This window comes from Nelumbo nucifera, chromosome 4, assembly GCF_055504915.1.
Source record: "Nelumbo nucifera cultivar China Antique chromosome 4, China Antique-T2T, whole genome shotgun sequence".
NCBI lineage: Eukaryota > Viridiplantae > Streptophyta > Magnoliopsida > Proteales > Nelumbonaceae > Nelumbo > Nelumbo nucifera.
In genome coordinates, this window is record NC_142652.1 from 27235690 (window position 1) to 27307163 (window position 71474).

Consider the following 71474-nt stretch of genomic DNA (forward strand, 5'->3'; position numbering starts at 1 on the left):
CCCACCTCCCTAACAAAACGGAGAAGGCCACCACTTCTTCCGTTCACGGTTCATCCCCAAAATCAACGTGGCTTATTCAGGAAACTTTTACCTAGGCCGACAAAAGTCGACCCAACCTGCAAACCTGACCCAATCCAACTTAGAAAAGCGGGCTAGGGTTCCCTATCTAGCGACCCAAACTAAGAAGGCAACATAAGCTGACCCGACCGAAACTAGATTTCGGGTCGGATTGCGTTGGGTCACGGTTCACCATCTGGTCTTTTTTTTACACCAACTTTTCAAATCGGCATTGACCCAGAAGTTTGAACTATTCAAACCAAACTGTTAAACCTCCATTTTTAGTAAAAAACGGTCAAAACCAGTTGATCCGAATGATTGAACCATTAATCTATCTGACCTGTGGATCAACCCTAACCTGAATATTGAGGGTTAGGGTGCAACCTTTGCCGACCCAAACCCAGCTGGACCAACCCGGTTGCCAGGTCTAATCGGCACGCACCGATATCCAAACGAGGAATAACCATTCAAATCAAGAATCTAACAAATTTCCAATTTCCAAGAGATAATGTTGCCCTGGGTGTCAACAAACTTAACATGCACATCTGAACTCATCAAAAGTGGATTTAGCTCTAATATCTCTGAATAAAAGATATAGAGGCTATTGTAGGCTTGCATACGCATGTGTAGAGAGAGAGAGAGAGAGAGAGAGAACCCTGGAAGACTGGAACAACAAAATTTTAAGGTGAGGTTTTAATATCACGATCAACCAGAGCTTGTAATATTAAATTTGGGTCGTTTGACAAGGAAAAAGTAGACTTTCAGGCATGCAAATATGCGACTTTATGACCATCTGTTTCATTCAAGTTCAGTTTGAAACATGAGGTTAGTGAAGCAAATCTGGAAACCATCTAGAAAACAGAAGCTCAACTAGGAGTAATCCCACTGTTTTTAACACTAGAAATCTAAAAAACTCTCCACTCTCCACTCTCCAGAGCGAGATCTATGCATTGCAACATCAGAACGATCATTACAAAGGACATACGTGCTTACAGGTGACAGGAAATACACATTGGCAATTTTTCAGTCTAAAAATCATGTAGATGTGTGCCGTGTTCATTCATCTGCCAAATTAATGTCAAGTCCAAAGCAAAGAAAGCCAGCGATGATGAATATATGCACTCTCATTTGCAACTACTTGAATGTTTCTCAAACAGGTTTTTCTCAAGTCTGGAGCAGCAGGAGCTGCAGTTTCATCTCGAGCTACAACTTGCAACAATGTTTATTTAGATGATCAGTAAGTACCCAACAATGAAATGCCCCAGTTAAAAAGAGCGCCTACAAAAAATATCATCATGACAAATTGACTAAAACATCAGAGCAATGCATTACTTCTGGAACTTTCTAAGTAGAACATCATTCCGACAGCCCAAATCTTCTGGAGTAAAAATACGTACTTTAGACATTAATAGACAAAAGAGAAAAGAAGCATGTATCTTATAAATTATAATATGCTCCAAGTTGACTTCTGACCAAGTTAGTGTCCACAATGGGAGCCATTCGATGGTGGTTCTTAATCTTCAAGTGTGGAACGCATTGCGAGTTGGGGCAAGCACCATTTTAGAAGTCCTGTAGCCCCAGAAGAAAGCACTTTCTTCTTCTCGGCAGCTACATTATTTCATTACAGAAGCAACTCTTCACACTCAGAAATAATCATTGTGCCAAAAAGCCAATAGTTTTAAGCATTAAGCTAAAAAAGAAAGGGAAGAGAGATAAAGAAAAAACAAAACACTATAAAAACATTTCAATTGGAGATGATAAAGGTTAGGAAGATTACCCTTCTCACTGCAAGCTTCAAGGTAGTTACATTGGCAAAAGGGAAGTTTAATTTAATGGAAGCCTCCAATAAGTAGTAGCTATTTTAGGAGGTATCAAGGGATCAAAGTGAAATATAATAAATATATTCCACTGGCCACTGGTATAAGCATTGGCTCAACTTGAGATATTTTATTCTGCTCTCATAAGCTTCTTGTAACACTGCATGATTGGATGATACATGCAAATATGTCTGAAATGCCTTTCATACTTAGGAGAGTAGTAGGCTAGTAGCAAGAATTTAGCTGATTCATCAGCCAAACAAGTATGCATAGGGAGCTAAATTCTAAGATTCAAATATTCAAAAACTTAATCCATTCTTTTCTTATTTTTTTCCATTCATCAAGCATTCAAATGATGATCACATCTTAGATGAGAGCCTATGAATTAAAACTATATAGGAAAAAACATAAAACGGTTTAACACATGGCTTTCAAACACCCAACAAATGATTACCTTGATAAGACATTGGGAATCCAATAAAAACGGCATCCCTTACCTTTGGAAAAGAATTTCAAAAGAAAATGCTCCAACTCTCCTTGCTACAAAGATCATGGCTAGAATAGCTCTCTAAAAATCTGACTCATCATCATCTTCCCACTCAACATCCACATCATCCTCATCACCATCATCCTCCATAGAGGAACCTTCATCTTCACTCTGCATTTGCATGCTGAGGTTTAGCTGTATTTTAACTTAAGCTCGGGAAAAACCATTGGTCCTTTATATTTGACACTGAATAAACCAGTTGCCCACAACAAATTATCTCACCTCAGTGAATGCTGAAACATTATCAAATCTTCTTGGATCCTCTTCACTCCAGGTGTCTTCATAATCTACATCTTTAGACATACCCTGTCAAAAGTGGAAACAGTGGGTTTTCACATTGGTGAAGTAATGAACAGTGGTAAATAAGAACAGTTCTCTGAATACATATGGTTATCATGCTAAATTAGATTACATCTCAAAAATAGCAATTATAGACAAACAGACTTAGACACCACTAAAAAAACTTAAAAAAAAAACTGCAAGTCATGAAAAACTTAACCACCATGTGGATTTCATATTAGTTCTGTAATGCACAAGGTGGAGTCCATGGGACGTGGGAAGCATTTTCAGTAACTCTTGTTCAACCAAAAAGGGACAAAATCTTATGGAGGTGCACATGTTTGGGAAGAAGGGAATAACAAAATTTTTAAAGACAAAAACCAGACCAATGATGTTCTAATATAAGGCATATCTGTTAATGTAGTTCATTGGTGAAGATTTTGGAAGCATTCAACCCTTCTCTGTTGATATCATTAGGACTTAGCAAATGTGGCTGCTTTTTCCTCGGCAATAGTAACAATTATCAGATCTAGGTTTCTCCCATCCAAGAACTTAGTCAACTTAAACTTTGATGACTGTAGTTTGAGCAATCCAGGATCATCGGGCATTGGAGTGTTTAAAATGGTCATAGATGTGGAAGATCCAAAACAAGCAATGGAGGTTGTTGGTATTTCTCTGTAGTTACAGGTGAAGACCAATTTCTTCAATCTTGTGATAAAACTGATCTCCCTTGTATCAGACTTTTAGCTCTTCAAGAAGGTGCTTGAAGCACCAGGTTCCCTGAATCCTTCACTCGTAGGACATTCCTACCAGAAGTGTCACCTAGAGCTTTATCTTCCTCTTGCTTCTACTGACAAAGTGACACCTTTGCTAGTCTGGACCCCTTCATATTCCACATCCAGGGACACAACATCAAGGGGGATGAAGAATTAGTCCCAAACTCTGGAGTTTCACCACCCACCAAATAATAGTCTGATTCTTCATTGCTGGAAATCACTAAGCAAAGGTTCCTGTCAAGTGTTTCATGGTCAATCCACTAGAAAAAACTTTTCCCTCCTTGATAGTTCTCTTTGGTAGGGAACTTAGGCCGCATTTGGCATTCCTTATTTTAAGGACTTATCTCCTTTTTGCTGTTAAAAACTCAGTGTGCATAGGGGTATTTTAACTGCAAAAAGGAGATAAGTCTCAAAAATAAGGAATGCCAAATGCAGCCTTAATCTCTAACTTAAAAGTTAAAACAACTTTTACACCTCTTACAAAATTCCAAATATGTCCTAATGTAGTCTCATCAAACACCCTAATAACCATGCCAGACCAATTGATCTTTTTGGTAAAGATCATTTAGTTGCTCTAACCTATCTCTCAAGCCCCTCTATAGCATGGCTTTTGGCCCTTAGAAACTGCCTTCTGATACACATATTAGCAACCAATGAGGGTTTGAGAGGGAAAGATGTCAGCCCCTCTGTTTCTGTTTCTCCATTTGAGAAAGCAAAGAGTTGGAGAATCCAAATTTTCACAGTAATCTGACTAACTAAGGGTTACCTCTAGAGATGGAAAGGTATGAACAGCAATAATCCAGTCTTATTGGCAGAAAGTTTCAAATCAAACAAATGGTCAAAAATAAGAAAACTGGAGAAAGCACTACTAGAATCCTGTAAGGACTCAAAACACCCTTTTTCTTTCCATCAGCTTTCCGTATGTTTCTGCATCCTTGGTGCTCTCCCACACAACAGTTTCAAGTAAATCAATCTCCTGCCATAAGGATCTAAACATAGAGTAGTATACTTCTAGAGGCTTTTTCCCCGGTCTCAAACTATTGACTTCATTTTTCAGCTTGTATGCCACTGCAACATTCATCTTCTGAGAATATGTTTCAGCCACACTATCCCATACTTCCTTGGCTGTATCCATCCACAGGTGGTGCTGGCTAATATGAGATTGCATAGAATTCACAAGCCACCTTATAACAGTGTAATGTTCCTGGGTACACTTCTCAAAACTAGGGTTATCTTCTTTAGGTTTCTGCCTCTACTACACACATGAATCCTCAAAGATTGTGACCAAGCTAAATAGTTGGTGCCATCTAGCTTTACTTTGATCATAATACCCAGTAGGGATTCTACAAGCCCTCTCGAATCAATTCCGGGTTCACTATTCTGCTTTATTTCAACTCCAGATGACTCCAATGATCAAAATAAAAACAAATGAAAACAACTAGAGACCCAAATTAAGATCTTCCAAAGCATAGGAGGGGAAAACAAGCAAAAACAGGGTTTCACACTGCCCAGCTACCTGGGAGAAACTGAGAAAACTTAACTGCTCCTACCAGTGAAGTCAGAAATCTTACCAACCTGGATCAATCTCACTAAGGTTGTCCAACAAGTCTTTTACACCCTAAGCATCACTCTGGGAGGACCCCTTTGACCCTCAACTCCAATTCCTCTCTAGTCAGCTAGGGTTTTGAGATAACCCTCCAAGAAGCTTCTTGGGCATCCAAAACTATTCTGAAAAGGATCCACAAGTCAAGCAGGAATTGGAGGTGTAATCTGAGGGGAAAGGGGGAATATTTGCTGGGCTTACAGTGGTCCGATTGGGAGGGCTGATGCCACAAAGGCAGAGGTATTGGCTGCACTCACAGGGATTCACCTTGCCAAACGGCTAGGTTTATCCTTCTTAACCATTAAAGGGGATTCTGCAAATACTATAGCTTGGTACCCTGGAGACTAGCCCACTTCTTAGCTGAAGCCAGGGATATCTTAGGCTCTATGAATGTGAAGTTGGTCTGGATTCCTAGGGAGTAAAATTCTGTTGCTGATACCCTAGCAAAATCAGGGGTCTCTAGAGATTTCTTGTTTAGTGACAGTTGTTTGCCTTTGTAATCCTGCCAAGCCATTCTTGGCTTCAGTACATCCTCTCATGTACTTCTGTTTTCTTCTTCTTCAATAAAAGTTACCTTTGCTTCAAAAAAAAAATCTCAAAAAAAACTTCCACCAACTAGGCCGAATGAATCACCAATCAACTACCAGTTTAGTTCTCCATACACACTGTGTATGGGATTAAAGAAAGAAAAAAGAGGTAGGGTTTCTCTGATATTAAGTTGTCAATCAAAGCTGTAATAATCTGTGTTTAATCAAAGAAATCAAAAGAAAAATAAGTCTGAAACAGCAAGAAGAAGAGAGAAGAAAGAAGGGAAGAAAAAGTTTTGGAAGAAGAATTATGGCCGACTCCCAGCCCATTAACCATGTTTTATTACATTTAAACATAAATAAAAGGAAGTTCACAAGATTGCCCCTAGTAAGGTAGCTGCAAGAGTAAGCAATAAAAAGGGGCCTTAGGCCCATAACAACTAAAACCTAAGAATAAAAGATAAAAGGAACTAAGAGCTGTTCACCCAACATCTCAACACCAATGAATATAAAGAACGTTATATACAAGAAAGACAGTCCCTCAATTAGACTGCCTCCTACCACCTAACCCCTTTCCACACATGTTACAAAAAATCAATTAGATGGTTGTTTCACAGAGTTTAATTTATTCCTGTTTACCCTGTTCTTTGCTAAGGAATCAGCAAAAGTTGTTTGCTGATCTATGCACAAGATCCATTCCAAACAAATCCTGTATTTACACACAGGCAAAGGATGGAAAAACCATCCAAAGAAAAAGAAATGTATTGGTTTGTCAAGAAAGGAAACTAGCAATTGTATGCATGAAATAACTAATTTTGTTGCCACCAGAGCTTCATCATATTATAGAAATAGCAATGAGTATTGATGCTTACAATTTCTGATTTCATCTGCTCAATTGTTCTCTCCAATTCAGTTATGTGCTGACTGAGTGCCTGCACATATTCATTAGTTTAAAACATTAACATATACAGGGAAATCAAGAACTGGAATGTGTAAATTTAGATCAAGAACTGGCTATCTAAAAGAATGATGCTCCAATAGATTCTATGAACATCAATAAAAAGTATAAAGTGGGAAAATAGGGATATGTATGTAATTGTAAATAAAAAAAAAATGAAGAGGATATGTGGCAGGGGGCCAACCTAACACTTTGGGTGTCCAGCACCCTGTTGTATATCACTATTCTTTCTTTAAAATCAATAAAGACTCTGATTGCTATAGTTAAAAATAAAGAAAAGGAAATGATAACATGGGAAAGATGATTGCACCTCATGGCGCTGCATGGCAACTGAACGCTTTAATGCTTTTGCCTTTGTCAGAAGGTTCCTTGGTCTCAAACTAATGGGTCGTTGATAATTCTTTCCACGATAATAAATAAGAGCATAACCTTTAGGGACTCTTTCAATTGCTACCAATATGCCACCACTCTCATACTCTAACAACCTTGCTGTGTCTTCAACAAAGGAAAGAGTCTTCTGCTTGGATATCAGTTTCACAAGTTCCCTATGCTTCCAATGTAAGTGCATGTTTTCAATTACTCCATCAAAAACACCACGTATGCCTGGCATATTAATAAACCATAGAGCACGAGTTATTTCAGTTAAAACAGAGCTTATACTAACCAAAGAAGAGGAACTTACCAAGAGGTAAATATGCTTTCATTCTCAAACCAACCCTCCGGAACATAAACCGTTCTTCATCAGTAATTGTTTCTTGGTCATCAGAAGGACCAACCGGAACCATGGATTTTTCTATCTTTGCTAACAATTTTTCTGCTCTTAATTTTTTAGCTTGTGCCTGTCACATATAGAATGGCCAGTTCATTCAAAAAGAAAATGAAAATTACTGGTAAAAGTAATGCAAAATTAATGCACCATAAACCACAAGAAAAACATCATATTTGGTTTCATATCTAGAAATGCAGGTTTATGCAATTTCCACATGGATGGCCACTAACTGCACACAAAGCTTTCCAGAACTTAATTATGGTTGTCTAACCGTTAAACTGAACCTTGAAGGCCTATTCGAGAAGAATGCAGCTACTTTGGTTAACACCTCAATGAAAGAGAAGCAAATAAAGAGAGTTCTCAAAATGATAGAGAACAGAGGTAAAACTATGCTATGCATGGATTGAATCTCTGCAGGTAAAATTCCAATATGTGTTACTTTTCAAGTTCAACTAGCATTAGCATAAGTTAAAGTTAAGCTCCAATGGAACACATTTTTGGGGGAATCCCCTTTTGTAATACAAACACATTTTTCAAAAAAAAAAAAGAAAGAAAAACCCCCAATGGAACACAGAGGGACACAGAAAAATAGAAGAAAATAAATAAAATATTCTAGATGTCTGGTCAAGAACAGATAGTCCATGGAGATGAATCATAGCTACCACATATGGCTTGACACAGCTAGGATGGGAGCTATGAAAGTTACTACTTATTGTTCCGAAATTAAGCAAGGAATAGTTCATTAAAGAAGTTAGATATAGATAGGGAAATGGCTCTAGATTTCAATTCCAGATGGATACTTGGTGCAATCTTTGACCTCTTAATGACATTTTCCTCCACCTTTACACATTGCTGCCAAATGACAATGTAAGATACTGCTACTAGATAGGTGCAAACAATGTGGTCTAGGAATCTATTTTCAGAAGACTTGAGAGTAGAACCCATGGAAAATTCACTTTTGAAGCTGCAGAACAACAATTCCAGGCCTCCAGATGCTGTTTCAAGGTCTGCTTATAGGATGGATCAGAGTTTTTTTTAGATGCCATCATACAAAAATCAGAAACAGATTAAAGCTGACCACTCTCATCTCTACCTTTTACTCTAGTTTCTTTACAGAGATGCATCAGAGAAATCTTCTGTGAGAACAAAATTTCCAAATTTACAGATACAGGAAACACAAGTCCCAAGGTAGCATTTAAGGTTTGGGCAATGCTTTAAAATCCAATGCAGATGTTGACCCAAAAAGCTAGCTGGTGGCAGGTTTGATGGTCCCAACCAGCTGGTAAAATCAAAATCATAAAAAACCTGGGATCTGGTCAACTATTCATATCTCTTGTTCAACCTCCAGGGTCAAAGGTGGATTGAAAGCACACTGGTTTGGTTTGATGATTATGCAAATATAGAATCAAGAAAAGAATCTATAAATCAAGACATCAATGTTCTCCTGACTTCCTAACCAATGGAAATTTTGTAATTTTTGGGAGGTTCTAATTTTGGTTAATTTGAGACTTTTAAAAGCTAGTTTCTAGTTTGTTGGTGTCTCAAGAATAAGGTTAAGCATCTTAAATAGTTGTATAGTAGTTTAAGTTGCATCACTTTTATTTCAGCCTCATTAAATTGGTTATTGAGTTATCCATCCAACAAGACCAAGATCTTTGAATCCATCATGTTTTGAGAGACCTTATTTTCCCTATCTTCCTCCACATTAGATCTTAATTTTTTCTTTCTCGCCCTTCTATTCCACCAATGCTAACTGCTAGGAGCTTAGGACCTTCTTCTACTCATGGATTTACCAATCACAGGTTCTGTTTTATGCAAAGAAATGGGAGATTATTCATAAACTGTAAATCCAGTACAGTGTAATGGGCCCACCATTCAGTCATATTTGACATTAAATTCTGCTTCCTGCATACCGTTCAGGGCATGTTACGGATATGGAAGCTTCGAGCTAAGTAAAAGGGGGGATAACCATATTTTTGGGTGTTTTGGGGAGCAATGAATTCAAGGATTTCCTTGTAAACTCTAGCTCCAAATGTATAGCAACTAATTGTAGAGGAATTTATGTGCACACATTATAGTTTCTTAAATATAGCAATGCAGTTATACATTATCATTGCAAAATGATGATGATGATGGTGATGTATTCATAAAAAAAAAATGATGATTGATAAATTATTAATTTGGATTATTAATACACTTGTACACATGCATTAGGGAATAGAAACACCTTGCCTCATGTCTTAAAAACTGGTGTTAATATATATGCTTGATTGTAGAGAAGATCCTTGGGAGCTTCTTTTTGTCGTCATTTAGGGTGGAGAGACAATGCCATAAAGCTTCTCATGAGCTTCTTAAAAGTCCCTTGTCCAACTCGTGACAAGTGGTGTATTTTGCAAAAGATGGCACATTTTACATACTCCAGGGTTTGTGGAAGGAGAAAACAGGATAACCTTTTATAAGGAAAGATAGAACCATAAATAGAATTGCAGAGATATCAGATTACAGATTGGGTTGGGACCTAGTGCTAACGACTTCAATGGGCTTAAGATAGTCAACGTTTGGGAGGGGTTGGAAAGAATATAATAGCTTGCCTATCTATTTTTATTGAAGGAAATCAATGGAAAACTACAATTATAATATAAGGCCCTCATTGATTTCCATATCTGATATTCAGAAGGGAGATGCTTACAACAGTTAGTTTATGTTCTATTCGCTTGACTGCCTTGGCATTCTTGGCCCTTGAAGCTTCTTCTTTCATCTTTTCATGTTCCTCAGCAGATATTTCTCTTCCCCATCGAGCTTGAGCTTCACGATATTCAGACAAAGTGCCTGCAAGTGCTTGTCCTCCAATTTCTTCCACATGGGCAGATACAACTGCTCCACTGCGTGCCTTCTCTTCAACATCTTGAATTTCTTTTGTCAATTCCTGTCTTTCTGCTAAGGCAAAAGCCACACTTGTTGGGAGGAAATCTTTCCCGCGGTATATGACAATGTAATACTTGTTTCTAAGCAGTAAGACACCACCTGTTAATTTCTGCAAAACAATTAACATATCAGTATATACCTTTGGGTATTTTTACTGCTTCTATATAAGGATAATATAGCATAAACAAGAGGAGATAGTATATCCAATGCAGAAGGCAAGCTACACCAAAAGAAGCATGTGAAAAGTTCCATCAATCTCCCTAGGGGCATTGCAACTATGAGAAATAGGGATACAACTCCATTTCCTGAGGTCCCAGACACAGATACAGGAATGGCTATATGATATGAGCTTACAATAATTAGAGCAGGATGGGCACAATGGAGGGGTACATCCAGAGTCTTATGCGATAGGTGAATACCACTTCAGCTAAAAGAAAAATTCTATAAAACAGTTGAAAACTATGTTGTGTGGAGGAGAGTGTTGGGCAGTTGAGAAACAGCATGTCCAAAAAATGTAGCAGAAATGAAAATGCTTAGATGGACGAGTGGTCAAACTAGAAAGGGCAAGGTTAGAATTGAAGTCATAAGGACCCTAGGAGTGATAAAATGAGAGAAAGTAGATTGGGATGGTTTGAGCAGGTGCATAGAAGACCATCTACAGCACCTGTTAGAAAAGTGATCTGCTACAAGTTAAAGGGGCTAGAAGAGCCAGGGGCAGACCAAAAAGGATTTGGGTGAAGTAATAAGAAGTTATCAAGCATCCATAATTTATCAATGGATACGGCACTGAACGAACGAAATGGTGAAACCAGATTCATATAGCCAAACCCCATTGATACCCCAGACCTGAAACACCTAAGTTGCCTAAACAGTAGTCATCAAAGTTTAGTTTTAATTTACTTGTCTTTTCACATGTAGCTGGCTGCTGGCCACAACTTGCCCCTTAGGCCTCCTTTGTTTCACAGATTTTGGAAGGGGGGAAGTAGGTCAATGGGATTTTGATTCCCATTGACTAACTCTTCCATGTTCTTTTTCAAGATTTAGGTGGGACCCACAATAAATGCCTTTCCCTTGGGTATCACTTACCCGGGAAAGTGTTACCCTTCTCCCACTTGGGAAAGTTAACTTTCCCAAGTGGAGAGTAAATGCTCAAAATATAATATGTCAAAAATGCCCATTAAAAAAAATAATTCAAAAAGCATGGACCTGGACCCAAGGGTAAAACTGACAAAACATAGAAAAATTAACCACTTACCTGGGAAGGTGGGTGAGGCAAAAGAACATGGGGAAGTTGAAAGGTCTCATTTACCCGGGTAAATTTAACAAAAAAGAACATGGGTAAATACACTTACCCGGGTAAATGATTCCTGGGTAAATGGCCTCTTTCTAAACGAACAAGGCCTTAGTGATTTAACCATAGTGGTTCCCTTTGAATTCCTTGAATAACAAAACCCAATAGGAGATTCTTACTGATAATAACTCTATCAGGTCTTGGAAAGTTTGTTTCTTATCCTCAAGAGATCCATTATTTCTTTCACCTGAAAGGCTTCATTATAGTTGCTCTAGTACAATGCCACATCATCCTTTGCTTTTTATTTTTTTTTTTGTAATTAGTTGCAACAATCCATCTGAGAATAAATGAGAAATATCTGATGGTAGCATTCAAGTAGCTCCAAAAATAAGAAGAAAGTGATTCTATACCTGAGATGCATATTGATAAGACAGGAAAAAATGATTGACACTCTACCACTCCTGAGGCATAGGATGCACACATGGGGATAGGCACCAAGCTTTTTGCATCCTTTGAAGAATCTCATCCATGTCGATGGTTTCTAATGCAGTAATGTGGCCTCCCAACAAAATGCTTTCAGCCTTGGTGAAGAGGGGCCAAACGTGGCTTTATGGGGGAAAACTATGGGGTACTGGGTTTGAGTGAAAAATTTGAAGGAAAACAATAGAACAAAACCCTAGGATTAAGAATCAGATTCTTTTATCAATTCCTAGAAGAACATAAGAAGATATGTGACTTGATGAGTTTCCATTACTCTTGATCCTCTTATAAGGCCCAAGTCCTAAGAGAGACCAACTTCCAAGTAAACAATATCAGCAATGGATTCACTTTTGTGATTGAAAGGCAAAGATTATAGTTATGCTTTGTTATTTTTTTTTTCCGGTTTTTTTCATAGGTAGTTAACAGGTACTACACAAAGCATGCGTAGCACAACCCAGAAGCCCATAATAGAAATATATAACAGTCAGTTCAGATTTATTCCTAAGACTATAACTTGTTCAAAGACACTTAGACACCTTGATGACCTAGATTGGCCAACCAATCCACAGCTTGATTTGCCTCTTTGTAAACATGACTATACAATATCTCCAAGACTCCAACCCAGCTTCCTGTGCAATATCATGGCAATAATGAACTATGCTTCATGTATTCCACAGAGGTTCTATAGTTCTTGTTTTGTGCAATATCATGGCAGTCATGAACTATACTTGATGTTCTTCACTGTTGATAGTCCAAGGTGAACAGAATTACTATTGATTTGCAGTGTCATCCTTGTTGCAGGTCCAAATAACTTTTCCATGTTTGATCAATAATCCAAGGTGGACTATTATCATTGTTATTGAATATTCTCCCATTTCTACTCTTCCATATAGCCCACAACCACACAACATACACATGGCCTTTTCCCATAGTTTAGGAATTGTACTCGCTATCCTACTCTTCCAACTTGACTAGAGATTAATGTTTCTCTTCTTTGAATTAATGATAAGTATGGTTAATCAGTTACTAATCAAAAAAGATTCTATGGTGTGCAAAGTAAAGTAGCAGGTCAGCCTACCATGATTCGCCCTAAAATTCCACTCTAGGTCTTGAGATAGGATGATATCTAATATGCCAGACAAAAAATTAAAAAAAAAAAAAAAGGATGGATAGTGTAATACCAATTAATGTAGGACTTAAATGAATCAAGGATGAGCCTAGGATGGCTAGGATAGATATAGAGGTGATTTTAGGACTAAAGATAGGGATTGATCAGGTTAAAAAAGGCCTCACTCAACTCTCAAGGGATCACTACAACACAAGAATTGCAGATTTGTCCTAAGACAGTGAAAATTTCATAATATGGAAACTTGGTCTAGGAAGACTAGAATGGGTGTTTTTCAATGAAATTTCATAAGTAGGTTTAGAATGGATGATGGTAGAAGGTGACCAAGTTTGGTTAGGTTTGGAGTAAAAAAGCTCACTTAGATCAGCTCTAATCTTTTGAGAAGTTGAGTGCATGCCTTTTGATGACAAATTCATTGTTGTTTCTGGATGTAATAACCTCTCAAAAGAAGAAGATGGAGTGCAAAAAAAGGAGAGAAAAACCAAAGATACTCAACATGTACCATTAGCTACAAGATCTCAATTAAACACCATTAATTAATCATCTTTACATTTTTGCACCAGGCACATACATGTACAGACATTATAGGAGTGGCCATTTGCCAATCTACTAGAACAAGGAAAAACAAAAATTATAAGACTTCCACAATCATAAGAAAACTCAGTAACTCTAAACTATTTATTCAATGACTGAAACTTAAAAAGCAACTAAACTATGACTAGACAAATCAAACAACTAAGACCAGATTCCACAGACAAGATGGCCAAAATACCCTTACAGTTTAAAGATACAAATGTACATAAAATTTTCAAAAAAAAAATCCAGGTTTTGCTTCTTTGCTCCTAGAACAGATAGCTACACCAGAATTTTTATAATACGTATCATGCATTATTGTTGTTGTTGTTGTTTGGTCATTTCAAAGTAAGCACTTTGACAAGGAACCACAATTTAATCACACATTTAACCTTGGTAAATCATGTTATCAACATCTGCGGCATCCTTGGACAGGGAAAAAGGGGCACCTTTAGCTCCTCAGCCATCAATTTGTTGTTTGTATTTTGAATACCACGCTTGACAGCAATCTTTGCAACAAGGCTTTTATCCCAGAGTTTCACAATTGCAGCTGCCAAACCCTGATGATTTCTGTTTCTCCCTTTATGATGAAAAATGTTCAGGATGAAAGTCATAAGTAAATGAGAAAGCAAGGAACCACATCCATTGAATTTACAACCATAGACAAAGAGTTGAATAGTACCAAGGGCAAAATGACAAGGAAGTGATTTGGCAAGCTTCCTTAAATTGGTCATCTCTGCATTTGTCAGTCGTGGTCTCATTCCTGTTGGGAGAAGTCTAAAGGGTGTCTTGTAGCTAGGAATAGTTTGAGGAAGCAAGTCAGCATCAACTGGTAAAATTCCAGTACCCCACCAATCAACAAAGCGAGGACCTAACCCATCTAGCAGGCTGTTATATTCTGCTTCCTCTTCTGTCATGCTTTCAGCTTGATTTGGATTCTGAACACCTGGATCTTTCTTTTCTGGAGCTGACATAATATCATTATTGATCTTTGAAATTGAATTGGCAGAAGATGAAACATCTGGGACAAAAAGAGCATTGCCTTCACTTTCAACAGTCTTAAGTCTTGAAAAAGGTTCATAGTTACTTCCCCGATACACCACCATAATGCTTCCTGATCTCCATATAACCAGTCCTCCTGTTCGGCGCTGACCAGCACAAGAGGCAGTTAAAACAAGGTCCTCAACTATTTCTCAGTAACTATCTCTAAAAAGCAAAAAGATAAATAACAAGAATGGGAAGAAAAAAAGCAAGTAGAGTTCTTCAGATTCAGAAAATAGATCACCATTCCCCATTAATTGGTTGCTGGAAAAGGAACAATATTTGATCTTTTAATTCAAAAGAGAAAAAAAGAAAAAGCAAATCAATCAACAATGCCTTAATCTAAGGACTATTTGGGGTTGGTCATACATATTTTCCTGCCAATCCAATCCATCTGGGATTCTAGGGCTATATCTTCTATTGAAAAATTAGTCAAATCTCTCTCACTACCTCAACTCGTTCATTCTGGTCTACAAAGGTAAAAATAAGGATGTAGACATGTGTTTTTTTTTTGTAATAAATATGTAGACATGTGATTTCGAGAAACCCCAATGTAGGATTCAGTTCTAAGAATATTTATAGAATACAAAGGCACAAAAAAATGTTGGAAAAGATTATGTCAGAAGATTGGTTAAAGATAAGCTACTGTTTGATGCGTTTTCATTTTAAAATTTTGGGATGCATATACTTATATTTTATATCTAAATATACTTGTACTATGTTAAGTTGTACGGTTTAGGTTTATAAACTATAAGCAAAATTCCCTACCTTTCTCTCTCAAAAAAAAAAAAAAAACCTTAAGTTCAGTTCTAAAAAAAAAAAAAGATATAGTAAAAAAGTTTGGTTAAGGAACAAAAACGTGATTTAGAAAATAATTCTACAATGATAAGTTCCTGTTTAATACTTTTACGTTTTAAAAGGTAGGTAGGCATAAACATAAGAGCATCGTCATTAAAGAAAAAAGAAGATTTCAAGAAAGGTAACAATTAGTCTCCCAACTATTAAGAGGGGAAAAAAAATCAAAACTCCCTACCCCCAAAAAATCTATAAAAGAAAGTTCAAAAGCAAGATAACAAGATCAACAAAGCTCATTGAGATTTAGTAACCAGCATCCGAACAGTATGTCCAAAATGAAAGAACAAAGAAGAATGCTCTCAACCTATCTGTAGATTCCAGATAGCTAACATTAACAATGCTCATTGAGATTCAGTGACCAGAGCCCCAACATTATGTCCAAAACGAAAGAAGAATATACCAAAATAATTCAGTGTTCAAATCAGCAATCAAGAAATTCACTCACCTCAACAATTTCAAGGGCAGTCTTCATATCATGTGCAAGCGTCTCATGGAACTTGAGCCTCACCAATTCCGACTTCCTCCACTTCTCATGAATCTTCTCGAGAATCACCTGGGTAACACCTGCTTTCGGTATATTAACCCTTTCCCTAAGCGTCATCCCAAGAGTCCTCAACCTCCTCAACTCTGCATCCTCAATTGTCAATTCTGCCAATGTTGGCGCTTTCACTCTCTTCTTCTTTTTCAATCCCCTTCCGTCCTCTTCCTCGCTCTGGTCGTCTTCATCCCTTTCCCACGGCAAAAGCATCTTTCCTTTCTCATCTTCATCTTCATGAAGAATTGAATCAGGCCTACTCCAAGTCCGTTTCAACAAGTCCCCCAATTTCTCTTCACCACTGAGCGGCATTTCCTCGTTACTCTCCCCACCAACCTCCTCGTCTTCATCATCGGAGCCTAACCCCAGATTTCGCAATCGATGGGCAATCCTCTCAATTGCACTTCTCCCTTTATCTCCGTCGAAGTATCGACTCTCCACCGGGTCCTCCACCTTACGCTGTTTCTCTGAGTCGGCAATTCGATTGACAGCTCCGATAGGAGGGTTAACAGAGGGCCATTTGTTGAGCCAAGGAGCAGAAGGAGTCCTGGATTTGTCAGAAACGGTGGGGTTTCTTCTAGGATTGTCATCGTCCCATGGATAACGCCTGCTCCTAGGGCTCCATCGATCGTCAGCACGGTCGCTGCGTTCGCTGGTTCTGAGAGAAGAAGTGGAGGAGAAGCGACTAACTATGGATAACGAAGGCTTCGAAGAAAACAAGAGACCAAGAGAATGGTGTGAGCGTATTTGGATCGAATTGTGGAGACGAAGTTCTGTGAATTTAGCTGTTGAGAAAGCCATTAGCTTTCCTCTTCTGTTGCTCTTCTACTGGTTAAAGTTTATATTTTCAGCTAAAGCTAGATGATGATCCTCTATGCTTCATGACACTCTTACAATGAAAGTGAAGAAGAAGAAGAAGAAGAAGAAGAAGAAGAAGAAGAAGAAGAGAAATTTGCGCGATTACAGAATGGTGCTGTCAGCAGCTTCAGCGGGAGCTGCAAATCACTACTACGGCTAGCCCGCGAGGTGTGAGACTGAGATATTATGGTGGATGAGGTTGGATTGGATATGTCTTTAGCGAGAACATCTACTAAGGAAAGCAGTCCCGTCGAAGAGGCCGTTTGATAACGGCTGAAGTGGCTGAACTTAATTACTTATTGTCTCATGCTGTTATGGTTTGAAGTTGAAGGATAAATTAGAGAGAGGAAGGATCTCCAAACCAAAAGATCCATTCAGTTAATTCAGTAGCAAAGTGATCCCTCATGTTTTATTCGACAGAAAATAATAAATAATTCCCTCAACTTTATATTTCTCTCTATGTCATCATTAGGGTGGGCACTATTCGATTAAAACAAAAAAAACTGAACAAAAAATTTCGGTTTCGGTTTTTTTAATTTAATTTTTGGTTTTGATTTTTAAAATTAAAAATTTAATTAATAAAATAAAATTTGATTTCATAATATATTTTATAATATATAATATATATTATATGTTAGAATATATAAATAGAGTATATATTATTAAAATTCAGTTTTAATCAAATAATCAAAAATCAAACCAAAAATTTTGATTTTTCTATAATTTAGTTTTGGTTTTTATTTTTTTAATTTGATTTTTAAAATTTAGATTTATTTGATTCGGGTTTAACCGAATAAATCGAATCATTCAATCAGATTTGGATCCATTCCTCTCTATTTTTTGTTCAAAAGCATAAATATGACCTAGGGAAATTTGATAATGTCTTGCAAACATCCAACTTTGGTCTTTGGTGGGATGTTAGTGTAAAACCTTGTATTTTGTATTATTTTGTATCTATTTGCACTCTATAAATTTGCATTTGTACTCTTTTCAAAGTGAGCCTAAGTAAATTCCCCTCTTAATTTGACATGGGCTACCATTCCATGTAGGTACTGGTGGTGCGCGATCTGGAAGCTCCTAGCTAGAAGACTATCTGGGCACTAGTTGCGTAACGAGCTGGACCAAGCTACAAGATAAAGGATCAGAGAACTTGGGGTGGCTAACCCGGCGAGGTCGCTCCGATGCTTAAGTTAGTACTATACTCTAGTTGCGAGCTGAAAGCTTGAATGCAAATAAGCTAATGAGCAAGTAATCGCGCGTACCTCCTTTGTGTCATTGGGGTTGGTGTCTTTATATAGGCATTGTTTGGTGTGGGCCTCACGCACTGCACCTGAGATTTCCGAGAGGTCGTGCCTAACCGGTCTGAGATCCTCGGAGGTAACCGCCATGCATGTTGACCATCCTCCGGAATATCCGATACGTGGGCCAACTTCTGAGAAACCTGGGAATGTTGGGATATGCATGTCGAATTTGTCGGCGAGCACATCTTGCAAGTCCTTAGTCAAGTCGGCAAGCCCTCGAGGGAGGTCGCTCCTCACGTCGAGGTCACTTCGGCCAGTGACGAGGTGCTACAGGTCGGCCCTAGACGAGGTGCTGCAAGCCGACTTAAGTTGTAGTCGAGGCTGCCAAGTCAGGGCGAAGATGAACTGCAATCTATGACTCCAAATTATCACCTAGATGGTGTCTAGGTGTCGTCCAACTGTTCTAAGATGCCATGTGTCATGATGTCATTGGAGGGCCAAATCCACCCTCATCAGGTACCATATTATTGTTTTTTCTTTCTTCTTTTGTTTTTGGTATTTCATGTCACACATTACCACCTAGAGCCTACAATTATGCAGGTTTTATGCTGCACCTCTTCTTTTTAAATTTCAAGGGATGCCAAAAAACACCATCAAAATAATTGGGTAATAGGCAATGGACCACACAAAAAGCCTTCCCCAAACCCTAATGAAGGTGGGATTTGATCCCAGATAGGGGTGTCAATTGGACCGAATTTGGTCCAATCCGATCCGGTCCAATATGGATCCATTATAGATGGATCAGGTCCAATCCAATCAATTTAATACTTTGGACCATTTTGGACCAGTCCAATTCAATGTATGACTGTCCTATCTACTTAGACTGGTTCCAACCCAAAACTGGTCTATTGACACCTATATAATTATCTTCTATCAATGTATTGGATATTGGTTCAATCCAACCCAATCCAATATAAATCCATTATGGATGGACCAGATCCAATCCAATAATACTTTGGACCATGAATTTTCCAATTGTCGTTGAACTGGATAGTCGAACTGTTCAACCCATAAACTAGTCAGGCATCCGGTTTCTTTTCATCCTTAACCCATTCATTGGCCAAAAACTGTTGACTTTGTCAGCAACCTATTGACTTGGGCATTTGAACTAGCAATCCATTTGAACCGGATGGTCAAACCACTGACTCAAAACTGGTGGCCAAAGTGGGTTTAGTCCAAATCGGTTTTTAAAACATTGATTTGAACTATTAAGTCTGGACTCATCCAATTTAATATGTCTTATTGATGTGTCCAATCTGTCCAAATTAATTTTGATTTAGACAAAGTCCACCCCAAAACCAGTCCCTTGACACCCCTAATCCCAGGTCTTACACAACCAGCCAAAGACTTTAGCAACAAGCTAGCTAAGGAAATACTAATATACTTAGACAAGTGAAAAGAAGGTTGTACTTAGGCCTTGTTTGTTTTTCGGTAAGTTATTTATCCGGGTAAATGCACTTACTTTTATTGCCCCAGTAAATAAGGCAATTGTCATTTTAGCCATAAAAATTCATTATTAAAAGGGTCATTTTTGTCCCATTCAAGTCTTAGTGACTTTCTCCCCTGGTGGAAAAGTTATTTACCCACCTAGGAGATGGGTATAGGAAAATAAATTTTTCTTGGTCCCACATAAATCTGAAAAAAGAAAATGAATTTCTTAATCAATGGGAATCAAAATCACATTGACCAACTTTTCCCCCTCATAATTCAAAAAAAGGAATGCCCCCTTAGTGGTAATTCTTTTCCTTCTCTTTCAATAATCCTTATTTCCATTATATGTATTATTTGGGCTCTAGTTATATATGATAAAAGACCCATGTTTGTTACTAAATCTATGTCGCTTAGATATTAGTATAAAAAGTATTCAGATATAGTGCTTTTTCAACATATTTATGGGCTGAACTGTGGAACCCATATGGTTGAATCATCAAGCCCTTATTTGGAGGAACACCGGTTCGATCTCCGGTAAGGTTTTAAAATACTGGTACAGTATAGAGAACCAATTGTCTTGACTTCCGCTTAGTTTGATCATTTTGATGAAGATATGATGCTACAATTTCAAATCGAGGACGAATTAATTTAGAGGTGGGAATGGATGTTATTGGTTGCGTTTGCTGCTGCATCGTGATCATGGGCGTTACCTATCTACTTGTAGGCTTTATCTGCTAAATCTATAGCATTCCCATTTTTCACAAAGCCAAGTAGCCAACCTTGCCAGCCCAAGCGCCAAACGGCCCAAACCATGACCCAGGTTCAATTTTAAGGCTTTGGTTGAACAGGCCCAAGATCGCTTGGACCCGAAGCCAGCCCAAGTCAATGAGGAGAAAGAGAAAGTTTGTTTGGCTGTTTGGAAAAAAAAAAACATCCTGGGCTGTTTTGAAACTTAATGTAAATGACACGTTAATATGAGTGTTTTTTTAAGAATCATTTATTAGAATACCTTCTATAGTTTCAAGCAAGGATTAGCTGAATGTGATGGCTGTTCAGCAGGCTGTGGAACCAATGACAAGGTTCCACGTCAGTAATAAAATACATGAGACTCACACCTTTCATAACGGGGCCCATGAATTTATTACTAGTTCTAACCCGCTCAACAGTCATCACTTCAGCTAATCTGAATTCTATAGTTTACTTAAACATATCTTATAATTTTCATTTTATTAAAACACTCTCTATAGTTTGCAACCTATTTACTTAATCAACCTTTTTCTAAAAAGTATTTGTTTTTCCATCTAAAAATAGTGACATGACCATCTAAAGTGAGTGGAAAAGGTTCTAGGGAATGGGCCCATGATTGTTCAATCCAAACAATATTGACCAAATAGAACAAAAAAGAGTGGTTGCTCATGTCTTATTAGGAGCAAAATTAGTATTTTTATTTTTATTTTCTTTTGATTAAATTTATTCAAATAAACATTAGAGTCAAAATTGTCGTTTTCCATCGTCATCTAATAGAAAGTCGATTAAATAAATTGATTGCAAACCATAGAAGATCTATATCTTTATAAATATATTAATCTAAAAATTGTACGAAGGAAAGCATAAGGATGTAAGAAATGGAATCTAACACTAACTTTTGCCCTTTTTTCCTTAGAAATTACAAGAATGCCACATAAAGACAAACCCCCTTATGTGATTGACTTATAATTGCCCCTATGTTATTCAAAAATTACATAACTACCACATATATGACAATCATTCAAACTTATAATTGCTTCTATGGTATTCAAAAATTACAAAACTTCCACATATAAGATAAACCTTCCAATTTAATTGACTCTAAGGCATTCAAAAATTATAGGAATACCACATATAAGACAAACTTACTTTTTTTTTGTAGCAATGCCCCTATGATATTCAAAAATTATAGCAATGCCATATATAACTATTTATGATCATGCCATCCTATAAAATAAAATGTCATCCCTCTTCTCTCTCTCTTATTCTTTATCCCAACTTTTATTTACTCATTTATTTATTTGTTTATAATTATCTAAGCATTTGTTTATTTAATAGAATTAAATAAATTATTTATAAATCAATAAAATAAAAGAGATTTGATATTGAGAGAAAGATTTTAATGGACATTTATTTTATTATTATTATTATTATTATTATTATTATTATTATTATTATTATTATTATTATTATTATTATCTAAGCATTTATTTAGTTAATAAAAGTAAAAAAAATATTTATAAATCAGTAAAATAAAGGAGATTTGACATTGGGAGATTCATAGGCCATGCTAGGCTTTGCCTTTATATCAATGGAATGTATTCAGGCCCAAGCCTAAGCATGATTGGACCATTGGGCCTAGATCTTAAGCCCAAGCTTGACCTCTATATAAAGCCCCAAGCTAGGCCTATAAATGGTATTCGAAAATCTGAATTCGAATCCAAGATTTGGCACAATCCAAGATATGCATTGATCTGATCCGAAAAATATACAATATATATATATATATATATATATATATATATATTGTATATATAAATTTAAAAAGGAGGTAAAAAATGTAAATAACAAATGAAGCAAACATGAAACATTCGAACCTCTCTGAATCTCTGATCTCTCTCTCTCCGGTCTCCATTTCCTTGCAAACCCTAACCCTAATCCTCCCTTCGCCACTGTCGCCGCCGTCGCCGTCGCCCGAGCAACCACACCAGCTACACCAGCAACTCGACGGTTGAGTACCAATCACCGGCCACCGCACCTCATCCTTTGCCTCTCTTTAGTTCTCTCCCGTATCTCATCTAATCATCTTCTCCTCTATCTCTTCTCTTTCAAATCTCAAATCATTATCGCAGCCGCTCGAGCAACCACCATTACCAACAACAACATCAGTGACGGCAGTCGAGTGACAGTAGTCTTGATAGAAACCACCATCACCGACGACAACTATCATCTTCTCCTCTATCTCTCCTTCGCCGCACTGCCATCGTTAGTGACGGTAGTCTCGACGGCAACCACCATCATCGATGACAACCATCATCTTCTCTATCTCTCCTTTGCCATCGTCGCACTACCATCACCACTCACTAGCCACCACTGCCATCGGTCGATTTCGAATTGAATCGAATATTCAATTTGATAATCGAAATCAAATTCAAACTCAAATATTTGATATCCATCAGATATTGAATCGAATTCGAATATTAGTGTTAATAATCGGTTTCGAATTCGAATCTAGCCTGATTCGATTCGAATTCGATCTGTTTACAGGCCTACCCAAAGCCCAACTAGGAAATTGAGAAAAAAGATTTGTATTCTTTATTTAACAACAAAATTGATTTATTTATATTAAATTGACTTTAAAACTGAAAATTTATTTATTTATTACTTTATTTTATTAAATTAAATATATTATTATCCATAAATTTCTACTTAATTTTAAGTAAATCCTTTTTCCTAAAAAATATTAATTAAAAAGTTTACCTTTTGCAAATTCATTTTTTCCTATACAATAATTTAGCTTTTGAAGTTGCAGGGGCCCCTCCGCTAGTGTTTTAGTAAAACATTAAAATATAAACTATAGGATAGGTTTTAGTAAATTCATGAAACTATAAGAGGTGTTTTAGTAAATGACTCTTTTTGACGACTCTTTCTCATGGGTCAATGGCCATGGCCTATGTGAATGTAGAGTTTTGGGCCCTAATATCAATAAAAATAACATTTTTTAATATAATTTTCAGAATAAGCTAACTTTTTTGAAAAATATCAAATAAGGGCAATTCACCTCCTTCCTCCTGCGAAACCATCGAACCTCCAAAATAACGAGACTGAGACACTAGTTCAATCGAGCACCGATGAAGGGATGGTAATGAACTGCAACAACGATAGGTGGGCCTTTGACACTACATGCATCAGACCTGTCGAATCTTCAATAGATGCAAACCATGGAATTTAAATTTTAAACTGTGGAGAACTAAAAAGTAAATAAATGCAAAGATAAAGATTGAATCATGGCAAACAATCTTGACTTGTATTAGCATCAGAACTTTAATCTTGAATACCCTTACATGAAAGCGAAGATGGATTACAGATAAAACTTAGACCTTTTCATTGTCGAGGTTTAAAAAGTAGAAAAAAGAAAAATCAAAGATAAAATTGAATCGTTGAGAGTAATAAGAGATTGAATAATTGAACTCTATGCTGGCGGGAACTTATAGCGCCAAACCGAGCCAATGTCAGAATGATGAACAGAAGTCAGAACCAATCTGGGCATCGAATGCTTGCTCATCTACAAGATCTCTGCGGGGTTCCGGTTGCATTGAGCATGAGAGAGGAGGAGTTAGGGTTTTCCTGTGACTAGGAACGAGGTATGTGTTTTGTTGAGTTCTACACTCCCACGCTGATTCTCAAACTCGCATACATATACCCTCCACTAAAAATAAGGGCCGCCACGTCATTTAATGTCTTCATCTTTCAAAATTAACAGAACTCGCCTCTTAACGACACTTCACCGTTTGGGTCCTAAGCACCGTTCACAGTAGAGCAGAGCAGAGAGGGAGAAATCACCTTACCTCTCCCTCTCTGCCTTTCTTTGCTGTGAATAACGAGAATATGCTTTGAATTTGAAACAACTCAGAAGGGGGAGATTTGTTCGATAGTTTAGGAGGAAAAAAGAGGTGAACAATATCTGTCCTTATTGGATATTTTTTTTAGACAAATTAATTTATGCTAGAAATTATATTAAAAATATTATTTTTATTGATATTAAAGCCCAAAAGTTGTCCTCCTATGCTAGAATCCCCCTATGCCTTGAAAATCCCCATAGTAGCCATTTAATTTTTACATATATTTTGCCCCTCCTACACACGTTTCCTATCTTTTGGCCCCATCCATATTTATTAAGCTTTGGCCCCACCAATAAAAAATCCTAACTACCATTCTCTTTCTTTAGCTTTGGCCCCATCAATAAAAAATCCTAACTACCATTCTCTTTCTTTAGCTACCACTTGTCATCCCGCCATGCATTGGTTACTCAGGTCACTACTCTCTAATATCCATTTTGCTGGTTGTTAGATTAGATCCTTGCCAAATTGCTAATCAACATGTCGTATGGTTGGTTTGTCCACCATATCTGGAAAAAATTAAATGATACTGAACACGTTACGCAGGAAAAAGTTATTAAATAATGGTTTGCTTGGAAAATAAGAGCATGACTATTCATTTCTTAGGCCGGGTTTGTTTACGGTTTAGATATAGTCCGGTGTAAAAATTCATTCCGCTTCGTATTTAAATCGATGTAAAACTCGATACATGATAGAATTTTGCATCGATACATTGATACTAAAGTTCAAAATCTTATATTTTGTATTATTTTATATATATATATATATTTGTATTGTAGTACTCTTTTCAAAGTGAAACATAACATCGATAAAATCAATACAGATATTTGCATCGATAATCATACTTTTCAAATTTCAACGGTTCACAACTTTTAAGCAGCCTTACATTTCGAGCCCAATTACAGTTCCACTGTGACGACCATCTGGCCTGCACCGATCGAACCTAACAACATTTCCACAATTAGATCTATCTGGGGGTTGTGTTGTTAGCTTGTGATTGTGAACCTAACAACATTTCCACTGATCTTTGAACGGAAAGCGAAGGAGAAGAAAAGAACAAAAAAGGGGAGCAAAGGAAAACTGTATACTTTTGGACTTACTAGAGCTTTGAAGTTTGAATGACAGGATTATGACAAATTAACGTTGATCACCAAGTATAAAATCAGAGGAGGGCTTGCTCAATCTCTTACCATAAAGTCGGTTGAACACAAGGCGTGTTGTAGGAGGTGCATCAATCATCTCAAAAGAAAAAATATGGGAGGTGGGACGATGAATGGTGGTGATGTGCATGCCAACACAAACACAGAGGCCTCACTGAAGAGGAGCGAGGTGGTGATTGGACGTTGTGGTGTCCCGGAGGTGACGTTGAACTCTGGTCACAAGATGCCGATGTTGGCCACGGGGACGGCGTCGTTTCCTTTTCCTCCCATTGAGGATCTGAAGAAGGCAATCTTGGACGCCATGGAAGTGGGGTATCGCCATTTTGATTCGGCCGCCTTGTACCAGAGCGAGGAAGGGTTGGGTGTTGCCGTTGCCGCCGCCCTGGAGAAGGGCCTGATTAAGAGTCGGGACGAGCTGTTCATCACTACCAAGCTCTGGTGCAACAACACTCAGCCTGATCGTGTACTCCCTGCCATCCAAGAATCTCTCAGGTAGTAATTTGTAACTATAAACTAACAACCACCCACCATGGGTGTTCTTGTTCTTCAACAATCGACATGAATGTTTCTTGAGAACATAGTAGTTTGATTCAGGAGAAACAAAAAAAAAAAAAAAAGATTTTTCCTTCAAAAACAAAAACATGTTTTTGTCCCTCTTATAAGTACTCTTCTGAATTATACTAACCCACATTCAGACGGACTTGTCCGAAGTATAAATAGAAATGAAAACAAGAAAAGTGAGCTTATATCTTTCCAAGTCAGAATTTGAAACTTTATCGCCACAGGAAAAAATGTTTTTAAATTAAACTAGAAAGTGTAGAGCTTCTTTCCGGTTTCAACCAAAAGCTTGTTTTTGTGGAATTATTTTTATAAATAATATATTTTTTTCGAACTGATTGCTGTGGGGCCCAATTTTCTTGAAATCGGAATACATGAAACAACTCTCTCTCTCTCTCTCTCTCTTTTCTGAAGGCCTGAAACAACTCTCCTTGGATACCACCTCTGGAAATCATCTTCATCACCCCCCCCCCCCCCAATATATAGAACTTGAGCGCTTAACGTGTATGCTAGCTCATGTCCACACTACTTAATACACTGTAGTTATGACCTATGACCTATAAACCATAATAGAATGATATACAGGAAACTAAAATGGGAGCTCATATATATAGAAGTAAGAATTTGATACTAGATTGTTCATGATTTACTAATGTTTCAGGAAACTAAAATTGGATTATGTGGACTTGTATTTGATACATTTCCCTGTGAGACTTAAGGAAGACATACTTGACATGACCTGCAAGAAGGATGAAATTTTCCCTCTGGATATCAAGTCTGTATGGGAAGCCATGGAAGAGGTACACAAGCTTGGCCTTGCAAAATCCATAGGAGTCAGCAACTTCACCTGCAAAAAACTAACTGATCTACTTGCCCATGCTAAGATCCCTCCTGCTGTCAATCAGGTTAGTCCATTTCTCACCATCACCAAGCAATCCAGACAGAAGCTCAAAGGAGCAATTGTACAGGCCTTAGTGATCAATGCATCAGCATGACCCAAGATCCACTTGACATGAACATCTGGCGGCACTGATTTGTTGCAGATCCTTTTCATGTTCTCTGTGGGCATCAATATGTGTGTCTATGCATTTCATCTCATGTATTGATTCTCATTAGATCTAACTACCATTAATACCGATACTATAAACTCTTCAGGTTGAAATGCACCCAGTTTGGCAGCAAAAGAAACTAAGGGACTTTTGCAAAGAGAAAGGAATCCATGTTAGTGCATATTCTCCCCTGGGAGCGAAGGAGTGGGGATTTGATGTGGTTCTTGGAAACGAGCTACTTAATGAGATTGCTCAAGCCAAGGGAAAAAGTGTGGCACAGGTATTGATAAACTTGCTGTCTGTCCTGGATTAGATTTATCAGGATCCAATCAATTGATCTGAACTTGAACGTTATGTAGGCCATAATTTATCCTAGAATCTCATCTAAAATGTGTTTCTTAGAAAGAATATTGATGGTGATTAAAAGTTCTATTTAAACTCTTTGAAAGATCTGAAAATAATGCCTAAATTAGATAATCCAAGGACACCTAATCATGGTAGTGGTATTCATCTAATGATGGGTCCTTATCTTCTAAATTTCTGCCATGTGACAAGTTATGAGAGATCCAGACTGCAACTGGTGTTTGTCTCCCCATATCTGAGCTAACCCATTGTTATATTTTCACAAAGAAAAATTCTCTATTTTTCTCATGCTACTCATCCTTTTTTTATCTTTGGAGTGTTTCTTAAATTGTTTTCCTGTGTTTCAGATTGCTTTGAGATGGGGACATGAACAAGGGGTAACTTTGATACCAAAGAGCTTCAACAAGGGAAGGTTGAAGCAGAACTTTGAAATATTTGACTGGCAGCTGACTGAGGAAGAGTTGCAAAAAATTGCCTCAATACCACAGAAGAGAATTGCAACCATACCTGAATTTGTGTTTCCTGATGGTCCATTTAAGACTTTTGAGGAATTCTGGGATGGAGAGATGTGAATTCTCCATTAAAGCTGAATTTCCTAGTTCCATCCTTCAGTTTCATGTTTTATGTAAGCTTTGTGAGTTTAGTTCTAATGGGTCCTTATCTTATGGAGTTATGGCTTGACTTAATACTTCGTTTTCTTGTCAGAATGGAGAATATAATAAAATAAAAGCCATACGGTGCATTGCCTACTTCATCAATATGTGTAATGCTTGCAAACATTCCTCAAAGAATAAATTCATGATCATTCTTGGTAGTTTTACTGGCATTTGGTTCACATGATGAACTGCCATGATCCATGTAAAAAGAAACTTGATTAACTAGCCTATTCTTGAAATTTGACCTGCCATTAAATTCATGGTTCCAAGGATATGCTGAGATAGATTTATCACCACTACTTTGTAGAAATTATAGAAAAATATTGCAAAGGAGAAAGAATTTACATATAAAATGGAGAATTTACATAGGTAGAAAATCTGATAAAATACAAAACCAGATAAAATACAAAGATGAGTGCAAAGGATAGATCTTACGAGTAATAACAAGAACATTTGTACTTAAACTGAACTGGAGCTATTTCATAAGATCAGATTAGTTACACCTTTTTGAGGGCTGGCCTTGGTGCAACAGTTGGGTTGCTCTATTGTGACCTGGGTGGCCAGGGTTCAAATCTTGGAAACAGCCTCTCTGTGTATCATCAGGGGTTGCTCTATTGATGCCATAGCAAGAATTCTGTGACTTGGCAAATTAGTATTTCCCTCTTTTCTCTGTTGGATATTGATTAGGTGGAGCTTGTCTCAATTTTCTTTTCTTTTTTTTAAAGAGCTTGCCTCAGAATAAGTTGCAAACAAAGAACATGGGGAGGTGCAGGCTTAAACAGTTTTTTTTTGCTTTGTAAGTTTAGATGGACAATAATGGTTATTTATGGTACTATTTTATCATTTTATACAATGTATTTAGGGTTGACTTCTATCCTTTCTATTGATGTCTCATGCATCTGAAGATGTCAATTCCTTCCAGGTATGAAGATATTTTCACTCACCCTTGTGTCTTGGCAAGGCATCCAACCTTTTGTTTCTTTTGACTTTCAATTTGTAGCAAAATTGTACAAATCCTGAATTTGAAAAATTGTGCCTTCTGCATTTATTATGGTTTTGTCTCCAAAATCCATTTCCCACCAAGTTTCTGGGCAATAATACAAGAAACAGATATAAAGGAATGACGGTAGAACAGAATAAAGCAGTGGATCAAGGATCTCAAACGATCAAAGCAGACACCAATTCTACTTGACTGCACATCTAGAGTCAAGCCACGAGACAATATCATCTAGGATGTTAAGAATCCTATCATCTGGTTCCCCTTCCAGAATGGAATGGTAACCTTCTTCATAGAGCTTTAGGGTTTTGTCCTTACTGGAAGCCTTCTCATAAAGAAACTTGCTCACTAATGGATCTGTCACCTTGTCTGCATCTCCATGAAGAACAAGCAATGGGGATGAAACCTAGGGGAAAAAAAAACAAAAAGAAGCATGTATACCAAATCAGATTTAATTGTTGCATGCTGCTAAATACTGAATATCCTATGAAGAAGTTCTTATTTCGTTGATGAACAAAAATGACACATCCCATACAGCACTAATGATGTTAAGACAACCTGTTTTGGAATTACATTTTGTACAAATGATTAAGCACTCTAATACTTCTAACCAGAAACCAGTTTGAACAAAAGAAGTATCATCATGGTGTTCTTTTTATCTAATTCTAGGAATATAAGCTCCCTCTCCCCAGTTCCATGCCTGTTAACCATTCACAATTTCCCTCATATGGTATATATATAGCTGATCAATCCACATGAATCTCATATTCTCTGTAAAGGAAAAAGCATGTTTTGATCCATTCTGGAGTCTACTGGTCAGAAAAAAACCCACTCTATCAGAATAATTTTTCATATGATTATCTTCGGGGTGTATTGGTAGTGTGTTTCCTGAATCTGTTGGTAGGTTATCAGGCAACCCATAGGGGGAATACTCTTATGGTAGGGAGAGTTAAAAAATTGAATAACCATAGTTTGGGCATTTCTTGCTTTGGACAATGTCAGACATGTCAAGGAGCTATGATGAATCTTGAGTATGGTGGAGTTATGTCCTAATTTGAGTAAAGTAATAATAATCTGTGCATATCTACATGCTTGCATTGGAGTCTCATCCCTCAGGCAGTTAGGAAATGGTAGAGACTGTGCAACTGTCCAAGTTTACTGACATATGAAAATTAAACCTACATGCACATGCATGCCTGAAAGGAAGCTGACCTTCTCCACCTGTGACTCAATATCTTTTGTGGCCTTCAAAAGTTCAACTGCATTCTTCAGTCGCATTTGATCAGAGTATGCAATCACATTATATGCAGCCTACAACATCAAGGAAAATTGGCATAAAAGTTCACAAACCTATTCACAAGGCTGAGATTGAAGTGAAAAAGAAAGAAAATGACATTCCAATTAATTTGTATCATTCAATTATGCTCTGGTTTCAAAACCATATTTCTGCACTACTCAAAAATTGGTAGTGCAGAAATAGGAGCTTGATGTTTCACTCACATGCATGCATAAATAACAAGAGAAAGACTAACCATTTTCCTTTTCCTTGAGTCTCTGAATGACAGATCTGCTATATCTTTCTCTGGGAAGAGCTTTGCCTCAGGAATAACTTTAGACATAAAAGTTAGTATCTTTAAAACTGCTGGTGGTGGCATCACATCCTCTGCAATCTTGTTGGCAGAACAAAGTCAGAAAATTTCTTTTGAAATTAATGATAAATTCATACGTATTTTCTTTCTTTTTACCTTTTTCAAGTTAACATTTTTTTTCCTATTATGGATCTTGTCACCTAATGTCCACAAGATGATGATCTGCAGTGATCATACTAAGCAGAAACTGATAAAAAGGTCATGATTGCAGAAATATATTCCATTTTACTTAATTATCAATAACAATTTATCAAGGTCTGTATCTTTGGACTATAAAGGCTTGATAAAAGGACCATTACCCAATGATGGTTAATCAGGGTCTTGGGAGAGAGAGACTGGATATGGACCTAACCTTCCATTCTTTTTTATTTTTTTTTCTTTTTTTTTTTGCACAAAGTGGCCACTCAGAATTCTCACACTTTTCAAGCTCAAGATTTTATAATTGCACCAAGTGATGGTCCCTCCTATGAAGGCTTGATCCAACAGAATATGTAGACAAGCATGATATTTTCACTCAAATAATGTCAACTATATGACTACATTTTTAGCACAAATTTACATCTAAAGACATTCCCCAATGCTGCACACCTTGATATGGTAATGGCTAAAGTTCAAGAACATAAATCTGAAGAAAAAGGGATTATATATGTACTAACTTTACCATGCTAATTTGCAATTTGAATTGCAAGCTTATTAGCTTATGCCTGGTAAAACCTTAAAAATTTATATCTGTACTAAGTTCCACTATGATTTTCCACCACCTGTTTTTCTATATGAGATTTTGAATTCCAATCAAGTTACTCTTCCTCTGGATGGATTCTATATTTGGCCTTTGATTAATTCTATGAATTATATATTTTCTTACTCAACATATAACATGTATTGAGGGCAAGCTTCCATTATCTTATCAAGCAGTCCCATCTCTCTCCATTATTTTCCAGTTTTATTTAAGATATTCATTGCCTAATCTGAAGCCATGGATTTACTAGGTGAAAGATTCACAGGAATATATGTTTACCAAATTGTTTTGCATATTATATTTTAATGTAAAGTGATAACTGGCTCTGGGTCATGTTTCAATATTCTAGAAAGCTAGCATAATTGACATCCCCAATAGAAACCTTCATGTTGCAAACCACTACATAAAGAATAAAAAGAGACATTGGAGACAATGTTAAAATGATTTTTTATGGTTTTATTGGTGTGCCTTATAGTAATCTTCTGGCTCTTTAGAGGAACAAGGAATAACTGCATTTAATTTACTTGCAAGAAATTATTAGAAACACGTACATGTCTCCAGAATGATGTTTCCTGGTTTCTTACAAACAGAACGGTCAAGGCTTAAGAATCCACAATTGCTTTTGCTATACTTCAACTGTATGATGGAAAGAAGCAACAAACTGCATATCTATCTTATGCAATAAAGCCATAATTGTCATCTTAAGGCAACAAAAACATAAAACTATCCTTGTAAATGCATGGAAACAGACACAGAAGTATAAATTCAGAAAAAATGGCATAAGTTCATCAAAACTCTGAAACACTAAGCACCCCAAACATTGTTTTGCGACCCCCCCCCCCCCCCACTTCAACTCTCTTGAATTTCCAGATTCAAGCACATTGCCCCTGACCCACTAACAGGGGGGTGATAGTGAAAGTAAAATTACAAAATTGCCCACTCAATATTTTATGGGGATGACAGTAACAAATATCAAAATGATGAAAATAACCATTCTGAAGCACAAATCATTCTCAAGGCATTAATGAAACAATCATTATCAACACATTCTGAAGACGAACTTTGTTGAAAAAAAGTTCAGAGGATCATGTGGGAGTTGGGGTTGTAGAAAAAACAAGTTAAAAGGGCAGTCTCATAAAATAGGGTTTTAGAAACACTTAAAGGAATATCCCATGAAGTTAATGATGGAATGCTTACAGCAGGGGCAACATGGTGGAATCCAGAAGTTCAGGGGGGTCTCTGTTGCAAAACAAAGTTCCGGGGGGGGGGGGGGGGGGCTAAGTGTCACTACCCCCAAAGTATAAGGTGGCTCTCTGTAATTTACCCTAAAATAAAGATACTTGTCCACCGAATAAAAAAAGGAAGGTTCTATTATAATTTATAACCATTAAGCAAACATGTACTACGAGCACTGATGAGCTTACTTTGCACATTGGGGCAACAAGAACAACTCCATCCCATTCATCTGGTTGCTTCAGATGAACCTTGAGAGAAACAGCTCCTCCCATGGACTGTCCCAAGATGAAGTGAGGCAACCCATTCAATTCTGGCCTTCCTGTCAGTTGTAGAATAAAAAAAAATACAATCAATTCTAATCTTCAGCAGCTGAGTAAACCTATCAAAATAGTGTGACAACACCCACATTTGTGGCTGTAATAACATGAATATGATTGCGATAATGAGACTAATGAAGAAAAAAATTGTAGCTTGATTAATATACCTTTGATGTTTCTGTAACGTTCAATGACATCATCCACTAATTCGTCAAAATCTGGGATATAACCATGCAGTCCTTCAGAGAGGCCGAAGCCCGGGTAGTCCAGTGCATAAACTCCATACCCAGAAGAAGCGATTCTCTTTGCAATCCCTGAAACTCTGAATTTCTTATACATCTCAACTCATATAAGACGTCAATTAATTCTTAAATCTCAGAAGTACTAGAGAGGATTCAATGACGCAATGCAGAAAGAGATAGAATCACGAACCCTCGAAGAAGAATGTGCAAGTACTACCATATCCGTGGCAGAAAAAAAGAGCACCCTTAATTTGAACACTCTCCTTGGGCAACCAGCTCTTGCAGAAAATTTCCAGGCCTCTTGAGTTTCGTTCATACCACTATACCAGCCCAAAAAGCAACCATCTAATTGAATCGAAGTTGTTCCAATTTAAGAGAACAACCATATGGTAGTTGCAAAAAGCAGCATTTCTTACCTCCTCTGTCCTTATCCCAGGTGGAACCGTCTACCCACCAATTCATAAGAAGTATAAAAAGGGGTACAAAAATGATCAGTTCAAGATAATTCTAACAATCTAACGAAACTACAGTCAAGAGGCATAACAGAAGATTCTAAAGAATGTAACCAAATCAAACGACCTTAAACAAGATGTGGTCGAGCTTTTGCTGCACATCCATGAAAGCTGATCGAACCCGACGACGAGCAGGTGCAAAGTCCATATTCTGCGAGGCAATTGAGTTCATCTCCTCACTCAAGCTTTCGATCGTCGATTTCTTCTTCGCAACGATCGCTCCGCAAGTCTTTGGAGTCAAAACCGTTAAATTTCTACTCGCTCGTCGAGAAAAATTGGACACTTGACAAATTCTTGTATCTCCGATCAAATAATGAGAGCTCCGGCGAAACTGAGGTAGTTTTGGTGGTTGGTATTGGAAGGTGAGAGAGAGTTCCATGTCTGAGAGTGCCAAAAAAGCCGTGCATAAAGATGATTTGTCCGCGTTCTCAGGCTTGTTGATGCTTTTAATTCTCTTCGTCTTCGGAGATTCAGAGTTCAGACAGAGAAAAAACTTTTAAGGGTAATAGGGCAACTTTTGGGATTTAATATCAATAAAAGTAATATATTTAAAAAATAGATTAATTTTTTAAAAATAATATAAATAAAGAGAAAAAAATACTGTTCATTTTCTTCTTGTCATTTGTTTACAGAGCCGCCGCCCGCCACCACTCGCCACCGCCGTCCGCTGCCTCCGCCCCCTTTGCCTCCGCCTTCGGTAACGTTGCCAGAGATAACCGGAGGCAGAGGTGGCGGTGGCGGCGCTGGTGGTCATTCCTTTCCCGCCGCCACCGCCACCTCTGTCTCCACCCATCTCCGGCAATATTATCGAAGGCGGAGGCGGAAGTGGTGGCGTTGGACAGAGAAACTATCAGCGCCGCCGCCGCATATCTCCGGCAACGTTGCCGGAGGCGGAGGCGGAGGCGGAGACGGCGGCAGCGGCCGGCAGTGGCGGGCGGCGGCGGACGGCTGGTTTGATGAACAAATGCAAAAAGAAGAAGATGAATATTGCTTTTGACCTTTATTATATTATTTTAAAAAAATTAATCTATTTTTAAAATTTTTTTAAATATATTATCTTTATTGATATTAAATCCCAAAAATTGAACATTGCTTTTGACCTTTATTATATTATTTTAAAAAAATTAATCTATTTTTAAAATTTTTTTAAATATATTATCTTTATTGATATTAAATCCCAAAAATTGCCCTTATAAAATCCAAACTTTTACGGCTACCGTTACATTGCAAGTTGGTACGGATCCATGGTGGAACCAGAATCTGAAAGCCGCCCATGTGCGGCATTTCGTGTTTTTTGAGTATGCAAAATTACGAAAAGAACCATATGCGCCAATACCACAGTATGGGTCGATTCGGTTCGGTTGCGGAAAGCTGAAACCTATCTTGGGTCGCTTTTAGATGTTTGAAACCGAAACCTACTTTGAGCGTCGATTCTGGCCAATTTCATGGTATACCGATGGAATTTGTTTTTCTTTAATCTTCCATTCAAGAAAATATATTAATATACGGTTGAAAATTTATCATTATGATTTAAATTTTATAAATATTACCTTTTACATTATTTATTATATACATACAATTAAATATTAAAATAAAAACAAATGATTAAATCACTTAAGTAATTCGACGGTCAAGTGAGACCATGGCTTTTGTAATCATGAGCGCTTGAACTCAAATCTTTAAATCTTTAATAACTATTTTGGAGTTTATTTAAAGGCAAGTTCGGTTCTACCAAGGCCAACCAAGGTTAGTTCATCGGGTTAGTTTAGGTAGGGCAAATCCCTAGACCTTGGAATTGACTTGGGTGGGGATCGGTTCCAAGAATTTGGAGCCAAACCCTACCCTGTAACAGATTAAGTAGGATTGGTTCAAAGCCGATTCGAGGTCAGTTCCATTTGATTCCAAGTAGAACCTACCCATTTGCTCACCCCTACCACATATGCTCGAACAAACATCATTTACGCTGGTTAGCTAATAATCAGGGCAGGGGTCCAACCATCCAAGTTCCAAACAGGGGAGATCATGGACATGGTGGAAGCTGCCCATATAGATACATGGATGATCATGGATCAGGCTGGGGTGGGTTAACACCTAGGACAAGGGGCTTAATCTAAGCCATATATGCCCAAACCCGGCCTTGCATAGGCCCAGGCCAGGGATTTGGGCTTTGGGCTCGGTTTAGGAATACAAAATATAAGGATTTGCACTCTATATATTTGTATTTGTACAGTATAAATATAAATATGTGCAGTACAAATACATACAAAATACAAGGTTTTGCATTCTACATATTTGTATTCATACTCCTTCCAAACTAAGCCTTAAATTCTAAAAATATGTTAGACCTGGGCCCTGTAATGTAGGCCTAATCTTGACAATTTTTGAGCTTGGCTGGACCATGCTAGGAATAATCAGAGCAAGGGTTAGTTGAGTGTGATAACTGTTCAACGGATAGTGAAACCAATGATAGTGTTCCACGCCAGTAATAAAATACAAGAGCAAGGTTTGGCTGAACATGATAGCTGTTCAGCAGACTATGGAACGAATGATAAGGTTCCACACCAGAATTTAAATACCTTAACGCCCACACCTTTTACGGTGGGGCCCATGAATTTATTATTGGCGTGAAACCTCCTCACTGGTTCCACACCCTATTGATTCAGCTAATCCGAATTCAAAATATAAGGGATCCGCACTTTTCATAGTGGAGCCTATGAATTTCTTACATGCATGGAACACTATCATTGTTTCCACAGTCCGCTGAACAACCATCCCTTCAGCTAATCCCAATTCGAATAATCATGCCAAACCAAGAGAGTCAATGTCCTAGGTTTTGTTTGATACCATTGCGGTTTGTACTAAAACGTTTTGGGTTTATTAATACAAATTGTTGAGATGTATTATCACATCATATCAGTCACTTCAGCTAGAAAAATCATTTATATAAACATGACGTTTCAAGTAAAAATAACAATTTGTATTATCAACCTAGAACATTACAAATAAAAAAATGTACCTCGCCAATATATATTGATTAACCCCAAACAACCAACAATGGTATCAAAAACAGAGTTCCGATCTGTTCCTCACAAAGTGTGCCTCGGGCCGATCTCACACCACGTTTATCTGTACATCTGGAACATCTCCGTACTTCAAAATATTTATTCATGGTAAAATCAATACATGACTTAAACGTGCTGTAAAGTTGGTGAGGCGCCCTCTCTGAGGAACAGATCCGAACTCTCAAAAACAACCCTTATGAACTTATGATCAAGGAGAGGAACATATTTGTTCCTAGAAATCATTTTTTGCTCAAAGAAACAGAGAATTTGCATTCAATTATTCAATAAATAAGAATTACAATCGAGGATTTTCCTTCCAAAACTCACAATGCGAAAATTTTGCCACTGGCAAACATTGTACCTCGAAATCTACACATTCTCTTTAGTCCATAAATCATGCATTCAGCACTGTTATTGCTACATGAAGTTTATATGGACACATGTCAAGCAAGGAGAGCCCTGTAAACACTGGACAGCAGAAACTGTCATGAAATGAAATCTGCTCTTCACAGAGCGCACCTCACACAGACCTCACAGCCCCATCTCATTGTGTATTGAGAATATCTCCTGCTGAATAAGAATAACAACATAAAGGATGGGAGACGTTACCATTACTCAGTGAGATGAGGCTGTGAGGTCCATGTGAGATGCACTCTGACAAAGAGATCTGGTCTCGACTGTCATACGTAGACAGCCAAAATTTCCCTTAGGCTATGTTTGATTTGAAGGAAAAGGCAGGGAAAGGTAGAGAAACCTATACAACTTTCCCTTCCTTTCCCTGCCTTTTCCTTCAAACCAAACACAGCCTTCTGAGTTATGAGAACTGTGGGTCTCACGTGCACTCTCTATGCCATCTTGAGTAAATTCATCAAGGTTAAAAGAGAAATACAAAAAAGGAAAAGAGAAATGACATAAACAATTAGACAGCAATGGTTGCAACATACGGGTACAAAAGTTGGCTGAGACATGCTGCAAATCAATCCTTCTTTTCCACGTTGTACCCCGCTACTGGGAAGAGTTTCTTCCATAGACCATCGCGGAAATGATGCAGGAAAAGAAAAGATGAAAAAAAAGAATATTTACTAGATTCCAATTTCAGCATATGTAATTATTTCTGTTGGAGAGTATTACTGTATATATCTCAGAAGAGTTCATGTTAAGTATAGGGAAACTTATATCAAGAAATCTTATTCTTTTCATTTAAGGCTGCATGTTAGAAAATTTACAATATATAGAATACAAATGATTATTAATCATACATTTGAACAAAACAAAGGGATCAACTGCTATAAATTTTCTTGTTAGGAGAAGGTGAACATTTATATATTTCCTGACCAAACTCGCTTATCTTATTAAGCAACAGCGTCCTCTCAGTCTCAAGCTGCAGCATGTACTCCTCCTGCACGTCTTCAAGGTTTTCTATCTCACTCAAAGCCAGTGAGAGTGCTTCAGTATCCCCACCCTCAATTAAGGTTTGTAACTTGGTTATGGCTTGCCTTACCTGTTCATGATCATTTCAGGAAAATGCATTACGCTACTGAAATCTGCAGAGTGGGTCAGTCTCTTAGAAAAGAGGCATCACTAACTGCATAAGATGATGAATGACAAAGAGACCTATAAATAATGGACATATTCAAACAAGTAACTGTTCTAAATAGACTAATGGATCATATTTATAATCTAGGTGCAGCAGTTCTGTATATATCACATGTACACATGGTAATGGGGTTGAACATTCTATGGCCTTGAATCTATGAAATTTCCTATAAAAGATATTCAACACCCTAAGTGAAAATGAAAGAAAATAGATATTTTCCAAAACCACCCATTTCATATACAATATCTTTTAGGATCATTGGCTACTATTCCTCCCTTCACAAAGAAAAGAGGCTAACACAATCAGATGGTGATCGGGTTAGAGGCTAACATATCTACTAGACAGGTAATAAAATGTTTCACCAACTCCATATATCAATGTCATACTCTAGTTTAGAGTTTACAAGTTGTGAATGTCTTCTAACTGATATGAAGTTCTAATTTCTCTTACAGATATCTTGTTTAACACTCAGAAATCAACCAATCTTCATGCACATTGTACTCTTATATGTTTAAAATGGTATATCCAAATAAAGAGGAATTTCTTGAAAGTGAGACACATGTTACTCACCTGGGCAGAAATTTGATATGCCTTACTAATGTCTGAACTCTGAGAATCTAAGCTAGACCTTTTCTGTAGCTCTGGAATTTTTCTTGTTATTTGTATATGGATCTCTCCCCTCTTTACTCCTTGGAGAGGTATCCACTTGTCAGCCATCTGGTTTGGAGGCAATCCTTGATATTCTACAACACAATCACCTATACTTGATGTTGGTAGGACAGCATTATGATCTTTTACAAACAGCATTAAGGGACTTCCATCATCAGGGAACTCCAGTGTCTGATTCCATTGAGGATTCAATGTTTTAAACATAATCTGCATAGCATGCACATGAAGGGAGAGTATGCTAAGAGATAATACGAGAAAGAAAAGATGACATGGAAAGAACCACAAATTTTATTCTTCTAAGTTCTGATTGCCATTGTAATTTCAAGATATCCAAACGGGCAAAAAAGTTGTCCATTACTTTCCATCTCAGTTTATCCTATATCAGCTTATTAATCATCATTGAAAAAAAAGAAGAAAATTTTAAAAGAATGTACATTCATATGTATATATTTGTCTATGTATTTTCAAGATGATGCTTGGCAATCTAGCACAATTAGTCAATGTAACATAACAAATTATGGAATAAAAATAACTCAAGTCTAAACAAGACGTCTCTAACCTTTGTTCTTTTTTTCAAGTTTCCATAGTGTACCCTCACATATGGATCACTTGTTCCTCTCAAATCTGCTGCAATGAGGTCTCTTGCTTCAATCAGAACTAGTTCAATCCAACCATTTCCTGATCCTGCCATGCCACTCTGTATAGATATTGAAAGACCAAAGAGAAAAATATTACAATACAAATATCAGCATGGGGGCAACTCATGGCCTACAAAATCACAATATATGATATATCTAATACATAACTGCAAACCAATAGATTATAAATAGTCTTTTTTTTTTCTGGTCCTTTTGCTATTTATCCAGTATTTTACTATTTTACTATTAGTTAAATGGCTTAGTTCTTGACTCTTGAGTTGAAAGCATACCCTTGATCCATCATAATCATCATTTCTCACTGCTTCTATTTGAAGCCTCAATTCTCCTGAATTTACTTTTTCAAGGGGTATCCAGACATCCCTCAGTGAGCCTTCAATCAGTCCTTCCAAATTTACTCGTGCACTTCCAATGTTGTCATCTCCAAAGGTGTCTTCAGAATAGCATTTTATCTTAAGATATTCACCACCTCCTATTTCATCAAATTCAAACTTCTGATTCCAGATAGGATTCATGGAATGTTGGATTGTTCTTGTCTTATGGAGGGCCTGAAAACAAAAGTAAAGAAACTATCAATTGTCTACTAAAAAGTGTAACGTGAACCAACACCAATTACAGATAAAATGTGTTTAGCTGTCATCATCATTCTCCCAGACCCTTCTACTCAATTGTAATTATAATATGCCCACAAATAATCAAATTGAGTAAAGAAATTTAAAGTTTAATGCTAGGAAGAGAATTACCAACCTTCCCATATTGTAGTTTCACGTAAGGGTCACACTTGCCAAACTTATCTTTTCCAACAAAATCCTTTCCTTCTACAACAGTGATATTTAGCTTCCTTCCTGTCCGTGATTCAATGCTTGATGAGAGAGATTGTTGAGTGCTAAAATGGGAAGATTTGTTCAGGATATATGACCCATCAGAAAACTGCCATTCCTTCAATATCAGCTTCACAGTTAACTGCAAATTTGTCTGTTTTGTTAGTACCCAATAACATGTCTTGATTGTGATGAAAACAAAGAGTATCTTGGCCTCTATATAAAATCGGGAAAGCAATAGTCACAAAAACTTGGGTGATAAATATCTTAATTGTTCTTGGTTAATAGATGCGCTAGTATGCTGTTTTTATAACATTTATATGATCAAATGCAAGGAAATACCAAGTCCACTAAACACATTAACCTAGTGCAGTACAACAGAAAGATCTTGTACTGCTTTTCTTCACAGCATCATAACTTAAAAATTCAAGTATGTGGTTTGCCTACCCACGAACATTTTCCAATCCAATTATCTGAATTCTGAGCTTGCCATAAATTATATGTTGCAATCAAAACTTAAACCTCGTATACCTATTCAACACTTCAAGATCTGCTTCTACAGATCAATGTCCACATACAATATTCGTAAGGATTTAACTTTTGGAAATATTGCTGAAACTGAAATTTACCCAGGAAGAATCAAAACTCAAAACTAAAACATTGTAAGTTCAAGCATCAGCATTTGTCCCCCAATAAGGTTCTAAACCAACTATTTCAGCTTGTTTCTTGTTTGTGTTTCTTTCCCGTTGATAATCACAATCAAGCTCTAAACTGTGTTTCCATCAGTAGTAATGTTTCTACAGATTCAGTATCAACATATAATACTAACAAGAATTGTTCATTTTGGGAAGTATTCCTGAAATTAAATTTCCATGGGAATAGGTCAAACTAAAAATTAACACTAAATCTGTTTTGATTTGTTCCTTTCAGAAAATATTCCTTTCTTGGACAAAAGAAAAAGCTCCTAATTATTGTTCAAGATGGCTTGGTGACTAGGAGATACTTTCAGGACAACACAATGTTTCATTTCAACATTCTGGTTACTGTTCATAAAGGGGATTTAGAAAAGTAATACAGGACCATAAGATGAGGAATCAGTCTCATCACACTTATTCAGAAATAGATGGTAGAAATTTTCAAGAATTTACCTCTCCTACATTATTTCCCTCAAATGGAACTACCATTTCAACTTCTTTTCCACAGCCCTCAACACTTCTAGCTAATATGGTGGATTCAGGTCCTATTGCCCAGAAAGTTGTGGAGTCATCAGCAACATATTTCATCTGCTCACACGAGGGAAAACCGTCAAACATATGCTGTTTGCATCCAGATGAAATATCCCAAGGAAGGACAAAGAACATACTTTGAAGAAAAAAAAATCCATGAAATTACATCTGGCACAACTATTACAACAAAAAATTAGTAGTTCCAGACTTCCAGTTAAAGGTACCTTAATTTCACAACTGGCAAGATAATCATACTTCACACTGCTTGGGGTACATTCATAAAGATGGAACCTAAGAGTTCCTGTATCTTCATGCAAAACCATGTTAAATGTTGCATCCCATCTAGGACTTGAGCCTGGACTCTTACCTGTTCTCCTGGTTAATTCTTCAAGTTCAACTTCCACAAATGTTTCCAGAAACTTGTTATCGGGGTTCTCTTCTAAAGTGCCATTTCTTATGGAGTTTTGTTTTCTTCCAGAAGGGCTTCCTTTCAAGCTATTTCCACCCACTTTACTTGCTGAAATAACTGTTACTGAAAGTATGCCTTCAACAGCCCTTTTCTGTAAGTCCACTGATGGCAGAGAAAAACATCGTCGGCGAGGCTCAACCATTGTCTTGACTAATGTATCAGTAAAAAGCTTAACCTGTGTGAAAGAAACTTATTCATGTACCAAACAAGAAGTGCTGAATTTTATTTGGAAGGCACATTAGTAATTATACTTTCCTACAAATCCATGCTTATGGAGAAACATACCAGCCAAGATGAAACACCCGGAAGTACTGTTCCTGAAAGTGTTTGACTTCCACCACTTCCAAAGGCAACACCTATTCTAACTTCAGGAGTTGATTCAAATGAGAACAAAACTGCTTTTCCATCCAGCACTGGCATCAAGAGAAGCTGTGTACAGTAAATAGGATACTAATAAATAACAGTTACAAAGACTAAAATAACATTCTGAATTTCTGACTAACAAAACTTTTGTAAACTGCGTGCATAAATTTTAGAAATAAACTTGGAATAAAAAATTACAAGGATCTCACACTATGCACTTTAATAAAAGAACCAAATCAAAATCACAATTTTTTTCCTTATTTTCCTCTGACACAGTTATTTCTTTTCCCTTTTATGAAACATGTTATTTTTTCTAAGAAAGTATAAAAGAGAAATAAAGGTACTTTACATACATTTCCCTTGATGAGCATGCTGTTAATAACAATCCGGGCAGTTCCCAACAGCTTTGCTAACTTAGCAAGCAACATGATGCTCAAGTCACTCGTCTCCCAGTCAAAACCAACATTCATAATTTTCTGTCAACATACACAAAGAAATGGTTACTCATGATCCCAAAGTGTATGGATCCTTTTCTCGTACAATCCATTGCTTAACAAAATAAGTTTATCATCCCACCAAAACTCTAAGCATACAAAAGAAAGGAGCTAAACATTATTGAAATATCTAAGTATCTTCACCATATAATAATGTAAATGAAGAATTGCATATGCCAATTTAGTTCTTCCATCATTTCTGACTCCAACTTCATGAAAGCTTAGTAGCATTCTCAATAGGGCTGCAAATAAGTTGGATCAGATCCAATTTGAATCCAAATTCAATTCAGTAAGAGACAGATTCGGATATATATATATATATATATAAATATATATATATATAAATATAACATAATGTACTATTTATATTATATCACCATGTTTTTTTACTCTAATCCAAATTGAGTTGGATATCCGATAGGATATTATAATTCAAATTTGAATCATAATCTTGGAGATCCAACAGATTCTTATCAAATTTGGATTGGTCGGATTTCTTATCAAACAGGATCAGATATACCCTTTACCGAATCCAATCCAATCTGTTTTTTCATAATCATTAAAAATAGGTGCAAATAATAACAATTTCCCATTTATTTTGTACATCATTCTACAAAATTTTCTTATTTTCTCTTTTATCTCATATTTGGTTTCCTATTTTATTTTATTTTTCAGTAAAAAGAGAAAATGAAAAGGATGGTTTTAATGCCCTTAACTTTGTTGAAGGTTTAATTGAACACAAACACACACACACACACACACACACATATATATATATATATATATATACATGTATAAGTATACACATGTTCAATTTCTTCATACGTTGCTTCTAACATAATTTTTTGTTCTGAAGATGATGATTAATAATAGAGAGGGGCTTCTATGCTTATTTTGATCAATAACGCTATTAAAATTCATTAATGAAGTAAGGAAATCTCACTAGCCATGAATAGGGAAGTGAGAACCAGTACAAACACAGCTCATGGCTGAAACCCTTTGTTGTATGATAAAAGGATTGCCATATTTAGCTAACTCCCTGCTATGAATTGTTTGATATTTAATTTTATATTTAAAATTTAAAAATTAAAGAGTCATGCACTTTTTCTTCATTGAGAAAAGGTAACTTTCCTTTCAAATATAAAAGGGAGGAGTGTATAAACAAAACATGTGTGACAGCAAAAATCCAAGAATCCACCCAAGAAATTATTAAGTATTACAACTATACAAAAAGGCCCTTACTACTGGTTTTTCTAACGTACCAGCTGTCTGGTTCAATTCCCTTAGAACTTATCTGTATATGCAATTCAAGGTCGCTGAGATTTTAACTGTAGTGATTTTTGAACAAGTGAACTCCTAAGGCTAATGGGAGAACTTAATTCTCCAACTCAGTAACTTATGACCCCAAGGCTTGATTTGTTTCAATGTAAAAGAGGTGAAGAAGTTTTAAGTCTGAAATATTTCAGTTATATTTTCCTTTTTATGGAACTTTCTTGATATTTTCGAAAAGAATCCATTTTTTTAGGTTAACCACAGGAATTTGGGAAGGAGCATCTTATCTTATCTACACCTAGAGAAAGAGCAGCTCCATTTCCACCATGATATGCAAATGAACTTCTTCACAAAACCATGTATTTATGCACTAAAATTCTTTTCAAAGGAAAATTTTTAATGAATACAAGCAGATAAAAAGAATGGAATTATCTAGCATAAGTTTTCACATCGACCAATTACACAACAATACTAACTCTCTAATCCACAATGAAACACAAGTAGAAGCATGGTATAGTGTCCTAATAAACATGTCATTCTAATGTACAAGAGAAGAATATGTATCATGATATTCACACCAAACAACATAAATGATTGATAATAGAATAAATATCTAATCAAATATAATGCAATTAGGTTTAGTTGCAAGATGATTGATAACTTTAATATAAAAACCAAATGTTCCCAATGACATCTCAAAAAGTTGCGAATTTTCATAAGTAAACCAGAAAAAGACCTGGTTGCCTGATGTTGACCAACGAATCCCATGAAGACCCAAGCTAGGTGGGCATGAGCCTAATGAGAACTCCAGCAATTCAATTTTATCCTACAACACAAATAGTTTTATCCTCATGCAATTATTGCATTACTAACCACCAAGGAATTAATCCACAATTATCTTTTCTAACAACAGATTTACATATAAAAGACTTACAATAAGGCTTGGTCTTCGGTGCTTTAACTGCTTCTGCATTAAAAAAACAAATTATCTAGCTATACTGAATAAATAAATATAATGCTGTAAAATAAAAAGGATTTGCTTCATGTTATATATCATCTATATGTGAAGATTATTATTTATTGCGCAACATTTACAAAACATGCCAGCTAATAGCCTTGACATTTTAGATGACTACATCATGTCATATATTAGAGAAGCGAAACTGAGCAACCATTAATACTCAGAATCACACTCAGTTCAATACAAATTTGCATCTGCATAAGGTTCAGTCTAAATTTTACACTTTAAGGCATGTTATCAAATCAAGGAAGAAAATTTAAACCCATGTATAGACATATGCACGAGAACTTGAAAAAATCCCTCATTGTAATTACATTTGTACAAAACAACTTTAAGAGAAAAAAGTAAGAAGCCAACACTAATATCCACCATCTTCTTTTTTTTATTGTGACACAGGATGAAGTAAAAGGATCATCAGTAGTTGTAATACAACCACTTCAAAACAGTTATAATATATGGTAGGCTAGTGCAAGAGCTAAGTAGGGGGCACTTTGGTCATTTACAAGTTTTCTAATGGGATCTAGACTAGTTGTTTGATTTTTCTAATCATAGTCTAACAAGGTTTAAAATTTAAAAGTATAAGGCCATTATCAAATAATGGTCCCTACTATCTAAGGTCTTGAGAGGGGTAGAGTGGATATGAACATAACCTCTGAGTCAAAGTAATGACAGTGGCAATTCTGTAAATTCTTATTTTCTTATTTCTAGTAAGGCTTAGGGGTGCATGTTGGGCCAGGTTAGGTCAGGTTGAGGTAAACGCTAACCCAACCAAGTTGTTGAACCCCCAACCTGACTTTTCTGGTTTGGGTTCATGTTGGCCTGGTTATATATGTACAGATAAATTCATGGATGCATAGTTTCATACATACATATTTATACATGCAAATATGAAGACATGGGTTGGATTGCCCAAGGCCCAACCTTAACCCAAACCAAAGTTAAGTCGGGTTCATATTTTTCAACCTTAACCCAAACTTCAACCCAACTCAATCCAATCCAACTTGTTTTGGGGCTGTGATTGGGATAAGCTGGCCTAAGTTGCACCCCTAGTAAGGCTACCCATAGACAGTATGTATAAAGTTGCAAAAAAAAGGCTACTAAATTTTGGAGATCATTATCTGTTGTATGTGGCTTTGGTGAGTGATTCCCAAAGCCCTAGAAAGATTTTTGGAACCATAGGACTGACTTCTAAGTTTTTCTTCTTCTCTTTCTCTTCTCTTGTTGTTTTTTCACTTCAGAAACTAATAGCCATCAAAAAATTGGGAAAAAACACTATTCAATATCAAGATATGAGAACCATGCTCTATTGTTCTGAGGGGTGAATCACCAATCCAAAAATCCTCACAAAACAAGATTTTATTACCATAACCCACCTCAAAACAAGTAAAGTTAAGAAAAGTTGGAAGTACCTCATGTATTGCTTTCCAAGGGGAGGTTGGAGAAGAGTGAGTAACCACCTTTGCATCCCAGCCATTTTCCAAAACACCATCTTGTGTCATAACCTATCACTTTCTAGTGGAAATCTCCACAACCATTTTCCTAGTAAAGCTGTGTTCCTCTGAATTAGGTTCCCGATACCTAGCCCACCTTGTTCCTTTGATCTGCATCTATGCTCCCATTTCACCAAATGGTCCTTTCTTGCATCCCTCCTTAGAATCCATTAACATTCCAGTCCCTTATTTAGTTTTTTTATCAGTATTTTGTCCTTTTTACTTTACCACCCTAAACCACTCCTCTAAAATAGTTTAAAACATTCCATTCGAATCTCAAGATGCTGATATTTCAGCCTTAAAATAGCTTTCTAATCATACCACACAGCTTTCTAACCCTAGATAAACCCTCATCCACCTCCCCTGGACCTTCCTCTCTTTAGTTTTTTAATCAATATCTTCCCCCTCTTTATTTTTTCACCCTAAACACTACTCTAAAATAGTTCAATTAAATTAAACTGCAATCTTAAGATATTGACTTTTTTGTTCTCTTTTGATCAACTCTCATCCACCCTTCTTACACCTTTCCCTAAACCCACAAACCTAAACCTTGGGTTTAAACTCTCAAAAACAGCATTTACTTTTCATTTTTTCCCCTTAAAATTGTTACTAGTTTAGCCTTGGGTGATACCAATCATGCATTTACAAGCATTCTTATATATTTCATTTCCCAATTAAAATATCTTAGAACCCATATTGGTTGGAATTTAATGAAAATAAGAGGAGAGGAGGAGATTTATAAGACACTGCAGTAGAAGAAAGTTTTTACAGCAGATACTATGCCATTATTTTAAAGATGTAAATCATTTACATAAAGTTTTAAAAAAATCAGCTATTCATATGTAAGTGTAACAACCAAGGACCTTATCATTATTTAACATTATAATGCCACTGGAAATAACATGAGAAAAATCCCAAGAAATAATAGAATGCATTGATCAGAAAACCGTTATAGATGGCCTTTTCTATTTATTAGTAAGATAAAGTGAGGAAGAAGATAAAATTCTTTTTAACACTACATTCTTTTTCCTTTTCTTTTGTGTGTGTGTGTGTGGGGGGGGGGGGGGGGGGGGGGGGGAGTTTGCTAGGGCTCCGGAAAAGGAGGGCTAAATATAATATCACATGCACAAGATGCCACAGAAATTTATGGGCTTAGGGAAAGTTAGCTTCATTCTGTTATGGTCATGATTGTAATAAGAGATTCTCAAGAGGAATAGCATTCACAGAATTGAACATCCAGAACGCCAGCATGTTTATGTTTGCATACCAGAATGTTAAAAAGGTATGATGAGAAACACCTATAGATATTATATCTTTTTTAAGCTCTTCCAAAAATATACATGGAAGGAAAAGGTAACAGAAAAGCAACAATCTATTTCTACTTTTACCTAAAAGAAAAACGAGAAAAAAACACAATATGTGAAACCAGTCCCTACAAATAACAATGACTGACTACAGAGTTTTTAATCATTAACACCAAGCAAAAACTAATTTTTTAGAAATTTCGCACAATTGATGACTTAAAATTTATATTGTGAAATTTGTAGCTCTTTATATCAGAAAAACAAATCCATTTAATTATTGATTGCATTAATATGTTTTTTTATAAGTAAAAGACCGGGAACTTTTAAATATTGATTGCATTAATATGTTTAAATAATGAAAGAATATGTTTTAGACAAGAAAGTTATTTTATCTTATTTTTTGGACTCAGAATTCGTTCAGGGCCCAGGACAGACCCTTTACACATGTACCCTCAACATGCATTTCCAAACGAGACAGTACATGATGAACTAAGGCTGGGATATATATTTTTTGCACACAGTAAAAAACTGTTATCTGGATATGGCAAGGACACTGCTGGAAAAGGTGGCAGATATAAAATTTGCACTAAAAATTGAAGTACCCAACATGATATGACACCATTAAACAGGTATCCATGTATCAAAGCAGTAAACAATGAAAAGAAAAAAAGAAACATCTATTCAAGTAAGTCGTAGGGTGCTGACCTCAACAATAGATGAGAACCTTTTTGAAAGTTTTGGGTTAATGAAATTTGACCAAACCTCCATCAAAAACTTGTTCAGCCACTCACAGTGCTCTAATGGTGTTATGGGCTGTAAATTTATGAAAAAAAAAACAATAAATAATCTCCATGTAAATGAAAGAAACCATGCTTAAGATTTTGTATTCACTAATTCTATGAAAAAGTACCGATGTGTTCAACATGATCTGCTTCCATCTTCTGTTGAGGTCTTCTACTAAAATCCTGTTTTGATACCTCCCATACTGCAAACAAAGAGATTAGCATCTCATATCTTCTGCCATGTGACTAAATTTCTATTCCACTCTCTCCCTTAACATCAAAAAGCTAGAAGATGGCATACACTGATGGGAGAATTACAAGATTTTCTATAACTCTAACATATCAAAGGAAATCAAGGAAAAATAATTATGCAAGCTGGTTCTTTCTTTAGTATGGTAATAATATCAACTAGACTTGTATATCTATTGGGAAGGTCACCATACCCCTTGCTGATATGTCTACTAGTATTGCTTACCTTTTTGACTATTAGTAAAGAGGTATGAGTAAGGTTCTTATACCTCTTGAGGAAGGATTGCATGCAACAGGAGTGTGATCGATCAGTGAAGGGTTCTTGAGGCTCCTCATCTCTTCTATCCCTCTACCAGACTATCACACCCTTATTGTAACCAGCTATTGGTACAGCAAAGAAGATGGTAGTTAAGGGGACAAAGTTCAACAAAGAAGGTTGTTGAAGTTAACAAAATATTAGGGTTGTTTTCCTGCTAGAGGGAATGAGTGTGCATATGAATTGTTTAGGTGATAAAGTAATTGTTCTCCTTCCATTAATTGAGTGGAAAGCAGTTGATTGAACTAGAACCTACTGAGCTAGAAATCAGCAAAAAATTACCAGATGAAAATAACAATAATATCACTATGCACATATAGAATATGGTGCCCGGCTAAACGGTGAAATTTAGTTTCCATTTGACAATTTTCTATAAAAAGGGAGAGCAAAAAGGATAACTCCAAGCATCCATTTTACTAGAGAGAGAGAGAGAGAGAGAGAGAGAGAGAGAGATCGTCCAAAAACATTAAAAAAGAAAAGTACCACGCCGGCTGGCCAAGTACCCAACTGAACTGAAATTCTGCAACCAAAATAACAGAATTCAAGGTAGCGGACTGCAAGAGCAGAAATCCAACCAATAAACGCAAAATGGTTGGACTCAACAAGCACAGAACCTCTTAAGTTTCCTTCCAATTAAACAGCAAGCTCAATACCCAGTTCTCTAACGTCAAGTATACCAGGAGAACAAATCTTGAAGATGATACCGTTGGAAAAATACCAGAGAGCAACTCAATTCGGTAAGGAATAAATGAATTCACAAAAGAACACACCTGAACAGTTGCCCAGACAGCGACAGCGAGAAGGACCCAATTCGACAACGGCAAGATCCATCGTTCAACAGCCAAAGCGAGCATTACCAAGGGAACCAGAAAAGGAAACAGAGGCCTTTCACCCATTAAATGGTTGAAGAATTCTACGGCTTCTTTCACATATAAATCCCTCCTCCGGTTTCCCGCCATTTTCAATTACACCAACCTCAAAATCGGTCTCTGTGTTCACTCTCCAGGCAACAATTAGTCATCCATGACTTCCAATATGCAAGCAAAGCGGGGTTAATTACTTAATTACAGAAATGAGAACCAGAGAAGACAAAACTTTTCAAAAAAAAAAATCGTTGCTAGAAACAGGAAGAATTGTCAAGCACTGGAAAAATTCTTTACGAAGAATTGAGAAAGGAATCGGTAATTACCAAATGAAGAAGCCTAGATAACGGAGAAGTTTAAGGGAGATGTCAAATTTTCCACAGAAACGAAGGACAGGGGAATGATCAGTCATATCATAATCAAGGAAAGCCAGATTTTTTTTTTTTTTTTTTTTGTATTGAGTTTAGAGTCTAGACAATAGAATCCGGAGTACAGTGTGAGTCAACACTAAACTCCTCCTACGGCTAGCATATAAATTGGCCCCATATTCATTGCTTGACTTTGACTATTTAAACGTGCTACATGATCACGGCCGTCTGATCTCCTCATCCTTTTGTAGGCCCGTTTCCTGCGTGGAGTGCTGCTACACGAGCTTAAGCAACTCTATTAGACTCCTCACCCAACAGACAGGGGTGGGACCACGAAGAAGTATGTCCAACCTTGTCTTGTTGACTTGTAGATGCAGTGCGTTTTTATGGGTCCCACCCGCCATATTTGTAGAGGTGGGCTCCAGTCTCGCCGTAGCGCTTGATCCCCTCCAAGGCTCCAACTACAAGAACCCGTTTCAGAAAGAAAATAAACCCAGCGGTAGTATCGAATTAAGTTAAGCGTGGATGTACCGTAACGAATCACTTTTTGTATTTCTAAAATCTTGGTGGGACCCACGTGGATGTGGTCCCTACTCCCTAGCAAGGGAACCGGAACGGCGTGGTGGAGGGGAGAAGTAAATGTGTTTCACGTCCGTCCTCGTAAAGACACGATCACACGAGAGAGGTGGTGGTGATGGTTGCGGTGGTGGTGGTGGTGGTCCCGGCCGTCTGAAAGCCTGCGAATCGAGACCGTTGTCTTCTCTTGGGCAACATTTTTACGCCCTATCCTAAACGTCTTGTTATATGAGACCCAAGTACGGTTTCTGCTGCCTTTTGTAACAACCTCCATTACTGACCAACCTACAAAACCAAGAAAATGAAAAGGAGCTATCTGTTTTGTCCCTCTACGTTTTAGACCTTGTTAAGACATTGGTTTGTGCCACGTGGAACTGGGTGCCAACTGGGAGATCATGGAAGAGTGATGATTCAGCCATAAGGCTCCAATTTTCGATTCAACCCCTAATGAAAACATTAGGGCTCACACGGTTTATCATTTATGGTAATTAAGGTTTCAAAAATTGACTTGGAAGGAATGTAAAGCGATCGGATTGAATTTGAATCTGAATTTCATCCCATAAAATCTGGATCACGTAACCATTGATTTGAATTCGAATCCAATAAGAATGTTGGACATCTGAATTTGATTTGATCCGATTATTTAAAAAAAATAATAAATTATTAAAAGAAAAAAATATAACAATTCAAATAAAGAAATACAAAAAATATAAGTATTTTTTCAGTTATCCTTATTGATGGGCGTGACCTTATTCGAAAGAGTGGCTCACCATGACAGCGCAACGAACGTGAGTACAACTTGGAGGGAAAGTCCCGTCGAGTTCAGCACGACAACTCGGCAAGTAAACTACTCGTCGAAAGTCGCCTTGCCCGCACCTCCTCCTCGGGGTTAAGGCACTTCAGGGGGTCCCAAGTTCGGGGCACCTTGACCTCTTTTGAGACCCGAGCTCCTCCCAATGGACCTCGGGTCACTCCCAGGCAAAAACACACCGATTCTTCTCCGGACGCCTCGAGGCACAAACACCTCGGGTCGGCTAGCTCGGCATAACCAGCCACAGGCGGCCCGTCACTCAAAGGACAGCCCGACTCAGGGTAATTCACAGGAGAGCAGTTCGGTATACCACAGGAGGGCTTTCTGCCCGACCGCCATACCCGACAAACCTGTGGACAGCAGGCATGTCCCCCTCGCTGCGCCTGCCACCTTTAGAAAGGCGTCCCACACCTGACAAATACGTACCCTACAACGACGGCCCCGCGCGTGCCACCTCAGCCTTGCTTGTAACGGCTGTGGCAGACTGACAGTGGCAGTTATACCTGCCCTGTTAGAGGTCAGAAGGCCTGCACTCTTAGCCTTCGTTTTTCTTCAGCTTCTTGCACATAATACTAACTTAAGCATCGGAGCGTTCCCGCCGGGAAACCCCCCGGGAGTTCTTCCTCTTTCCTCTCATTTCAGGTACCTCTCAGCTGCCACACGAGTGCCAGCTAGGAGTGACCGGATTGCGCTACATCATTTGGCGTCGTCTGTGGTAAAACGCTTCAAAAGGCCTTTCTCTCTAAACTCTTTTAGTTCTTTCCCTCCTTGAAACAATCCAACGCTCATGGCTTCCTCTAGCAACGTCGGACGAAGCACGAAAATGGATAACTCCAGGGAACAACCCCAGCTTCCTACTGTCTGTATCGGACAGTTCACCGTCCCCCTCTTAGCGGACGGAATCCCCAGCTTGAATGTGCCTCTCATAGTGGCACCTGTCATCGCTCTACTCCCTGCTACAGTCGGAACGACGTTCACCGAACCTTCGATCGTGCCCCCAGCGGCCAGCCCGAACCAACTGGAGGACTTGATGCAATGCATGCGGGCCATGCAGGCTCAAATGCAACAGTTCCAACAACTTCAGCTCTATCAACAACACGTACTGCACCAGGTCTCCCAGTATCAGTATCAGTAGCAGTTCCCCCAGCTGCTTCAACCCCAGCTTCAGCAGCCTCAGCTCCCACCTCAACGCCTAGCCTCGCAGCAAGCCAAGTCTCGCCGCCACTCCGGCCAAGGAGAGGCCCCCCAAAATCTCCCAAAATATCAGGCCTCCCCCCGCGGTAGACGAGAGAGACCGGCTACCCTGATCTCGCCGCAGGTGGACAGGTCGGGAGGACCCCAGCTCGGTAGGTCTACATCACCTCAACAGTCGAAGTTTGGAACCCCGATCCTTGAAAACCGGTTCAAGATCCTGGCGACAGACTCCAAGCAGGACCCCTCTGTCCATAGCCATCACCAGCAGACTGGGCTACTTCCTGCGCAAACCATTCCGGACAGCGCAGAGGTGAGCAGCGCGAACGCCGAGCCCACCAAGAGGCAGAGACGCCACCGTCGAGCTCACCGATCCGTCACTCGCGGTTTGCCCGAGCTCATGGGCAAAGAAGAGGTAAGCTCGGCTGAGGTCAAAGTTCCCCTCCTCTCAGTTCCATCCCCCCTGTCTTCCGAACTCCTGGTAGTCCTGATGCCCAAAGACTTCAAGCTCCCCTCTCTTGACAAGTACGACGGGTCGTTTGACCCGAATGATCATGTAAATGTCTTTCAGTCACAGATGCACCTGGCAAGAGCCAGTGAGTCATGCATGTGTGTGGCTTTCTCCATCACTTTTAGAGGAGCCGCTCGCACGTGGTACCGGAATTTGGCACCTGGGTCAATAAGAAGTTGGGTGCAGTTCCCACAAACCTTCACGTCCCACTTCGTCACCAGCAAACGGTGCCCGCGAACTGAAGAAAGCCTCCTCAGCATAGTGAAGAGAGAAGGAGAGTCCATCCGGGGCTATATCAAACGGTTCAACGATGCCTGTATGCAGATACCGCGTCTGGACCCCACCGTACGCCTTGCAGCAGCCAAGAAGGGCGTGACACACAAAGAGTTCAAATGGCACATGGTCGTCAACCAGCCCGCGACCATAATCGAGTTTCTGAATCTTGCGGACAAGTTCATAGCCACCGAAGAGGAGATCAACCAGAAGGGCGAGGGCGCACCCAAAAATAGAAAGAGAATAGGAGAGCCTTCCAGTCAAGGGGACAGTCGAAAGAAAAAGGAAACAGTTCGGGGGGCAAAGCCGGGTCAATTGTTCCGAGCTCCTGTAGCGGACCGAGCTGATTACACCCCACTGAATGCGAAGTGAGCCGAAATCCTGATGGCGATCAAGGACGCCCCGTACGTGAAGTGGCCACCCCGTTTGAGGGGGAATCCCAATGAAAGAAATAAGAGTCTGTATTGCAGTTTTCACAAAGATCACGGTCATAGTACCGAGAGTTGTAAAAACCTCCGCGACGAGATAGAGGAGCTCATCCGTCGCGGATATTTGAGAAACTTTGTACAAAATAATAATAACAATAGTAATAGAGCAGGTCGGCAAGGGGAGCACGGTAAAGATGCTCCCGAGTCCAGCAGTAGGCCGGCTGAACAACCGCAGAGGCAGCCTCCGGAGGAGAGACCAGTTCGGGGGACCATCCACATGATAATTTGAGTTTCGATTGTTGCGGGTTGCACTTCAGCAACAGCTCGGACATCAGTTCGTGAGGCCACCCGAGAAGAGCAGAACCCCCCAAAGCAACCGAAGACGGAAGACCCAATTTTCTTCATAGAAGACGATGCGCGAGCCGCACCCACGGAAGACCCACGGAGCAAGGCGAAGAGCGAGCCGCACCCACAGAAGAAACAGTCGCGGTCCCGACCTCAGCAGTAGACCCAGCTCGGACGCTTCAGATCGGCGCTTCCGTCCAAGAGCCCCTACGATCTGAATTGGTAAGCTTCTTACTTCAAAATTTAGATATTTTTGCATGGTCTGCGGCAGAGATGCCCAGTATAGACCCCGACCTTATAACTCACAAGCTGAATACTGACCCTGTAGTTAGGCCCGTTAGACAGAAGAAACGCAACCTAGCCCCGGAGCGGTGGAAAGCGGTCGACGAGGAGGTCGAGAAGCTCCTCACAGCTAACTTCATAAGAGAAGTCCACTACCCGAGATGGGTAGCCAACCCCGTCCTAGTAAAGAAGGCCAACGGCAAGTGGCGCATGTGCGTCGACTACACCGACCTGAACCGGGCTTGCCCAAAAGACTGCTTCCCGCTCCACAGAATTGACCGTTTGGTGGACGCAACCTCAGGGCATGAGTTGCTAAGTTTCTTGGACGCCTATTTGGGCTATAACCAAATCAAGATGGACCCGCAGACGAAGAAAAGACTGCCTTCATCATGGAATTCGACCTGTACTGTTACAAGGTTATGCCCTTCGATTTGAAAAACGTAATGGCAACCTTTCAAAGGATTGTAAATAAGTTGTTTGTGTCGATAATCGGCAGAAAAGTAGAATGCTATGTAGACGACATGGTTGTCAAAACTCGATTCTCACATGAATTAATACAAGACTTGCATTCTGTTTTTGAAATTTTGCGTAAGTTTAATATGAGATTGAACCCAAACAAGTGTGTGTTCGGTGTGAACTCGGGCAAATTTCTATGATACATCGTTAACCAGCGCGGCATTGAAGCCAACCCGGATAAGATTAAGGCCATTTTAGATATGAGACCTCCCCGTAAGTTGAAGGAGGTTCAAAGGTTGAATGGCCGCATAGCCGCCCTGAGCCGCTTCATGTCCAAATCCGCGGACCGCTGCCTGCCATTTTTTAAGGCAATCAAGAGCAAAGGGTTCGAGTGGACCCAAGGCTGTCAGCTCGCATTTGACGAGCTCAAGAAATACCTCGCTAGTGTGCCGATCTTAACCCGGCCCGAGGAGGGCGATGTTTTAGGACTGTACCTCTCGGCAAGTGACGAAGTGGTCAGTTCGGTACTAATAAAAGAGGTAGATCGGGTTCAACGACCCATCTATTATGTTAGTAAAGTATTGCATGGAGTAGAGACGAGATACCCAGAGATAGAAAAGCTAGCATATGCATTGGTAATCGCAGCTCGAAAGCTCCGCATGTACTTCCAGGCTCACACTGTTATCGTTCTCATCGACAAACCTCTGAGGCAAGTCTTACTTAAGCCCGAGGTCTCTAGTCAGCTGACGAAGTGGGCCGTTGAGCTCAGCGAGTACGACCTCCAGTACAAGCCGTGAACTGCCATTAAGGCCCAAGCCTTAGCAGATTTCATCGCCGAATGCACATTCAGCTCTGAAGCCCCCAGTCCGATTGAGCACGAGGCTCCCAACTTGGGTGAGCCCGAAGCACCCAGGCCGGTCGAGTCCGAGCCCCGTGAGGTAGCAACCAGTGCGGCATCTCTCCTAGTTCGGCCAAGCCCGAGCTGGGATGAGGAGCCCTGGATCCTTCACGTAGATGGCTTCTCGAACCAGCAGGGCAGCGGAGCCGGAATAGTCCTGCATGGCCCAAGTGGCACGAAACTGGAGTACGCGCTATGCTTCGAGTTCGCGGCATCTAACAATGAAGCGGAGTACGAGGCGTTGATAGCTGGACTAGCTCTAGCCAGAGAAGTAAAAGCCAAGCACATCGTTATCTGCAGCGACTCCCAGCTTGTGGTCAACCAGGTCACCGGCAAGTACGAAGCTCGCGAGCCAACCATGATCGCCTACTTAGCCAAAGTCAGAGAGGTCCTGCTCAACTTCTAGTTACACTTTATCAGACAAATCCCTAGGTCAGAGAACGCTGAGGCCGACGCCCTGTCCAGGTTAGCCAGCACCGGCAACATCACCATGAGAACCGTGTACATAGAGGACCTGCATCGGCCTAGCATTATCAGGGGGGCAGAGGAGGTTGCTCCCGTCGTTCAAGCAGAGCCGAGCTGGATTGACCCGCTCGCGAGATTCTTGCTACACGGGACCCTCCCTGCAGACTGCAATGCAGCTAGAAGGGTGTAGCGCCAGGCATCCAAATATGTCATGATAGACGAACAACTATACCGGAGATCTTACACACTCCCCTACTTACGTTGCTTGCGACCTACCGAAGACAAGCTTGTACTCCGCGACACCCATGAGGGTCTGTGCGGTGGGCACTTGGGGGGTTGGGCCCTTGCCCAAAAGGCACTCCGACAAGGGTATTATTGTTCAACAATGAAGGCAGACGCTATTGAGCTCGTCAGAAAATGTGACAAATTCCAGAGACATGCCAATATTCACCACCAACCCGCTGCCGACCTCAAGTATCTCACCAGCCCGTGGCCCTTTGCGCAGTGGGGCATCGATCTACTCCGGCCATTCCCGCCAGCAACGGGTGGAAGGAAGTTCTTAGTAGTAGCAGTGGACTATTTTACCAAGTGGGTAGAAGTCGAACCCCTTGTGACGATCACAACCCGAAATGTTCAAAACTTCTTTTGGAAGAATATCGTGTGCCGCTTCGGATTACCTCGGGTATTGATCTTCGACAACGGAAAGCAGTTCGAGGACATCAAATTTCAAGATTGGTGCCGAGACATGGGGATCCAATAGAATTTTACTTCAGTCGCGCACCCTCAAGAAAACGGTCAGGCAGAAGTCACGAACAGAGCCATCCTCTGCGGACTAAAGGCACGGCTAGACCGAGCTAAAGGATTGTGGGCAGATGAACTGCCCAATGTCCTATGGGCCAACCGGACCATAGAGAAGACCGTCACGGGAGAAACACCCTTCAATCTCACCTATGGCACCGAAGCAGTGATCCCCGCAGAGATCGAAGTACCTACGCTGCGGCTAGAAACATACAGTGATCAGACAAACGAAGATGAGCTACGTACCAACCTCGATCTATTTGACGAAGTAAGGGACCTCGCGTATATTAGGACCGCAGCCTACCAGCAGAGAGTAGCTCGGTACTATAACGCTAGGGTCAAGAAGTGGAACCTCCACGTTGGCGACCTGGCCCTTCGTAAAGTTATGGTACCTGAGCCCGGCGCTGGCAAGCTCGGGTCCAACTGGGAAGGTCCTTATCGAGTGAAACGAGTGCTCGGGGAAGGAACATACGAGCTTGAGACCCTCGAAGGGAAACAAGTACCTCGAGCATGGAATATTGCCAACCTAAGGCAATATTATCTATAAGAATCGAGTAGGCCACGAGCCACTCCCTATGCCTAAGGGACAGAATACCGAGCTGACATGACCTCGGCACAATAGGACCCAGTCACCTCTATGGCATGGGCGGACCCCAAGAGTGGGCCATGAGCCACTCCTCCAGCCTAAGGGCTAAAGCGCCGAGCTAATGAAAAGACCTCAACAGCGTACAAGACTTAGTCGCCTCATCAGCATGAACTAAGTACTTACAACGCCCAAGGCGCAGGCGGTTCGGGCATGAACCTTGTAACGAATAGCCCGCCCTGGCATGCAACGAGTCAAACCCGTTAAGGACAACCAATGTCAACTTAACCCAAGTGCAGACAGGTCGGGCATGTACCCTACTTTGTCACTCACTTCGGGTACACAGCTCTAATAGCTCGGGCGTTGAGATCGCCCTAGCAAAGATGAAGAGTGCACACCATACTTAGGAGAAAAAGAAGAACTTTCATTACACCATACTTAGCAAAGATAAAGAGTGCACAAGAAAAGGCCAAGTGCCACTTTAGCATGGGGGAAATTCAGGAACGGACTACGAATCCCTCCCTAAGCCTAACGGCCACAAAACGCCAAACTGACAAAAACCTGGTTATCTCTAACCCTTAAGGGAAAGACAGCTCGGGTATGAACCCTACCGCGTCTCCATCCCTGCTGCTTTTACATAGCTCGGGTAACCTATACATTAAATTGACCAGCTCGGAGTCCACTCACACTTAGAAGTATTTTTGCACTCAGAGATACTCGAAAGAAACTATGTTTTATTAAAAGGAGAGTTCAGGTACAAGAATCTTTACTCGAGCTCTAGGGCTTAGGATAGTACATTCACAGTTCAGAAAGGGAAAAGACTAAGTTACAAATATAAAGAGCAAACTACTTCGGGGGCTCACCGCCTTATCAGGGACCCCCTATTTATAGCCGCAACTGCGGGTTCATTGAGGTGAAAACGATTTAGCGCATTTTTTACGTCCGCGAAGTCCAAGTCGCATAAAGTCCACGCGTAATCTGGATGGAGCTCACCGCCGCCCGGTACAGCTGGACGGAGCGCACGACAAAGCGGCATAAATACCAACGCCAAATCTGCCCGGCGCGTCATGACCTCCCCGCGCTGGGTCACCGCTGCCAGCGTAGGGAGTGGGGGGCAATTGATGGATGGTGATTTGGCCCGACCTCGTAGCACAGGTACACGTGGGCGTGACCTTGCTCAAAACGGTGACTCAGCATGACAACACAATGAACGTGAGCACAACTCGGAGGGAAAGTTCCGCCGAGTTCAGCACGACAACTCGGCAGGTAAACTACTCGCCGAAAGCCGCCTTGCCCGCACCTCCTCCCCGGGGTTAAGGCACTTCGAGGGGTCCCGAGTTCGAGGCACCCTGACCTCTTTTGAGACCCGAGCTCCTCCCAATGGACCTCGGGTCACTCCCAGGCAAGAACGCACTGATTCTTCTCCGGACGCCCCGAGGCACAAACACCTCGGGTCGGCTAGCTCGGCATAACCGACCATAGGCGGCCCATCACTCAAAGGATAACCCGGCTCAGGGTAATTCGCTGGAGAGCAGTTCGGTATACCACAGGAGGGCTTCCTGCCCGACCGCCATACCCGACAAACCTGTGGACAGCAGGCATGTCCCCCTCGCCGCGCCTGCCACCTTTAGAAAGGCGTCCCGCACCTGACAAACACGTACCCTACAACAACGGCCCCGCGCGTGCCACCTCAGCCTTGCCTGTAACGGCTGTGGCAGACTGACAGTGGCAGTTATACCTGCCCTGTTAGAGGTCAGAAGGCTTGAAGCAATGGAATTCAGTTATAAGGGGCTTATTCTCAAGGAACAAGGTATCTTCAATCACTCGCGCAACCTGCACTCTTAGCCTTCGTTTTCCTTCAGCTTCTTGCACACAATACTAACTTAAGCATCGGAGCGTTCCTGCCGGGAAACCCCCCGGGAGTTCTTCCTCTTTCCTCTCGTTTCAGGTACCTCTCAGGAGTCACGCGAGTGCCAGTTAGGAGTGATCGGATTGTGGTACATCATATATATATATATAAATTTACAAAAATTCAATATAAATAACATATTTGTTTATAAATTATATATATTATATTTATAAATAATATATATATATTATTAGATTGGATAGGGGTGATCCAAATTCGACCCATTTTTTAATCGGACCCTAGTATTCCATCCGAAAATCCGAAACCAGGTCAAATTATTCAAATCCGACAAAATAGGTTAGGACTTTTGCATTCTGACCCATTTTGCACACCTAGTTGGTAGAGACTTGATATCAAATCCCATATGCACAAGGAGTCCGAATCACTTGCCAACAAAATGCATTCCAACAACCTACTAACATGATCTCACATCGCACATCTCATACATGGCGGGTACCACTTTTATGGTGAGTCCCAATCTCATGGTGAGATGTTGTTAAATCAAATTGGTAGAGGGTTGGAAAATGTTCTATTGAGCTCGTCAGAAAATGTGACAAATTCCAGAGACATGCCAATATTCACCACCAACCCGCTGCCGACCTCAAGTATCTCACCAGCCCGTGGCCCTTTGCGCAGTGGGGCATCAATCTACTCAGGCCATTCCCGCCAGCAACGGGTGGAAGGAAGTTCTTAGTAGTAGCAGTGGACTATTTTACCAAGTGGGTAGAAGCCGAACCCCTTGTGACGATCACAACCCGAAATGTTCAAAACTTCTTTTGGAAGAATATCGTGTGCCGCTTCGGATTACCTCGGGTATTGATCTTCGACAACGGCAAGCAGTTCGAGGACATCAAATTTCAAGATTGGTGCCGAGACATGGGGATCCAATAGAATTTTACTTCAGTTGCGCACCCTCAAGCAAACGGTCAGGCAGAAGTCACGAACAGAGCCATCCTCCGCGGACTAAAGGCACAGCTAGACCGAGCTAAAGGATTGTGGGCAGATGAACTGCCCAATGTCCTATGGGCCAACCAGACCATAGAGAAGACCGTCACGGGAGAAACACCCTTCAATCTCACCTATGGCACCGAAGCAGTGATCCCCGCAGAGATCGAAGTACCTACGCTGCGGCTAGAAACATACAGTGATCAGACAAACGAAGATGAGCTACGTACCAACCTCGATCTATTCGACGAAGTAAGGGACCTCGCGTACATTAGGACCACAGCCTACCAGCAGAGAGTAGCTTGGTACTATAACGCCAGGGTCAAGAAGCGGAACCTCCACATTGGCGACCTGGCCCTTCGTAAAGTTATGGTACTTGAGCCCGACGCTGGCAAGCTCGGGTCCAACTGGGAAGGTCCTTATCGAGTGAAACGAGTGCTCGAGGAAGGAACATACGAGCTTGAGACCCTCGAAGGGAAACAAGTACCTCGAGCATGGAATATTGTCAACCTAAGGCAATATTATCTATAAGAATCGAGTAGGCCACGAGCCACTCCCTATGCCTAAGGGCCATAATACCGAGCTAACATGACCTCGGCACAACAGGACCCAGTCACCTCTATGGCATGGGCAGACCCCGAGAGTGGGCCACGAGCCACTCCTCCAGCCTAAGGACTAAAGTGCCGAGCTAATGAAAAGACCTCAACAGCGTACAAGACTTAGTCACCTCATCAATATGAACTAAGTACTTACAACGCCCAAGGTGCAGGCGGTTCGGGCACGAACCTTGTAACGAATAGCCCGCCCTGGCATGCAACGAGTCAAACCCGTTAAGGACAACCGATGTCAACTTAACCCAAGTGCAGACAGGTCGGGCATGTACCCTACTTTGTCACTCACTTCGGGTACACAGCTCTAATAGCTCGGGCGTTGAGATTGCCCTAGCAAAGATGAAGAGTGCACACCATACTTAGGAGAAAAAGAAGAACTTTCATTACACCATATTTAGCAAAGATAAAGAGTGCACAAGAAAAGGCCAAGTGCCACTTCAGCATGGGGAAATTCAGGAACGGACTACGAATCCCTCCCAAAGTCTAACGGTCACAAAACGCCAAACTGACAAAAACCTGGTTATCTCTAACCCTTAAGGGAAAGACAGCTCAGGTATGAACCCTACCGCGTCTCCATCCTTGCTGCTTTTACATAGCTCGGGTAACCTATACATTAAATTGACTAGCTCGGAGTCCACTCACACTTAGAAGTATTTTTGCACTCAGAGATACTCGAAAGAAACTATATTTCATTAAAAGGAGAGTTCAGGTACAAGAATCTTTACTCGAGCTCTAGGGCTCAGGATAGTACATTCACAGTTCAGAAAGGGAAAATACTAAGTTACAAATATAAAGAGCAAGCTACTTCGGGGGCTCACCGCCTCTATTAGGGACCCCCTATTTATAGCCGCAACCGCGGGTTCATTGAGGCGAAAACAATTTAGCGCGTTTTTTACATCCGCAAAGTCCAAGTCGCATGAAGTCCGCATGTAATCTGGACGCGACTCGAATCTTTTTTCGGTCGAACTGGGCACTAGACCGGTACAGCTGGACGGAGCGCGCGACAAAGCGGCATAAATACCAACGCCAAATCCACCCGACGCTTCATGACCTCCCCGCGCTGGGTCACCGCCGCCAGCGCAGGGAGTGGGGGGCAATTGATGGAGGGTGATTTGGCCCGACCTCGTAGTACAGGTACACGTGGGCGTGACCTTGCTCAAAACGGTGACTCAGCCTGATAGCGCAACGAACGTGAGCACAACTCGGAGGGAAAGTTCCGCCGAGTTCAGCACGACAACTCGGCAGGTAAACTACTCGCCGAAAGCTGCCTTGCCTGCACCTCCTCCCCGGGGTTAAGGCACTTCGGGGGGTCCCGAGTTCGAGGCACCCTGACCTCTTTTGAGACCCGAGCTCCTCCCAATGGACCTCGGGTCACTCCCAGGCAAGAACGCACCGATTCTTCTCCGGACGCCCCGAGGCACAAACACCTCGGGTTGGCTAGCTCGGCATAACCGACCACAAGTGGCCCGTCACTCAAAGGACAGCCCGGCTCAGGGTAATCCACTGGAGAGCAGTTCGGTATACCACAAGAGGGCTTCATGCCCGACTGCCGTACCCGACAAACCTGTGGACAGTAGGCATGTCCCCCTCGCCGCGCCTGCCACCTTTAGAAAGGCGTCCCGCACCTGACAGACATGTACCCTGCAACAACAGCCCCGCGCGTGCCACCTCAGCCCTGCCTGTAGCGGCTGTGGCAGACTGACAGTGGCGATTATACTTGCCCTGTCAGAGGTCAGAAGGCCTGAAACAATGGAATTCAGTTATAAGGGGCTTATTCTCAAGGAACAAGGTATCTTCAATCACTCGCACAACCTGCACTCTTAGCTTTTGTTTTCCTTCAGCTTCTTGCACACAATACTAATTTAAGCATCGGAGCGTTCCTGCCAGGAAACCCCCCGGGAGTTCTTCCTCTTTCCTCTCTTTTTAGGTACCTCTCAGGAGTCACGCGAGTGCCAACTAGGAGTGACCGGATTGCGCTACATCATATATATATATATATATATATATATATAAATAATATATAAATTTACAAAAATTCAATATAAATAACATATTTGTTTATAAATTATATATATTATATCTATAAATAATATATATATATATATATATATATATATATTATTAGATTGGATAGGGGTGATCCAAATTCGACCCATTTTTTAATCGGACCCTAGTATTCCATCCGAAAATCCGAAACCAGGTCAAATTATTCAAATCCGACAAAATAGGTTAGGACTTTTGCATTCTGGCCCATTTTGCACACCTAGTTGACAGAAGATCTCAACTCATACACAAGGGGTGTTATGGATTACCTCGGTTGTGTAGCCCCATGGATCAAAACAGAGTACAAATGAATTGACCCCAAAGTTTAAATTTGTCTTGCTTGTTTTCTGGAATTGGAATTAAAATGATGTGATTCTTACTTTATATGGGTTTCAAGAAAGATTATTACTTTATATGAGAAAATTGGAACAATGGGAAGATTGTTGGTTTGGGAATTGGAGTAAAATAAAGTTCAAATCTCCCAAAAGAAAAACTTAAATCAATGTGGTACCCAATTCACATGAGAGAGAAATGGAGATGGAAGGAAGGTGATCAAAATTCTTTATCTTTTTTTTTTTTTTTCTAGATGTTTATTCTCCATCAATTTTTGAGATACAAAATTTGTATACAACCATAATAGGGGATGCAAGTGGGGAAAGCTTAACCTAAACCCAATATAGTTGAAATTCTTCAACTCAACTTGCAACCCTAAACATCAAGTGTAAATGAGACAAAAAAGTGTAAATTTTGTACATGTTCAGTTGGTATGTTAGGTGGGTAGTGCGAGGGGATATGCGAAATGGAGTGTCACTATTACGACCTACTTTAGAGAGTTGTTAGTGTGTTGCCTTAAATATCAAAAAAATCTGAACCAGCTTGGATTTGCACTAAATTCTTAATAAAACAACTAGAGGTTGTGGTTGGTACCATTGGTGTTTCTACCTGGCATGATCATTACAAATTGGTGAGAGATATATTGTCATTCAGATTTCCTCTTCGTTAGAAAACATATCTATATTTGTATGTTTTTATTGAGGCTCAGCTTGGAAAGAGTATACATGCAAAAAAAAAAAAGGTTTTGCACTCTACATATTTGCATTTATACTCCTTCCAAACTCAGCCTCAAGGAGAAATGTTTCCAGGCTTCCAGCGTATGATTGCAAACTCTGTAAGACCAATTTTGTAAAATTGAAATCTCATTTTTATCACATGGATGACATACCAATTTTGTAAAATGATTAGACTTCACCCTCCTTGAGCAGCATCCATTTAATATTTCAACTATAACCATCAAAGTTCAGTCCCACATGAGCATTTTGAAGACACATGCCCGTGCCATTTATAAATAGCTTTAAGCATTGCAACTTGACTTTGGAACCGTCCTCTTCACAACAGAAAAAGATGCCTCTCGTATTCATTTTTTATTGTAAATATATGGTCACTGTTGCAATCAAATTGATCTGAATGAACAAGGAGTGGCTTCATGGAAATCAATGAGACATGCAGTATTATCAAGTGTCCTTGATTGTCCCCAAACCACTCATTATTTTCATGTTTCAACTCTATTCCTCTAAAGAAAATAAGACTGTTCAAACGGGCTGTGAAATCAATTATAATGTTGGAGCCACATCTTCACCTTTCATAGTGAGGTGAGGTGAAGCTCATGACGCGGAATATTATCATTGATTCTACAGCCTGTTGAATAGCCTCCCCATTGCCCCAGGTCTCTATACAGTTAAACAAGTCACACCTTTATACCATTGCTCTTCTAAATATCTGAGTTGGGGATCCATAATTAACCAAATGTCTCCCTTTGAAATTAGCAGCTAATTTTGTTTTTGCACTTGGGGCAGGAAGAAGAGTAGAGAGATCCAAAGCCCATTGATAGGTGTGGTGGGGTTACAACTGCGGCCATTTATCCCAGCAACATCAGATTGTTACAGTTGGTCTCACTAGACACATGACACATTCCATCTGTAAAACCAATAACCACTACTTAAAGTATTTGTCCTGATTCTTTTCTGAAGCTAAATTTTCATCCCTAAAGAATCACTTTAAACAACAAAGTTGTAATTAAAGAGAGAAGAATTCATCCTCATCTTATCCAAAAAATTAAACTTCTTACAACCAACTTTGATTATATGAGAACACGACAAATATATGCAATCTCTAAAGAGCCAAAATCCAATATTCTGTCATTCCATGTTCAATATATGTGCCAAGATGTTGGGAATGCCATGGTTTGCTACTCAAGGCCGGCCCTAGAAAGGCATACTACCTAAAAAACTAAACTCATAACCGGTGAACTGGTATCATATATATGACATTCCTACAAATCATAGAGTAATGGGAAAGGAATCAATTCTCAAACCCAGACTTGATCCAAATCGAGTGGCTTTCCCTGAGGCACAGGCCACAGCCTTGTAAATTAAGGTGAATGTTGGTGGAGTGGTTATCAGAGTCAGAGATGAGCATTGTTCTCATCTTCTTTTGCTTGTGTCCTGCACCCGTGATTGTTTGTTGAGACAAGTCTGTTGCTAGGCTTGTTACTTTTTTGTAATCGTACAATTTTTTTAATGCTCCCCTCCTCATTTTCTTAGGACTGAAAAAGCTTATTGGGCTTGAAGTATTTTCTAACAAAATTTAATTAAATCATAATGATGAGGTGGTAAATATTGAACACTAGACCAACAGGATCATATACCATGTGAGCATGTCAACCAACTATTTAAGCTATTAGGTGAGGAGGTCATCACTCAATAGGTTTTTATTTTATATCACAAAGAATGGTGATACAAATTTTGCATCAGGTAGAGATGCAGACCATAAACACAAACAAATTAACTGTATGCAAATCTAAACTAGGTTCAACTTCTTTGGATTTTCCCTCAAAACAAATTGAGCCTAATCTCCACTTTCCAAATACAATTGGTCGTGTTTTGAATTTTGACGGCAATTTTATTTTTCTGTTATGGAATGCTATACTTTTCTTTTTTTCATCTTGAGTCAAAATTGTCAATAATGAATGGCTCGACTAAGTTAAAATGTTCGCCTCCCCCAAAAATAAGAATCTAAAAATTTGCTTTTCACAGGAGATTTTATACTTAAATATGCTGAATTTTTAATATAATGCTAAATTTTGAATGAAATAAGTCTAGTCCATTGAAATCGTAATTGATGTAATTTCCATTTAAGGACACCAAAACAAACTACAATTTGTGAAAGTTTGAAAATTTTTGAAATCATTTCTATAGTCGTCCTTGGTAAGCACAATTACTTGTGAAAGTTCAATATTAACGCCTCTTTTACAAAATTTCAAGCTTTGAACAGAATGCGTGCACATCTTGAATGGATATGATTTCTTTGTAATAAAAGGAAGATTATACTCAATATTTTGAAATCCAGCAACCTGGCCCCAATTGTTGAACTATATATCTTTTAAGAGTTCAAAAAGTTTGGTACGGCTAATAAAACTTTGGCACATATGGATTTCTTTTAAGAAGTTGGAATTTATTCTGAAAAGTCAAAAAAGGGAAAAAGTTGAAAAACAATTCAAGGCCATCTTTGGTTTGATAGAAAACAATAAGAGAAAAACTGAAAAGAATGTTGAGCAAAAATATTTTAAGGAATTTTATAATTTTTCTTAAGATTTTTTTCTCATCTTTCTATTGGTCTCTTATTTTATATCAAACCAAACACAGCCTAAGAGATTGTTATATGTAACCATAAAAAGCTTTTCTTGTTAATATGGAATTAATCCATGCAGGACCATGGCTAGGAAATTGGATTTGTTCCTCACAAAGTGCACCTTACGGCATGTTGCCATGCCGCCATAACTCTAATTAGTGAGTTCTTCTCCACCCGGAAAAAAAAAAAAAAAGTTAGGGTTAAAAGAACCCTTGTTAGTGGGATAGTGACAGGATGCATATAAGGTCCACTGGCACAATGAGAAGTAGAGCCTGCCCATCTTATAGTAACAACTCCAAGTAATCAGGGCATATACATAGAGAAGGACAGATACCAGGCGACTCTTGAGTTTCTTCACAGTAAGTATTTCTAAGTTTTCGCCTTTGCAGTTGCGCATTGACAAAAAATCCTGTAGGAGTGGTGGTTCTCAATTAAACCCTCAGCGGCATGGTTTTTTAAAAACGAACCAGTCAAAGGTCTGGTTATCGGTTCAAATAGTCTGATTATTTGATCTGAATAGCCAGTCCGTTCTAACAAAAAAAAAAAATAAAAAATTTAAAATATTGAAAAATGGTTAAAACCGTTTAAACTGTTAACCAGCCGGTTCAGTGGTTTGCTGATCAAAATCAACAGTTTTGAAAGAAAAAACGATTTAAAAAAAAAAAAACGAAACCAATCACCCAATTTTTCCGGTCCGATCTGGTTTTGAAAACAGTGCTCAGCGGTATGGATTATGGAATTATAAAACCATATATGTCCGGCGTCGCATATTTGAGAGAATCTTAAACTTCATATATGACAACATGCATGGGTTGCGTAAAGTATAGCTAATTAATGGATAATTCTATGAACCTAATGGGATGAGTTTTTTCTTTTTATCTTTTTTGTATGTTTTACTTAATCCAATGATTGCAATTTTGGCTGACCCTCAAGAATGAAGGCTTATAATTAGTTTTTGTCCTCATCCTCCTCCTTTTTGAAAGAATATATCCTTGGGCCATCCTTATGATGATCATAATTATTTTTAAAAGAATGATTTTTTTTTATATCACAGTCATCGTCATCCAAGCTGTGTTCCGACTATATTGTTACATGAATTCTATTTTACTATTCCGTTCCGTTCAGTGCCATGTGCATCATTATGGGATGATAAGACAATACATTATACATGATCACAAAAGTTTTAATGCGGACTACCAACCCTTCTCGTTTGGGCTTGGGACAATATTGATAGCGTTAAAAGCTTTCTATATAATTATTGATTAGCAGAAATTAAAAAAAAAAAAAAGTTTTACCCCTTGTATGTTTTAACATATAATATGTATTCTTGCTTCTTTTAAAATGTTTTTGATGGAAATACACAAGCCCGATGCTTTCCATTTAAAATAAATGGACATGCCAGCATTGTGACTCCAAAAACTAAATCACCCGATGCTTTCCATTTAAAATAAATAGGAATATATGGTGTCAATGTTTTTAACCACCACAAAATTTTCTGGTTACAGCTGATAAATGTGACGTCTTAGACGTTGGATCAAATCCTACATTCATCCTTTCCACCTCCAACCCAAGTTAGTATGCTTAATTGCCTGAAAAAATTTTCTCTAATTCCTACATAAATCTAAAAAAAGAATATAATTTTTTTAATTAATGGGATTGACCAACTTTCCCCCATCTCAAAATCCCAAAAACTAAAACCCCTTAAAAGATAGGTGATTGGCTGCCAATTTTTCTTTCTCTATTTTCATTTTCATGGTATCGTCAGAAGACAAAAGACTATATATAATGTATGCTCAACCAACCGAGGGCTGGCTCGTTGGTGTGTTAAACTAGGTTGTTCCAGTGTTAATGTTGAATGAATTCCACAACTAGCACTTTGGGAAAAAAGGAGTACGGGGAAAGTTATTAATGGATAGATACCATATATATCTACTGACCATATAAATAGATATAAGGTATGGTTTGTAACCAATATCAATTGAAATCAAAGAGTGTAGGTTTGGATTTTGCATTAAACAAATCATTTCCTTTCTGAATCTTGTGCTTTGGTTATTGGTGACTTGACATTGTTAGTTGGGAGTTGCTTCCATGGTACCGTAACGAGTCCAACCGTTTCTGCAAAAGATGTAACTAGACATACTTTTGGCTATATCTTTTAGACTTCTACTACGAATCCAGTCTGCTTTGTTAGGACCCATCTAACTCGAGCTTTAGCCCAATTACAGAGAGGCCCAGGTACTGTGAGAAACTCGGTTGATGTGAGAACCTCAGTCCTTTCTGAAAATAGCTAAGCCAATTAAATATTGAGTAATTACAACTTAACCCAGTGATACTCCTAGTCCTGCACTTAATTGAACTAGGGACTAGAGCCACCACTCACCATCACCAGACACAATACCAGCTAAAGTAGCGAGTGTGGCCGGTCTGCGAAATGAGCTTTATTATTATTATCCATTTTATTTATCTCAATTTGGTGGGGTTGGACTTGGACGGACCATTGGCATTCAAGCTTGTCGCATTGACATTCATGTTCAGATAGAATCAGATTCAGATAATGCTTGATAAAGGTATACAATCTGAGTGCCAAAACTAGAATAGATAATTTCTTTTCTTTTTTTAACACTCTCACGGATTGAAGCCCAAAAAGTTGGCCCAGGTTTACTTTTACACCTGGGCTGATACAATTTTAGCAAATGGGCTTGGCTTTTGAACACATGATCCATTGCAAAGAGAATCCATATCATATCAGGCTGAAAGAGCCCGACTTCGACAGTTGACTGGGCTGGTCTCCTTCAGTACTCTAACCACTCCCAAGTTGCCACAGACTATTTAGTATTTACCCAAAAAGAAAAAAAAAAAAAGTTGCCACATTGTTAAAGGTCCACCTACCAATCAACATCTCAACTTGATCAAGTGGTATTTTCCTATAGAACCTCCATAAAGAGACCAATCCATTTCATTTTGTCAAAATTTTTGGCCAATTGCTTTCTTGTTGAATGCTCTTATGTCTTGATTCCAACTCTTCTTTTAACAAACCCCCTATAGTTTCAGAGAAACTTTGGCTATCCACATTTGACAGCCTATGCTGTTCATAGAGTCATAGACTTTCTCCACACGACACATTAGTTCATATAACCATGCCTCTGCCACTGTTATGTTGTATGGAGTTCATATGGACCAACATGTTCCGCAGGGATAACCTTGTGGACAGCAGAGGCAGAGGCATCCACCTAAACAACCATTTAACTTGAAAGAGTTGTTCAAGGTTGTAACAAGACCTTTGACTCCCACAAAATCCCTTCCGGATACAAATTTTGCATCAATTCAGTTTTGTGTCCATTTGTTATGATTTAAACTTCTACCTGATACAAAATTTCTATTTTTTATCTCATTTGCATTCATTAGGACTGTAAATTTTACATCCCAAAAATTGACGTAAAATTCCCTAGCAATTACCTTTTTCCTACCTTCATTCTATGTCATATAATTGATGTGGGGACACACCTCATTTTACTTCCTATTTTATTTGTCACAAACAAATAGGACAAAGTCAAATCCACTGCAAACTAACTGTTGAACTTTCCCTCAACTGTCTTCTCTCTTATTTTCTGTCAAACCAAACATAGCCTAAAGGGAATATATATGAGTGGCCCATGGACCCTCAGCCTTAACCAATCTTCCAGCACATGACCATTTGGGTGATTGGTAGCCCATTCCATAATGATGAATGGGCCAACATTAAGTCCTTTTGGAAGAACATGTGACTA

At 39.1% G+C, this 71474-nt stretch overlaps 4 protein-coding genes across 10 annotated transcripts; 1 reads left to right on the plus strand and 3 right to left on the minus strand.

Moving 5' to 3' along the window:
• Positions 1-1163: 1163 nt before the first annotated feature.
• Positions 1164-17104, minus strand: EMB1865 (CRS1 / YhbY (CRM) domain-containing protein). Of its 4 annotated transcripts, none has more exons than XR_736133.3 (10): positions 16070-17104; positions 14411-14876; positions 14178-14308; positions 10023-10367; positions 7247-7403; positions 6875-7167; positions 6479-6538; positions 2644-2727; positions 2372-2532; positions 1164-1260 (listed from the first exon to the last, which is right to left on the minus strand). XR_736133.3 is itself a non-coding variant. In XM_010266823.3 (9 exons), the coding sequence occupies exons 1-9, from the start codon at positions 16958-16960 to the stop codon at positions 2443-2445; spliced, it is 2517 nt and encodes an 838-aa protein (XP_010265125.1). In that variant the 5' UTR covers positions 16961-17104; the 3' UTR covers positions 2173-2442. The 4 variants fall into 4 exon arrangements, 1 of the variants encoding a protein (XP_010265125.1); XR_016085768.1 differs by having other exon boundaries at positions 1164-1335; XR_736132.3 differs by lacking the exon at positions 1164-1260 and adding an exon at positions 1361-1665.
• Positions 17105-25388: 8284 nt separating this feature from the next.
• LOC104602944 (non-functional NADPH-dependent codeinone reductase 2-like) lies at positions 25389-28279 on the plus strand. The gene is made up of 4 exons (XM_010266822.3): positions 25389-26047; positions 26775-27018; positions 27269-27442; positions 27873-28279. Exons 1-4 carry the CDS (start codon positions 25650-25652, stop codon positions 28095-28097), a joined length of 1041 nt encoding a protein of 346 aa, XP_010265124.1. The 5' UTR covers positions 25389-25649; the 3' UTR covers positions 28098-28279.
• A 923-nt stretch (positions 28280-29202) lies between these two features.
• On the minus strand, positions 29203-34838 carry LOC104602943 (caffeoylshikimate esterase-like). Of its 2 annotated transcripts, XM_088902471.1 has the most exons (9): positions 33941-34838; positions 33778-33807; positions 33552-33681; positions 33287-33433; positions 32991-33121; positions 30924-30989; positions 30711-30848; positions 30391-30489; positions 29203-29584 (listed from the first exon to the last, which is right to left on the minus strand). In XM_088902471.1, exons 1-9 carry the CDS (start codon positions 34250-34252, stop codon positions 29366-29368), a joined length of 1272 nt encoding a protein of 423 aa, XP_088758597.1. In that variant the 5' UTR covers positions 34253-34838; the 3' UTR covers positions 29203-29365. The 2 variants fall into 2 exon arrangements, with proteins under 2 accessions (XP_088758597.1, XP_010265123.1); XM_010266821.3 differs by lacking the exon at positions 30924-30989.
• Positions 34839-38091: 3253 nt separating this feature from the next.
• Positions 38092-50982, minus strand: ATSYTF (C2 domain-containing protein). Of its 3 annotated transcripts, none has more exons than XM_010266818.3 (15): positions 50854-50982; positions 50435-50691; positions 49228-49302; positions 49023-49130; positions 45437-45469; positions 45239-45328; positions 43090-43212; positions 42659-42802; positions 42129-42548; positions 41827-41961; positions 40605-40820; positions 40130-40405; positions 39761-39898; positions 39103-39408; positions 38092-38436 (listed from the first exon to the last, which is right to left on the minus strand). In XM_010266818.3, the coding sequence occupies exons 2-15, from the start codon at positions 50621-50623 to the stop codon at positions 38215-38217; spliced, it is 2475 nt and encodes an 824-aa protein (XP_010265120.1). In that variant the 5' UTR covers positions 50624-50691; positions 50854-50982; the 3' UTR covers positions 38092-38214. The 3 variants fall into 3 exon arrangements, with proteins under 3 accessions (XP_010265120.1, XP_010265121.1, XP_088758596.1); XM_010266819.3 differs by having other exon boundaries at positions 50435-50653; positions 50854-50974; XM_088902470.1 differs by lacking the exon at positions 50854-50982 and having other exon boundaries at positions 50435-50761.
• Between the last annotated feature and the right edge of the window lie 20492 nt (positions 50983-71474).

What these genes read in the sequence shown, in the direction of transcription:
- EMB1865 (XM_010266823.3), bottom strand. Translation starts at nt 16,960, where the DNA reads ATGGCTTTCTCAACAGCTAAATTCACAGAACTTCGTCTCCACAATTCG. An exon ending in TTGCCATGCAGCGCCATGAG is followed by an intron (nt 6,539 to 6,874) that starts GTGCAATCATCT and finishes GAATATGTGCAG; the next exon opens with GCACTCAGTCAGCACATAAC. An exon ending in AGCAGATGAAATCAGAAATT is followed by an intron (nt 2,728 to 6,478) that starts GTAAGCATCAAT and finishes CACTTTTGACAG; the next exon opens with GGTATGTCTAAAGATGTAGA.
- LOC104602944 (XM_010266822.3), top strand. Translation starts at nt 25,650, where the DNA reads ATGGGAGGTGGGACGATGAATGGTGGTGATGTGCATGCCAACACAAAC. An exon ending in GCCATCCAAGAATCTCTCAG is followed by an intron (nt 26,048 to 26,774) that starts GTAGTAATTTGT and finishes CTAATGTTTCAG; the next exon opens with GAAACTAAAATTGGATTATG. An exon ending in TCCCTCCTGCTGTCAATCAG is followed by an intron (nt 27,019 to 27,268) that starts GTTAGTCCATTT and finishes TAAACTCTTCAG; the next exon opens with GTTGAAATGCACCCAGTTTG.
- LOC104602943 (XM_088902471.1), bottom strand. Translation starts at nt 34,252, where the DNA reads ATGGAACTCTCTCTCACCTTCCAATACCAACCACCAAAACTACCTCAG. An exon ending in TCGACCACATCTTGTTTAAG is followed by an intron (nt 33,808 to 33,940) that starts GTCGTTTGATTT and finishes ATTGGTGGGTAG; the next exon opens with ACGGTTCCACCTGGGATAAG. An exon ending in TTGCACATTCTTCTTCGAGG is followed by an intron (nt 33,434 to 33,551) that starts GTTCGTGATTCT and finishes TCAGAGTTTCAG; the next exon opens with GGATTGCAAAGAGAATCGCT.
- ATSYTF (XM_010266818.3), bottom strand. Translation starts at nt 50,623, where the DNA reads ATGGCGGGAAACCGGAGGAGGGATTTATATGTGAAAGAAGCCGTAGAA. An exon ending in CGGGTGTTTCATCTTGGCTG is followed by an intron (nt 42,549 to 42,658) that starts GTATGTTTCTCC and finishes TCTTTCACACAG; the next exon opens with GTTAAGCTTTTTACTGATAC. An exon ending in TTGCCAGTTGTGAAATTAAG is followed by an intron (nt 41,962 to 42,128) that starts GTACCTTTAACT and finishes TCGTGTGAGCAG; the next exon opens with ATGAAATATGTTGCTGATGA.